This window comes from Rhinolophus hipposideros, assembly GCF_964194185.1.
Source record: "Rhinolophus hipposideros genome assembly, chromosome: 1".
Taxonomy (NCBI): domain Eukaryota; kingdom Metazoa; phylum Chordata; class Mammalia; order Chiroptera; family Rhinolophidae; genus Rhinolophus; species Rhinolophus hipposideros.
In genome coordinates this window covers 108,782,242-108,852,458 of record NC_138047.1, presented here as the reverse complement: position 1 = coordinate 108,852,458, position 70,217 = coordinate 108,782,242, and the positions used below count along the sequence as shown (strand labels likewise).

Below are 70,217 nucleotides of genomic sequence, written 5' to 3'. Positions count from 1 at the left end.
TCTGCAGGAGCCCAGCATCCCTGTCATCACCGGGCTCTGACGCTGGCTCCCCAACTCAATTGGGAAAGGTGGTCTGAGCCCCAAGCAGATCCTGGGGCCAGAGCAGCAGTGGACACGCATGCACAGACCTGAGAGCACCCACTTTCTGCCTCCGTGGGCAGCCGAGGGCCCTCTTGGTTTTGCAGATGTTCAGAGAGGACATCTGAAGAGATGCAGGGGCTGGAGAGAGTCATGGGTGGGGCAGCAGCAAGGCTGGGCCCTCAGAAAGCCAGCTCTAGAAACAGGCCAGGCCCTGGTGTCAGACCTGTACTCTGGTTAAACCACACTTGCCTCTGTCCAGCCCACCTGCCTGCCCCCCTCCTGCTGGGAAATCAGCTGGCTGGTGCCCCTCTGGAGTCCCCAGGGCAACCGGAGAGAGCAGCCCACAGGTCATCTCAGGGGAGGGCACGACCAAGACTAGCAGGGAATCGCCATGCCCAGCCCCTTGGACCTGTGGAGCAGGCCACGGCACCCACCACCTTGCAGAGGTCCCAGGACTGAGCACTAGGGGCGGGCAGGGGGAAGGCTCGGGAGATGCCCAAGTGGGGCTCTCCTGAGACCTGGGGCAGGGCTGGTTCAGGGGTTTATGGGGACCTCAGTCACACAGGACCCTGTGCTCAGGAAGGCCCCTCTTGCTGTAGCTGCCTTGAAAGTCACAATACTTCTTGACTTATGAACACGGGTCCATGTTTTCCATGTAGCCACAGAAGCTTGGAGCTGGGCAGCCCAGCAGCCCAGGTGAGGAGGGGCCTCATTCCCAAGGAGAGGTCAAAGCGAGATGCTAGGACCCGCAGCTGAAGGTTGCCCAAGGCTTGGGGCACAATGGTGCCTCAGCTCTGTCATTGCGCCTCAGCAAAAGGCAGAGTGGACAGAGTCTTTTCTAAGACTGTCACGCACAGCCGCCATGCCCCACCGCCGCCCTGACCCGGCTGGCTGCATTTGGCGGGTGAGGAGTCCCGGCTGGGTGGGAAGGTTAACCAGCCAAGGCGCAGTGTGTGGGGGTGGGGAGCTGCGCAGGGAGGGTGGGGGTGGACACCCAAGGCTCCCTGCCTTCCGGGCCGGGCTGAGTCTGCAGTCCCTCAGTGTCTGCGGGGGCGAGGGTGGAGGGCAGAAGAAAGATAACCGCAGGAACAGAAGTGCTGCGGGGAGCCGGGACCCTGGGGGCCGCCAGTCCCGTGGGGCCCGGGCTGAGAAGCGCAGTCAGGCGTGCGGAGCAGCAGGAGTCAGGGCCAGGGCTGGCCCGGGTAAGACTGGGGCACTCGGGCCAGTGTGGGGGGACAGCAGGGGACGAAGTCCCGCGGTGAGTGGGTCACAAGGAGCTCCCAGGCCCCCAGTGCAGGCGCCGCTACGGAGGGAGATGGGGGCCTTGTTGGAGGGATTTGAAACCGCGGGGAGAAGCAGGCGCCCCTGAGCGCTGAATTAACAGCCTAGACCCAAGGGCAAAAGCGGGCATGGGGGGACTAGGCTAAGGTTGGACTTTGTTCCTGCTGGTAACACCTTGGGCCCACTTCAGGGACAGCGCCGCCACTGCCAGCTGGCAGCTCGTTGGTTGAGGAGCAGCGCTGGCTCAGCAGAGTACAACCCTTGGTGGCACAGACCGCTCGGCGGGGACGGGGCTCCGGGGACCCAGGCTTCCCCACGACATGGGCTTCAGGCTGCTCTGTTCAGCCGGAGCCTCCGCTGTGGTCGCCGGAGACGCATGCTGGTCCCACTTAAAGACGGTGTTACCACCTGAGGTCCACCTGGGAAACTGAGGTGGGAGCCCGGCCTGCACTTGCAGTCCTCGCAGCACAGCCATCCCTCGCCTCCGCTAAGACGTTTCCGCCCGGAGATGGAAACCGACGTGGCTCTCAGGGAGGCCCCTGGGAGGGCGGGTAGTAGGGAAGGGGCGAGAGCACTAATCCCCGATGCTTTGCCAGCAGCCCAGCCACGCACGCCCGTGAAGGTCCAAGACGCAAGGGAAGAGGCCCCATTCTTCGAGAGGAAGGGACCGATTCTTGCTCTGGAAGGTCTGCAAAGACCAGTGTCCAGACAGCTGGGCCTGGGCTGTAGACCAAGGCTTGGAGAGCGGGGCGTCACTGGGGGCACTGGGTCCTCCAGGGTTGCGGGGCGCTGGGGTCTGCAGGGACCTGGAGACCAGCTGTCCCCATCTGCAGCTGCGGGCGGGCTGGAGAAAAGCATCGGTGGCCCAGGGTGGCCGGAAAGGGGCAGCGGGGAAACCTCAGAACTAGCTGGGAGAGCTCGACAGGGAGCCGGATGCGGCTTCCCAGTGTGGTTTCTCTGTCAAGTCTGGTGCTAAACCCGCTCCCGCACCAGCCCCATGGGGTGGGGGGATGGACCCTAATTCCTGCTCTGGTGGGCAGGCTCAGAATGGGCTCTGTGTCCTCAGAAACACCCCTCGCTAACGCTCTTCTGGAAGAACGGAAGGAGGCAGGTCCTGGAGCCAAGGACCTATGGGGTTGGGGACAGTTCTTGGCCGGCAACCCCAAGTAGCCTGCTGTCCCCATGGCCCACAGTTTTGCGAGTGGGGGCACAACCACAGGTGTCTTCTCTGGAGAGATCAAACCAAAGCCAAAGGAAACCACACACACACAAAACGCAGACAGCCTTGAGGGAGGAGTTTTGTCCTGCTTAAAATTTGCAGATGCTGTAGTCAGAACAGGTGGAGAGCAGAGGGGGGCAATTCTGGAGGACGTGTGGGTCTTGTGCCCCTCCGTGGGACCTGCGGCGCCGGAGGAAATCCCAGGCCTGTGGCACCCGGGCGGGGGGTCAGTGAGCGGCCACTGTGTGTACAGAGGACAACTGGGCACCGTGAGCTTCCCTGTCCTGTGAATGGGGCAGTGCTGCAGGGAGCCTGTTTCCGTCAGCTGTTGGCGGGATGACCTCGGGCCTGTGCGTTCGGGACATGCCTCCCAATCCAAGAGTCAGCTAGACATTGGGGAAACTGAACCCAGGGACAGGATTTGCCCCAAGATCCATCACGTTTGAGGCAGAGCAAGCTTGAGATAGCTCGTGAGGCCCTGGGCCTGCCAGGCAGGTGACTGGGGAAAGGGAGGGGCGGCGTGAGGCTCCAAAGCAGACCTCTGCCTCTGGGCACAGCCGCAGGCACAACCCCAGGGGGTGGCGCTAGGGCTGGCTGCAGAAGACCAGACGCCCCCCCTCCAGCCCTGGCGGAGGCTGGGCGAGGGCAGGGCTGGGGCAGGGCTGGGGCTGGGGCAGCGCCAGCTTGCATTGGCTGCGGAGGATGTGAGCCTGTAGAGCAGAACTGGCCGTGCGAGTGTGGGCTTAGCCTACTACCTGGTTAAATTAAGACGGCGTAAGTGCGTGGAGTCCAGATAACCTTCCTGCCTCTGGGCTCCCCGCCCTGTCTGGACCTCTTGTGAGTCCCTCACCTGGACGGTCTCCCCTGTAAAGTGGGGACAGGAACAGCACCTCCAAGCCGCTTTCTGCACCAGCTTTGTGCCTTCGGGCTCAGAATAGCGTCTAGTGAACGGGGCTGTCTCAGAGACAAGGTGCAGGAGAGTTCCTAGGAATTTACTAAAATGCAGCTGTTCAGCGAGGTGCGGCCCAGCATGGCCCCTGGCAAGGACGGGCCGAGGAACTGGGTGATGTTGCTGGAGGGGCGTCAGGGTACCGCTGCTGGGCTGGAGTCTGGTTTATTCCCCCTTTCTCCACGTGTTTATCCTGCTCAGTAGAGCTCTCCCCTGCGGTGCTGAAGGCCCCGTACACTCTGCTGGCGCCCTCAGGTACCCACGGGTCCCTCCTCACGGCAGATTTGTGCTGCGAGGTTGACCCTCCTCTGTGGGGTGATCAGCTTCTCTCTGGGCTCGGGTTTCTCTGTGGTGCGATGGGAGTAGGAGTGTCTGGAATTCAGACCAAGGTCAGGAGGCCCTGGGTCAACGGGAGTCCACTGCCCCAACCCTCACTCAGATCCTGCCCGCTCCCCACCTGTTTCTGCAGAGCATGTTTGGCTTGGGTCATTTTGCATCAGCCTGGCCAGGAGAAGGCACAGAAGGAGTCTGGGCTGAGCATCCCCCACGGTGGGGCAGGGAAGCCATGCCCACTCCCCAGCGCTGCTCCACAAGGAGGGTTCCACTGGGCGGGGCCTGATGGCCCCAGGTTTCTGTTGCTCTCTCCTCCTTTGGGATTAGGGAAAAGGGGGCCTGTTCTCAGTGGGAATCATTTCAGTTATACGAATCAAACACGTCTCAATCTGGACAATGCCGCTTCCTGGGGTCCCCAGTATGTTGCAGGGGACAGAGGTGCGAGGCCGTGGGGCGGGGTGCCCAGGACCACCCGGGGATACCCATGGGGGTGTAAGTCCCCTCCTGCCCCGTGCTGTTACTCTCATAACAGCCTGGCTAGGTTGTCCTGTTATCGTGCCCATTTTCCACTGAGAAAACTGAGGCTTTAAAGAGGCATGGAGTTTACCCACCAGGTACCTGAGGCCAGAGACTGGCATGCAGCCGCGGGAAGGAGCGGAGAGCGGTTTGGTAGCTTATGGCATCAGCATCTCCAACCAAGGACAGACCCCATTGTGGCAGGGCCAGAGGCGGGGGCTGGAGTAGCTCTCAGAGCCCCGGGGTGGTTGGCCTGCAATGCTGTGCCGGGCGTAACTCGGGCGACAGGCACACGTCTCACGCGGCGTCCTGGGGCACTAAATGGAGAAGAATCGGGAGAGGTCTGTCCCTCCGGATGTCCCTGCGGGAGCTCCTCCCCCAGGCAGAGGCCCCATCCCACTCTGGGGAGACCAGGGGCGCAGGGGGGGCTGGGAGCTGTCCCTTGCCCTGTCTGAGGTTTACACTTTCTTGTAGAGTTCAGGCGAGGCACCAGCTTCCTGGTGTGGACCCACCGGTGTCCACTGGGGAGTGAGTGGGTGCTTCCCAGCCGGGACAGGAGTCAGCCCTCCACGTGCGCTGCCAGGTCACCTGCCTCTCCCTGAGCCGTTTGCCCTGCTGTACAGAGACCGAATTGGGCTGAAATCTCAGGGACCCCTGCACCTCCGACATTTGCTGATTCTCAATTGCCAGTTCCTTTAGCAATGGTCCCCTTACATGTGCAAGGGAAAGAGTGGGGTTCAGGAAAGCGGTGTTCCAGGAGCCCAGCAGAGGACTCCCGGCTGGTTAGGCCCTGGTGGGAAAACAATTTAGCTCTCTAACGGCTTCCTTTGTTTCTTGTTTTAAGAGGAAGAGCATCCTGTCTGTGCCTAGCTCGGTACCTGTCTCCATCTTTCTACCTATAGACCCTGAATGCTGGGGCCCGCTTTATCCTCAGACCCGTGAGGGCATTGGCGAAATGGCCCCGTTATATCGGAGAGCGAGTGAGAGAATGGGAAGCGAGCTGATTTCCACGTAGGCATCCCTGGGAGAGGGCCAGCTGGGCACTGCCCCCTGCTGCCCTTCTGTGCTAATTACAGGCTGAGAAACCTAAGTGACGCCTGGCCTCAGCGGGGCTCTGCGGCCTGATGTGGCAGTAACACCTTCCACCGTGGGTTACAAAGGCCGCTGGAGCCCCTCGGGGCTCAGGTCCCTCCGCCTCCCCCACCATGCAGGACTGCGTGGGCCAGAAGGAGACACAGGGGCTCAGGTCCCTCCCGCTCCCCACACGGGCTTCATCAGAGACTTCCTTCTGCTGTAATTAGACTGTGAAACGTGGACGACTGTCCTATCTTCCCGTGTGGACAAGGGCGGGGTCTGGCTGGGGTCTCCAGGGTTCAGAACAGGGCCTCCCTGCTCGGCTGCCTCACATCAGTAGTCGCTGAACCAACGACTGAATAAATGAAGTGCCTTCCACTCAGCTGGCCGAAGTCCGAGCTCAGCGGTCTGCCTGTGTCGTCGCTGTCTGGCTCAGGTCCCATGTTCCGGGGTGTTGGGGATCAGAGCATTGGGGGGCACGAGGAAGAGGCATGTTTAAACCTCAGTCCGGTTCCGTCCCACGGCGGGCCCCAAACCACACCAGAGTCTTTATTTTAAGACACCATGTTTGTCACAGAAATAGTGTGGGGTGTGAGGACGCGGGTATCATGCAGGTTTTCACGTCTCTGCCCCAAAAGAGCGTTGTTACTTCAGGTCAGTTCCAGAAGTGTCCTCATGGTGGCGCTGACGAGACAGGACGGTTATCCAGGGCCCGCACTTGTTTGCTTTTGTAAGCCTTTCCAATAAATGAGCTCTAGATGAATTCAATCCACTCACTGTGCTCTCATCTAAAGAAGAGTTCCAGAAAAATCGAGCTTATTTATGGATTCAGAGCCAAGAAGCTGTTCTGTTTTAGAACATCCCCTGGTCCCAAGAATGTAACTTAGGGTGACGTAGAGACCAACTGTTTTTGGACAGATGTACTCGAGTTATTTTCAAGCTGATAACTGAATCGCTGTCTCTGCACTGAATCCACTGGGGGCACTGAGGACTGATAACCAGGCCCCACCTTGCAAACTGCTTCCAATATCGTTACAACACAGGAAGACAGTCCTGGCCGCTACCCTGTGACCCCAGCCAAAGTGTTCTTTTTGGGGTGCTCAGAATAGGCACCCCCAAAAGAGTGAGTCCAAAAAGAAACTTTACCAGTTGCTAAGAATTATAAGCACAGTGGCCCACATGGGCCACGAGGGGCTGAATAAAGTTAGCAACCTGGCCACCATGCAGGACCCACTGCCTTACTGGGGTCCACCAAGGGGCACGGGTGTGGAGGGCAGCATTGTGGGGTGCGGGGTTCTGGGCTTGATGTCCATGTAAAGGGGATGGACATATGTGGACAGAGGCCTCTAACTGCAGGGTCCAAGCAGGACTGGAACCTGGCAGTGAGACAGCCACTCACCCACCTACCCACCCCTTCTTAAGCATGGAATGGTCAGAAAAATTGCCACCCCTTGACACTCTTCGATGGCACAAGTTTGGGGTATTGTGTGGAGTCAGGTGACAAGTGTATCACATTTGATGGGTCTGGGAGTTCAGGAATCTGGCTGCCTCCCCCACTAAGGGGTTTCCCTCCCTGCCTGTCCCCAGCCAGTGCACACAACTGTCCCCAAGGAGGCTCTAGCCAGCCCCATGTGGGCTCACCCCAAGGAGAGGGTATGGGGAGAAGTGGGTAGAGGAAGCCAAGACATGAGGATGTGATCACCCTCAGCCCACATACCTCCACAGGGCTCCAGCCAGGCTGTGGGGAAACTGGATCTTGCATGAGAAATCTAACCATCCTCTCATATTGTGACTTCAGTGATGGACTGAAGATGGGGGGATCTCATCAAAGGAAGGGGGTTCCTCACTCGGCGTGCAGCTAATGTCCACCGAACGTCTCCTCCCAAGGCTCTGTCAGAGGGAAGACTGGACTCCTGCAGGCCTGCCTAGAGACCCCAGGTGGAGAGGCCAGCTTGTTTGAGCCATTGTTTATGAAAGCCTCCTCTGTGCGGGGGGGTGCAAACTCCAGGCTGGTGCCCACACATCAGGCTGAAGCAGGCTGGAACCAGGCTGACCGTCCTGAGGGCAAGAAGGGCACAGTGGGACAGCGTGTCGATCAGAGGGTCTTCCTGGGCCAAGCCACCACGCCACGCCTAGCAGGAGCCAAAGTTCCTGTGCAAATGGTGATAGATGGGTGATGATGGTGCTTTGCAGTCCCCCTCCACTGGGCCAACATTTCATCCCCTCCGGGACCTGCTGAAAGCCTCACTGGTTTGAGACAACCAGCTCCGAGGGTGAGGAGGTCAAGGTTTCCACAAGCCATCGGCATACCAGGGTGCTGGCTGCTTCTCCCCACTCTGTGCTGAGCCCTGGCCTGAGGTGGGAGGGGGTGCAGATGCCTTCCTGGTCCTTGAGCTGATGACAGTCTCACTGACTGAGATTTGAGTGTGGGTCAGGCAGGTGGTCCTGTGTCAGGGGCGCACGTGGAGGAGGGAGAGGGAGCAGGGCACTCTCCACTGGACTCCAGATGCAGTGCTCCCACCCAAATCCTAAACCATTCATCCACCCACAATGGGGCAAGGTCAGGGAACCTGAAGGACCGGTGCCAAGGGAATGGTCATTGCAACCTCACCAGCAACCCTTGACTTAGAGTAAATGCCACTTTACACCCATTAGTCTGGCAAAAAGAAAAAAAGAAAAAGTAAAAGGAGCTATGCTACCTACCGGCAGAGAGGAAAGGACCCCACATAATGACATGGGGCACGTGTGAAGCCAATCTGTGTCAGTCACACAGACGCACACGTGCATTTACACGCACACACACTCAGACACTACAGGCCCATCAGTCACACTCCAGAAATCTCTCCCACAGAAACACAAGAACCAGCTCCTCTAAGGAAACAATTACACCTTTCCTTGCAAGTGGACACACAGTGTTAATCGCAGCAATCAGAAACTGGAGACCAAGTTGAAATCATTAAAGGGAGATGGTGGAAATGGGTCATACATCACCGTGAAACTGCACACAGCCAGGAAACGCAAGACCGAGGGTCCCCACGGTCCATGCTTGGTGAGAAAGAAAGAGGCAGAAGGACGAGGTCATGTGCCGGTATTTGCATGAAACGATGACTCCCACTCTCCTGGTCACTGGACGCTGTTTCTATAGGTTTGTGTGAGATTCAGTGCGTGTGCGGGAAATAGACAAAGACACACATTAGGCTGGCGACATGGGCTTTTCAGGGGGTCAGATGGAAATGGGTAGATACTGAGAGGGGTCTGTGACAAGAATGCATATGATCCCACGGGTATGAAATTGTGCAAGGGGGACGTACGGGGTGTCCATCTGTGTGTGGGGAGGATATGAGGCTGGGGGGCATGGTGTGTGATTATGTATGTGCATACGAGGTCTGACAATTAAGTTCGCACACTTGTTGCAGTGATGTTGCTAACCGTTTTTGATATCAGAGGGATTATTCATTATGAATTAGTACCAACTGGACAAACAGTTAACCACGTTTACTATTGGGAAGAACTGAAAAGTCTGCGTGAAAAAGTCAGACAACCTGAACTTTTCACCACCAATTCCTGGCTCTTGCATCACGACAATGCACCAGCTCACACGCCACTGTCTGCGAGGGTGTGTTTAGCCAGTAAACAAGTAACTGTATTGGAACACCCTCCCTACTCACCTGATCTGGCCCCCAGTGACTTCTGTCTTTACCTGGAGATAAAGAAAATATTGAAAGGAAGACATTTTGATGACATTCAGGACATCAAGGGTAATACGACGACAGCTCTGATGGCGAGTCCAGAAAAAGAGTTCCAAAATGGCTTTGGGGGTGGACTAGGCACTGTGGTCAGTGCACAGCTACCCAAGGGGAGTCCTCCAAAGGTGACAGTAGGATATTCAGCAGTGAGGTAGGGAGCACTTTGTCTAGGATGAGTTCGCGCACTTAATTGTCAGCACTTCCTATACATGTGGGGTGTGCGGTGACGGGGTGTGGATGTGTGTGAGGGGCATTTGGGGAGCATCATATGCCCGTGGGGGTGTCTGGGTGTAGGTGTGGATGGGTGTGCGATTGTGGGAGGCTGTGGGGCATGGGAGTGTGTGCGTAATAGTGAGTGTGGGGGTGTGCGTGAGCTTGAGCCTGTGCCTCTGAGAGCTGCGGGAGGGACGGCCCCAGATGATGGTGGTGAGGCCTCAGGGAGGTGGGTTTCCACACGCCTCTATTAGCCTCTTTATGTCATCGCATATTTTCAAATTCTTTGTGTCGAGCATGTCTCATTTACGCAACATAGAAAGCACTTCCGTGGTGGAACAAGAGGCTGGGGTGAAGGCGGAGACCTGAAGGGCCAGTGAAGCTGGCGGGCCGCTCACGTGGCCTGCGGTGTTAGTGCCCTGGGTGACACTGTCCTCATTGTGGCCTGTGAACTGTGTGCTACCGGGCGCTTTTTATTCCTTTATCCTATGAGGAAGTGCATGCTCCGTGTGGGCACGTGGCCGCCCGTGGGCCTGACTGCAGAGCCCAGCTCTCCCTGTCACCTCCAGGACCTCAAGCTGGCCTTGGGGGACCGCCCACGTGGACCGCCCCTCAGCCCACACTTCTGTCAGTCAGTCTGCCAGCCAGGGCCAGGCTTTACCCTCTTAGGTGGCTTGTGACCCTTCTAGCCCCTCCATACCTGCTGTCCCCCAAACCTCGCTCACCTGTCCACCTGGGCTCTCTGCACCTCTCCCACACACCCTCTGCATTCATTCCCCAGCCCGGTGGCTTCAGTGTCCCCCAGACTCTGTCGGCTTCTCTGCAAACACCTTGAATGATTCCTCTCTCCCAGGGCATCGCTTTGGGGACTTTTTACTTTTTCCATTTAATTGTTTAAATTCAGTACTCTTGCACGCAGTATGAAATGCAACCTGTGCAAAGGTGTGACCAGCATAGTCCCACCATGGCCGCCAGGGCCCAGTTCTGCTGGGGTGGGTGATCTCCCCCTCCCCCTCCCATGCTGCCTTCCCCCAGACAAGGGAGCCGTGCTCTGTGCTATGTCCAGGGGCTACTGGAGCAAAGGACCCCACTCTGGGCGCTTAGAACAGCAGAAAGTGATGTTTCACAGTCTGGAGGCCAGACACCCAGGGCCAAGGTGTCGGCAGGGCCGCACTCTGCTGGGGCATTGGGGAGGACGTGTTCCAGGCTCTTGTGCCTGGTGGGTGCTGCAGTCTTGTGGGGTCACGATGCAGCTCCTCTCCAACCCCCTCTCCCCCACGACCTCCCATGCACCTGTCTCTTCTCGGGGGCCTTCTTTTTATAAGGACACAAGTCATATTGGATTGGGGTCACCTGACTTCCGGGCTGGCCTCATCTTATCTCATTACACCTGCAAAGACCTGATTTCCAAATCAAGTTACATTCTGAGGAACGGGGACTTAGACTTCAGTATATGAATGTCGGGGGTAACTCAGCCCATCACTGATGTATACACAAACAACTCCAAATGAATGTGTCTACGTCCAGGCTGCCTGATGTACCTCTGTGCTCGCCCTCCCCTTCACACACACTTTGTACACATCCTGGACTGACACTTGCTCCCTCCTCCATCGATCCTTGAGGGGGTCTCACATTCAGAGCACCCCATTCTTTCCCCAGCTGCATAGGTGGCAGTGTGAAGATGGGTCACTGTGGACACACCCGCTCCCTGCTGATTTGCACGTGGGGGTTTCAGTGTTTTGCAGTCACAAGTCCTGCTGAACAACCTCGGGCATCCCCATTCCCCTGAAGTCCTTGCAGGGTTTGGGGGCACAGATGAGCCAGGCCATGTAAAGCCCCAGGCAGCATGGGCCTGTGGCGAGAGCTGGGTTGGTACTTGCTGAACGTGCGGGGCTCCCCGACCCAGCTACTTCTGATAGGGTGCAGGGTGGGGTGGGGCTTCCCCAGGCCCCACAAGTGCGCTGCCCTCAGAAGGTGGAAGGAATAACTGAGCGAGCCTTCTCCTCCAGCAACCAGACATTCACGTGGCAAACATTCCTGCGGACACAGTTGGGGGGGCACAAATACGCCCTACTAGGCCCCAGGCATCCGTGTCAGGACCAAGAGGGGTGAGCCGAGTCAGACTGGCAGGGTTCCCGCTGGCTCCTGGGGAGGGGTTCCCTGCACCGTCCCGGCCCCAGCCCTTTGCTCCAGCCTCATTTCTCCAACCCCAGTCACTTCCAATCAAGGTCACCGGCAGTGTGAGCTGTCTGACGGTCCCCCGTGGTTTGGATTACTCACACCACAAATCTGGGCTCCATCGTGGAAACCAAAACCTGCGCCCACCTTGAGGCACTCTTCCTATTAGAACCAGACACCCAGCCCCCTGACTCAGTGACCACAGCTTCCCAAAATTTTACAGACACAGGAAAACAGCTGAATGTGGAGGCAGTGCACACAGGAAGTCATACGTGTGACTTTATCATCACACTTTTAAAAATCATCACGGAGGAGAGGTTCCCTGGGGCAGAAGTCTCCAGAGCGGGAGTTTCACAGACGTCTCCCCAGCACAGCCAGCAGCTCAGGGGCCTGTTTCCAGAGGACGGAGAGAAGTGAGTCTCACTGCTGGTCCATGGCGAGCTGGCACTGAAGTTCACACGTTACTGTGAAAGGCATTGCTGGCGGTGGGTGATGGTGGACCCAGATGGATGGATAGCGGGGTGGATAGTGGGCACATGAGATGAAGCCAGAAAAGCACATGCTGATAGAGGAATCTGGGTGCTGGGAGGGTGGGTGCTCTCTGGCCAAGGCTTTGCATTTGTGTGTGTGTTTGAAAGTTTTCCCCAGAATATGTTGAGGGGGAAATCTACCTGCAGAGAAGGAGAAGGTCTCTTCACACGTGAGAGCCCCTAGCAGGGTCCCAGGTTTGCTGAGCGCCTCCTGGGACAGGGCTGGGGGTGGGACAAGACCCACACAGCCACCAAGGTGGGTAGGGGTGAGCACGGGTCCAGAGACCAGCTCTGGCCCGGGACAGAGTCCCCTTCCAAGGTCCTGAGGGTTGGAGCAGCCTGCTAGGCACAGCATCCTGCTGAGGGGGGTGGTTTTATCAGGGCCGCTGTCCCCACTGAGGGGACAGGCATTGGCAAGGATCCTTCAGTGACCCAGCCCTCTTCCCAGCTCTGAGCAGTCAGTGGGAAGGGCTGGGACCCTTTGGGGGAGGGGGTGCTCCCAGTCAGGAGGGGGCTTCTTGGCTGGCCAGTGGCACTGCCTGGGAGGAGTTACCCATGCTGCAGGAGCGGGCTGGGGAGCACATGCTGCCTGCATCCAGCCTGGAGAACCCCTGGGGTAGAACCACGGGACCCAGGGCCGGCTCTGCCCCTCCCCCTCGCCCCTGCGCGCCAGGAATGCAGAGGCTGAGCTCCTCCTGCTCCTCCTCCCCTCTCCCTTCTCCTCCCCCTTTGCCTCCTCCTCCCAGGTTCCCCTCTCCTCCCCAGCCTCCTCCCCCCTCCTCCCCCGCCTCCCTCATCCTTCCTCCTCCTTACTCCCAAGGAGGGAGTGGAACTCTGGGAAGCATCCACTTAACACGTTATGAATATGACCCTCCTCTTTCCAGCGTTTAAAGGAAGATTTTCACAAGGAAGGAAGGGGCCAGACCCTCAAAAGGCGGCCCAAATAATCTTCAAACACTTGGTCTTTTTCAAAGCAAACATTTTTCATAGATGCCAGAGATTTGCCTACACTGTTGTCTCCACCCTGCTCCAGCCTGGGCGGCAGACGGTATTGTTATTCCCGGCTTACAGCGGAGGACACTGAGGTCCCTCGAGGGCAGTGACTTGCCCACGACCACAGTGGACTCAGCATCTGAGCTGGCCTGAAGCCTGGTGCCTGACTGCACATCTGGACAGCTGCAGGGACGCTTCCTGCTGGCTCCGAGGTGGGGAGCAGACCATTTGAGAAGCCAGCAGGGGTGGACCAGGGCTCTCCCCCTGCTCCCCCACCACCAGGACTGAGCCCGGAGGGGCTGCAAGAGGAGAAAAGAAGGCACGGCCTGGTGCCACAGCTGGGGGTACCTGCAGTATCCCTCCCTCCACTCCCCTGCCCCCCAAGCCTGTGCACCACCTAATGGCCCCTTGGCATGGCCACCGACCTCATGGACTTTCGGGTCACTCCTCCAAGGCCCAGCTCTGATCCTCTCACTTCCTCAGTTCAACAACCTTCAGTGGCTCCCCATTGCTTTGCAAACTAATTAGCTGCTATTAGCAACCAGGGAATCGTGACCTAAAACCTGATTTCCCCTCACACACTTCAGTGTCACACAGAAGAAAGTCACATAAAACCAAGTTCTGGTAAAGATGTGAGGAAATGGAAACAGATACAGTCATGCTGGAGAGTCTTCCTGAAATGCTCGGTGATGCTGAGTCTGTCTGTCTGCACCTTTCACCCCAGGAGTTCCCTTTTGGGGGCACAAACCTCTGACAACTCTGATAAAGACAGCAGGTCTGTTCATCCCAATACTGTCTGCAATAGGGGAGAGTTGGTGGCAACCAAAAAGTCCCCCAAGAGGTGGGTCCACCTTTTCCCAAATGACCACATGGGTTTCTCATCCTATAATCCGATAGTTGTCCTACTGAGAGCTGGGTCCAAGCCCCCTGCCCTTGAACCCCATGCCAGCTGTGACTGCTCTAGTCAAAGCAGAGAGCAAAGAGATACCCTGATTCCCAGGCCAGGTTTCACCTCTCCCTTCCCCACCCCTCCACACTAGTTCCCTGTTGTGTGGAAGCTGGGTCACAAGGAGAGGCCCCAGGTAGGGGTCTTTCAGCTGATACCAGGATCAGACCCAGATAAATAAGCCACTGCACCTCCCCCTGCCCCGTCTCCCCCTGCCCTTCTCCCCCTTCCCTGCACTAGTCTTCTAGCTGAGGCCCCATACGGCCCCCAGTACACAGACCACCGCCCAAGCATTCTAATAAATAGTTGTCTTACACCCCCAGGTTTTGGGGAAACGGTGACGCGACTATAGTAACTGGAACAACGCACATGTGATTGTTGGGTTAATAAACAGTGGTTAAAAAATCACTGCTACGTTTGTCAGCAGGGAGAGATCTCAAATCTATACTTTAAGGTGAAAATGAGAGATAGAAAACGTGTGCAATGTAATACTGCTTTTGTAAAGTAATACACAAGAGCAGGTACCTGGGATGAGGCAAAGACAGGTGGAACTGGGATGAGAGATGATGGAAGCAAAAATAAGATAAAATTGAAACTTAAAAGTAGAAGTTATTCCAGAAGAAAAAGTTTATTAAAACAAAACAAAACAGGTAGTGGCTGGTGCTGTTTGCTGGCTCTTGACCTATCAGGCTCTTGGGACCATTCCCACTGACTTATTCCCTCGGGGCATATGGGGCATCTCTGGCTACCAGCCCTGGGCCAGGTGCTAGGGACACAGGTGACAAGGCACATTCTCTGCTCACTGTCCAGATGAGGAAAGCACCAGGTGTCCTTTAACATCCTTTGCTGGGTTTCCACTTGTGGTCACTGCGCAGGGAGATATGGGATGGAGGAAGGATGAGGAAGGACAGGAATGGACAGAAAGCAAGGGAGGAAGGAAGGAAGGGAATGAGGGAGGGAGGGGAGGGGAGAGAGAGGGAGTGAAGGGGGATGGAGGGGGGAGGGAGGGGAGAACGGAGGGAGGGAAGGAGGAAGGAAGGAAGGGAAGGAAGAAGGAAGGAAGAGAGGAAGTAAGGGAGGGAGGAAGGGAAGGAGGGAGGGAGGGAAAAAGGAAGGGAGGGAAGGAGGGAGAAAGACTGGCTTGGGGGCTGCGGGAGTGCCCTCACAGAAATGGAGACAGATGGTAACAACCTGTTGACTCTGAGGCTCCACTCTTCTGCTCTGGGGTGAGGTGCGGTGGGAGTCCTTCAGCCTCCCAATTCTGCCCAGTGCCCAAAGGTGACCAGAAACTTGGGCTCTGCTCCTGGGAAGCCAGAAATCCCGCTCAAAGCAACAAGGTTTGGGGTCAACCTGGAGAGAGTCCCTACCAGGGGGACCATCCTGGTTGAGAACAGCTGCCACTTGGCGCTGCCCGCCCATCTGAACGCGCAAAGCCGCGGAGGCGGCGAGCCCGGTGCCACGATCTCTTCTCAGAACGGGGCCTCTCCTCTTACCTGGACGTGGGCTGCGCTCTGACCAGCGCCGAGCAGAGGCCCAGGCCGGGGCCAGCATCGTGAGGCTAATTCGCGCCTGCCTAACCCACCCGGAGCCGCAGTGGTGACCGTCTGCTGGTTCTGCGCACACGGAGCGCCACCGTCGTCGGGAGCGTCCCAGGGCCAGCAGTGTGGGGACTCAACGCGGCACGCGCCAGCCGCTGGCGCTGCGCTCCACATCTCCCAGAAGGCGGGTGCCGGCAGAGGAAGGCCCACTCACCTCCACTCAGGTCCCCCTGGACCCAGCGCTGCCCATCTTCCCACCCCCCACGGCCCCCCAGCAGCAGTAGGGACACACCAGCGAGCACCCCGTGATTGGGGCCGCTGCCTGGCCGTGTCCAGCCTCCACTGCCAACAACCCAGCACAGACACGACGCTTACTACCCAGGTTTCCAGGAGAGGAAGCAGATGGGGGTGAGGCCCCGCCCAGGGCAACGCGGCCCGGAGCAGAGAGAATCAGGACTGCCTCCGAGGAAGCGCCATCCCGAAGGCGCTGGGAGAAGTGGGCCAGCCAGCCCCAACGTCTCAGGCTTGCGGTCCCAGACTGTGAACGGGCCGCTTACTGGAGAGCCCGGGGCAGCCTAGCGTGGGTTGTCATCCGGAAGGCACTCCTCCCCACAGCCAGTGACTTTTATCCGGGTGCCTCTCTGGCGTCAGTTTCCCCATCTGTCAGAAACCCCGGATGAGTCGGTGAGGCGCTGGAACGAGCGCTTCCCTTACAAATAGACTAGGGAGGTCATTGTTCTCCTTGGCGGGACCCCTCTGGCTGGGGAGCAGTGGTGGGGAGACCCCGCTTTTCCCTAAGCCCCCAGCTCGGTGTCCTCATCTCTGGGGGGCATATCTGTGTCCGCCGCCAGGCTGCAGTTAAACAATCGGGTGAGTGCTGCCACAAATTGTCTTTGCCCCACTTGGCGCAGGGTGTCAGGGCCAGAAGAGCCGGGTCCAGCGTCTGGTCCTGGGGTCTGCAGAAAATCCCCCTCCCACCCGCGGTGGCCTCCACTGGGCACCACAGGTCCTTCCTGGCAGCCCCGGAAGAAATGCGCCCTCCGGTGCGGGGCGTGGGGGTGGCTGGCCCCACAGGCACCCAGGCGGGGCGCGCAGCGGTGCGTCTCCGCGGCCGCAGGCGGGCAGAGTTCCCTGGCCTCGCCTCGGCCGCACGGCCTCCCTGGCGGCTGCTCCGCTCTCCCACCCGACTGCAGGCGTCGGTGCGGGGAAGGCCCCAGGTCCAGCGTGTGTGAATTCAGGCCCGCCAGAGCCACTTACCACCTGGGGTCGTCTGTGCTCGCGTCTGTTTTCCGCTGCGGGAACGTGGGGTTGAAGCGCCCTCCGCGGCCATCGTTTGAGACGTTGAAACGAGTTGGAAGCCCGGCCTGCAGCCGCCCGCGAGGAGTGCGGGCGGTCCTCGGTGGGACAGGGGCCCCTGGCTGGTCCTGCGCGGCTGGACGTGTCTTCCAGGGACGACCCGCGTTCTGGGAGGCCGGCTCGGCCCGCGCGACCGCGCTGCGATGCGGAGACTCGGCATCAGCTGCTCCCGCCCAAGTGGGTCAGAAGGTTATTCCTGAGCGGCCACAGCTCGAGGGGGACAGTTTGTCACCGCACTCCCTGCTGCAGAAATGGGAGGTAACGCACCAGGGTCCTAGTCTTAGAAACCGAGGCCCAAAGAGGAAACAGGCCTGCCTCCAGCCCTGCGCGGCGAAGCAGCGGCTAGGTCGGAAGCTCCCGCCCCCCTTCCAAGGCCCCGGCCTCGCGAGGAGTGGGACGTTGGGGACCCGCTCTCACTCAGCGTGCCATCAGGCGGGGCTACGGGGCTGGGGGTGTCAGCATTTCCTTACACTCTGAGACTGAGCCTGGGAGCTAGAGTTCTGTTGCACTACATTTGGCTCTAACATATTTCATGATGTGTAAATGTGAAAATATGCCACAATTGTGCAGCCCTGACACTCCGGGGTCTTAAAAAAAACGACTGTGGTCCAGCTTCTTGCGGTTTCTTGGAAGCCCCGGGGTCCTCACGCCCCGCTATACACACGCATATACATACACGCACACATACCCACGCATACATGCACATAACGCGCGCGCGCGCGCACACACACACACACACACACACACAGTTATGCTGGGTCCAACACTCCGCCGCGAGGTAATTACGGCTCTTGCTCGACAGTGATTGGTCAGCATCGGGGCCCCGCAGCCAATGGGCGGTCGCCCGGCCGAGGTCCACCCCCACCCCCCAGCGCGGGTGGCACGCACTGGGGAAAACGGTCACGCGGGCCCCGACGCGCCGCAACGCCCCGCCTGAGTCCCGGGCCGCCCGCCCCGGGCCGCGCGACCGCCTGCGCGCCGGGATCCGGCCGCGTGTCTGTTCAGGGGCCGCGTCGGTCCCGCCGCGGCGTCCGGAGCCGAGCCCGCCGCCCGCCCGCCCGCGCGCCCCGCCCCTGCTGGCCCCGCCCCCGCCCCGCCCCCAGCGGGGCCGGCCGGGCGGCGACTAGAGCGGCGACGCGAAAGGCTGGCGAGGCGGCTGCGCTGCCTGCTGTCGGCGCGCACCGGCTCCCGGCCCGGCCCGGCCCAGCGCAGCGCGGAGGCCGCCGCCTGCCCCGCGGGGCTCGACGCCAGCGCTGCGGGCAGCAGCCCCGGGGGGGCCGCGCGTGCACCGGGGCGCAGCGCGCCACTGTCCCCAGTGGGGACCGGGACCGGCCGCGCCCCGGGCGCCGGGACCCCGAGAAGCTCGGCAGAGCCCGACGGGCCCGCCGCCGCGATGCCGGACGAGCTGACGGAGCCCGGGCGCGCCACGCCGGCCCGCGCCTCCTCCTTCCTCATCGAGAACCTGTTGGCGGCCGAGGCCAAAGGCGCCGGGCGCGCGGCCCAGGGCGGCGGCGGCCGCGAGGACGAGGACGACGACGACGACCCGGAGGACGAGGACGCGGGCCAGGCGCGGCGGCGGCGGCTGCAGCGGCGGAGACAGCTGCGCGCGGGCGCGGGGCCGGGCGGGGAGGCGCGGGCGCGGGCGCTGCTGGGCCTCGGTCCCCGGCCGCCCCCCGGCCCCGGGCCGCCCTGTGCTCCGGGCTGCGGCGGCGCGACGCGCTGGTACCCGCCGGCGCACGGCGGCTACGGAGGCGGCCTCAGTCCCGACAGTGAGTGGGGGCGCGGGGACCGGGGCGGGGGGGGGGGCCCAGCGCTGGGGCCCCGCTTTCTCCCCGCGCGTTTGTCCAGGACTTCGTGTTCCTCGGCGCCCTTCTGGGCCACCCTCCTCTGGTGTGTAGCAGGGTCTGGGGCGTGTCGCGCCCCAGCGAAGTCCTTAGTTGGGCGCGCGTGGAGGCCCACGCTCTGGCACAGGGAGCTCCCGGAGGGAGAAGATTTCACAGGGTCTGGACTACACCGATCGCCAGGCTCTACCTGATAGGGAGGCTGGAGAGCCCACAGAGAGGGGGACCTGGGGAGGGGAAAACACAGCTCAAGAGAAAAGCAGGGAGTGCGAAATGTGACAGGGAAAGACAGGAAGCCGAGAAGGTGGGAGAAGAGGGAGGGATGCAGGAAGAGAGGGACATTGGGAGAGGAAAAGGGGAGAGGGAGATGCAGAAACAGAACCCCATGAGTGAGAGAGAGAAAAGATAAAGGGAGGAAAAGAGAGGAAGACAAAGTAGAGTCAGACACAGAAAAATAAGGTGGTTGAGCAGAAGGAGCCACTGTTGGGGGGGGCTGGACGGCGTGAAGCAGCCCTCCAGTGTCCGTGCCCCAAAGTCCTGTCTCTAGAGCTGCACAGCGGCGGCCAGGGGCCTGGGCCTCCCTCTTGCTCCTCCCAGGCCCCACCTCTGTGGTTTGCTAGGCAAGAGGGGAGCCTGTTCCAAAGCCCCCAATCCCACCCCCTTCTTTTCTGCCCCTCCCCTTTCCTGCCTTTGTTCCCCGCTGAGGGCTTGGGGCTGCGAGTGGGGTTCTCCGCCTGAGAACCCACTCTTTCGGACTCCTGAGTTCTGCTCCTTCTCCCCAAGGTCACTGCCTCCCTTGGGGACCTGCCCTTTGCCAGGAGACCCCTGGGAGGAAGACCAGGAATCCATTCCAACCTGGCCCCCAGGCTTTTCCAGCCCACCCCAACACACACACACACACACACACACACACACACACACACACACTGAGGCCAGTGGGGGAGTCTTTGGCTCTTAGCTCTGTGGCGTGTTCATGTGTGCTGGAGTAGGGGGCAAACCTCTCTCCCCTCTTGGATAACCCCTTGCAGAGGGAACTGGGTCTGAGAGCCTACACACAGAAAGTCGGCCCCCTCCTCCGGTAAATGTGAGCAGGCCGCAGTGAGTCCCCTGAAATCGAGTGGTCAGAGTTAGGGCCCTTCTGGGGGTATTTCTGAAGAGGCTCTCTCAGGGTGAAATGTGTTCTCCCGCCCCCACCACCCCCACCAGCAGCCCCTCAGGCAGTCCCCAAGAGGCAGCTCCTTCTTATTTCGTGCAATGCGGGTTAGGGTCCCATTTGCACCAGAGCTGGCTAGCTGGCTTGGCACCTTGTGGCAATTCATGGGCTTCTGTGAGTCTGGGGATGTGGGGTGTTGTGGGGAGGCAGAGGCTCCCTATATCTGGTGGCAGGCATGCCAGCCTGGAACCTGACTCCTCTATGGGAACAGTGAGGACTTAGCCACCAGGGTTGGGCAAAGGCACACGGAAATCTGCGTACCTCCATAGGTGACAGGTGATAGCCCAAGCCCCACACACAGAGGCCAGCAGTGTTTGCACACCTTGTAGCGGGGGCAGACACTCACTCTGCGGGCACACCGTTGCCCGAGTCCACAGCCGTCTGAGGGCCGCCTGGCCAAACTCCAGCTGAACCTCCAGCCTGTGGCCTTTGCATGGAGGCTGAGGCGGGCGGAGGGTGGGGGGGCGGCGCAGCCTGGCCTGAGGTGGCTTCCTGAGCCCTGCTCTCAGGCCCAGGCCCTCTCCATGTCAGGCCTGGAATCCGGGCCCTGGACCGAATTTCATTTGGTGTCACCATCTTTTGCTAGCCCTGGGGCATCTCCTCACCTCTGGGAGGTGAGGTGGAGCTCAGTACTTGGAGCACCAGGTCAGGGGCCCCTTGTGGCCTTCTGTGCCCCCCAAACCCACAGGCTGGACGCGGACACGGCCTCATGTGTTTGGGTGGGGTGCGGATGGCCGAGTGTTTCTGTGGAGCAGTATGTGTTCCCTTCAAGTGTGGTTGTGGGTGGGATTCGTGGGCACACCTCCATGGACACATCTCCATGGGCATCTGGGTTAGGGGTCAGGACATGGGGGATGAGTGGGCGTCCCAGTGTCCCCTGGGCGCTGGAGTTCTCTTTTGGAGATTGTTTGCATTTGTTTGTCCTCCTGCAGAAATATTTCTGTGCAGGCGGGAATTTGGCATCTGCTCCTGAGCGTGCACGGGGAGGGGCCACAGCAGGTCTTTATTTCTATGTGTGGGGCTGGGGAGCGGCGGGTGTCTCTGTGCTGTTTTCTAGCGAGCACATTTCTCTGAAGGACATCTGTCCTCCTGTGAGATGGCCTGCGGACCGTTTGTGTGTGTTAATGCCACACTGTGGGTACAGAAGTCCGCCTTCTGTTTGTTTCTGTTTCTGTTTGTGTTTCTCTCTGTCCTCTCTTCTCTGGTATGCCCGTGTGGCCCGAGTGTTGGTGTGGGGTAGGGGAGGTCTTCAGGTTCTCCTCCTATGGCTCTGCCTTTCTCTGTCCCCGCGAGATGTTCCCACTGCGCTGGTGCCGGACGCGGGGCCCTGTGGCGGGCACGTTTCCCTGCTGTGGCTGCGGGCGGTCTCATGGCGTGGTGGGAGCAGCTGGCTTCGGCGACGAGGTCTGGGGAGCGGCCCCCAGAACCAACCGTGTGCTCCTCTCTCTCCTGCAGCCAGCGACCGGGACTCGCCGGAGACGGGCGAGGAGATGGGCCGCGCTGAGGGCGCCTGGCAGCGGGGCCCCGGGCCGGGAGCGGTGCAGCGGGAGGCGGCGGAGCTGGCGGCGCGGGGTCCGGCCGCCGGCGCGGAGGAGGCGGCGGAGGCCCCGGCGGGGGCAGGGGAGGCGCGTGGCGGCGTGGCGGTCGGCGGCGGCCGGAAGAAGAAGACGCGCACGGTCTTCTCGCGCAGCCAGGTCTTCCAGCTCGAGTCCACCTTCGACCTGAAGCGCTACCTGAGCAGCGCCGAGCGCGCCGGCCTGGCCGCGTCGCTGCAGCTCACCGAGACGCAGGTCAAGATCTGGTTCCAGAACCGCCGCAACAAGTGGAAGCGGCAGCTGGCTGCGGAGCTGGAGGCCGCGAGCCTGTCCCCGCCGGGCGCGCAGCGCCTCGTGCGCGTGCCGGTGCTCTACCACGAAAGCCCCCCGGCCGCGGCCGCCGCGCCGCCCGCCGCCCTGCCCTTCCCGCTGGCGCCCAGCGCCCCCGCGCCGCCCCCGCCGCTGCTCGGCTTCTCCGGGGCCCTCGCCTACCCGCTGGCCGCCTTCCCGGCGGCTGCCTCCGTGCCCTTTCTGCGGGCGCAGATGCCCGGCCTGGTGTGAGCCCCCCCCGTTGGGCCCACTCCCGTGGCCACGAGGGAGCTCTGTGGACGCGCGGGGATGGTGCGGGGCGCAGGGGGCCGTCCTGGAGCGTTGGCTCCTCGGGCTTGCTAGCTGCGGCCCTGGCGGCGGAGGCTTTATCCGAAGCTCCCCCAAACTGTAACAGGGACGCTGCTGACGGTGGCTCCCCAAAAAGTTGCAAGGCTGGACCCCCGCAGGAAGAGGGTATCACCGAGAGACAGTGGCCATGCAGCCCAGAGCCCCTGGGGTCAGCCTAGAAGTGAATTTAGCCATCCCTTCAGGAGGGAGCCAGCACCCGGCGAGCCCACAGAAAAGACAAACCAGGAACAGGCTCCAAGGTGCTGCGGGATGGTGACCCCCCCCAACACAAACGCCCCTTCCCGGTGCCACGAAGGGACCAGGACGTCGGCCACCTGAGGACTGTGATCAGCCTTTCGGCCTTGACAATGGGCTGGCAGAGAGAAAACCTGGGGGAGAGAGCCCCTGTGGAGATGGCTTCTCAGATTGTCCATTCTAAAGAGAGGGCCAGACTGGGGCTTCTCTCCTGGGCTGCAGCCACCAGCGGCGAAGACTTTTTTTTTTTTTTAATAAATCTACTTATTTGCGTATGGAATAAAAAGGGATGTTTTCTGGATGGTTTCCCCTGCTTTGTGATCACTGGCGCTGGGCCCCTCCACTGGCAGCAGGCCACAGAGTGGGCACTGGTTCTCCCTCCTAAAGCACTTACCAATGCTGACCAGGGGCTGGTGGAGCCCCGGCCAGGCTGGGGGCAGGCGGGCAGGTGGGTAGACCTGGCAGGAGTCTGAGGTGGGGGGGGGCCTGTGCTCTCACACCCCCCCCCACTGGCAAGCCCAGCAGGACCACAAAGGAAGTAAGCGAGGGGAGGGAGAGGGGACACACAGGGTGTCCCATATCCTGGAGCTCAGGGGTCTCCACGGAAACCAAGTCACAGGCAGGTGAAGGCAGAGCCCACTGGCCACTCTCCTTTGGCACAGGAGGCTGTGTGTCCCCCTTCCCCGTGTCCACCGCCCCATCCTGCACTGGAGTTGAGAGCCATTTCTAACCATATGGGTTTTTTCTTTTGGCCAAAACCGAACACTGGTGCTTCCTACAAGGTCGGGTGGGGAAGGCTGGCTCCTGCCAAGCACGATCCAAGCAGCAGCCCCTGGATCCTCTGCAGTCGCTGGTTAGCTGGGGGACTCGGACCTACCGTGGGCGCAGGCCCAGCTCAGCGCCCGAGCTGTGGGCTCTCAAGGACTCTTATTCCAGTGGTCTGGATCACTGTGCTCACCCCGCCTCCATCAGCCCCAGGCTGGGGTGTTGCAGGGCGAAGATGGGCCCCTGCACCAGGGAGGGACATGTTAGTGTGTGTGCTTTTTCAGCCTGGGGAGAGAGGTCATTCGGGGGTTGAAAGGGTTGCTTCTGTGACAGAATTAGGCCCTCTTGCGAACCTCCGTCTGGGCTTTGAATGGGAGCAAACACTCCCGGGCCGGCCGAGATGAGCAGCAACGGGGTCACACGCGGAGCCTCTAGCCATTCTCAGCCAGACGGCCCAGCGGTAGGTGCCATGGGTGTTTTCCCCAGGTTGCCTGTCTGTCTGTCTGCCCCTACCCTCCAGCTCTCTGACCCAGAATCGTCCCCTGCCCCAGCCAGGCCAGGCCCCTGAAAGCTCCCTCGGGGCCGGCTCCCTGGGGGACAGCCCTTGATCCAGGCAGTCCTCGCCCCTCTGGGCCCTGAGACCTCCACCTCTGGGCTCCCAGGGACGCTGCACGACAGCGTGGGCATCTTGAGGAGACGGCTCCTCCAATCCAGGTCCCCACCCCATTGGTGCGGTGGGACCACCACCTCAGCACTTCAGCCTCCCCTCAGCCCTTCCTGGTCATCTAGTCCCCTGTCCTGGGGGTGAGGGTGGGGTGCTGCTCCATGCTGCTGCTTTTCTCAGCCACTGAAACTAGATTTTGACTTTGTCTAGAAGGGACTTTTAGGATCTGCTTCAACAAAACGAGTTTGCTGCTACTTTCAAAGACCTTCGCTCCTGGTCAGCGAGATGCTAGGGAGGCCCCTCCTGGCCACTCCAGGGCTGTGTCCACCCTCCTCTCCAGCTCTCCTTCCTCACTCTCCTCCCCACTGGGCCCTCTCCAGGCCTCCCACCCGTGGCTCAGGCTCCACATGGAACCCTCCTGCTCTGAGCTTCTGCTACTTTTGTGATGGCCCCATGCGGTCAGTGGACATATCACCGCCAGCCGTCCAAAGGACACAGCCACCCAGTCAGCACAGATCCCTGCCCATAGCTGCCACCCTGTCTCTGCCTCTTTCTATCCACACGCCAGGCCGGCAGCCGGGCATCCTGCCCTCATGCAGCACCCACCCCGCTTACAGGCGGCAATGGTATCATTAACACCCAGGTAAAGAGAGTCATCACCACGATGGAACGGTTTTATTTGACTGTTTGGGGCTCATGCGGGTACAGTCCCGAGGTAACATGGTGTCTGCAGTGTGCCACTGAGCACAGTGTGGTGCCGAGGTCCTCAGGTGGGTGCCCTCAGCGGTGGGTTGGTCCACACCCACCAGAGCTCTGTGCAGGGGCCCTTGAGCCAGGGCAGCCATGTTGCACTGGGACCACGGGCCACAAAGGGTGAGGAGCGTGTGGATGCCGCGTCTAGAAGTTCCACCGGGAAGCAGAGAACACAGCCACTCGGCCTGAGCCTGGCGCCCTGTTGCAGGGAGGAAGGGTCTATGTGGCTACAAATGTGGGGCGGTTTGGGAGAGAAGGGCTGTGTCTTTCGATGGAACCAGTGAAAGTTTAGACTGGCAAGCGGCTCCCATGCCTGCCGGGCTCATCCAGGTACCCAGGCCAGATGGAGTGAGCAGGAAGCGGAGAGGCTGTTCTCCACCGAAGGGCCCGGCCCTTGTCTCCTAAGCTCTGAGCCTCACAGCGAAGTGTAGAAGGTGGATTCCAACGCAGGCGAGGCAGGTGGGGCTCAGGGACGCCGGCCCTACCCCATGACTATCCAGCGCCCTGCATGGTGCGGCAGCGGCTGCCCAACCAGAGAGAGACGGTGGTTACACACAGCCCAGGAAGCCCTAGAGGGCGTGCGGGACCAGGCTGGGGACCGCCGGGCCCCAAGCTCCAGCACCATCGATCGCTGGCAAACATCAGCTCTTTGGCTCCACTCCTGGCAGGAGATGAATGGCTTCGATCTGTCCCCACCACGCTGCCCTCCCCATCCCAAACCGCCGACCCCACCCGCCCCTTCAGTGAGGCCCAATTCAGCCACCAAGGGCTGTCCAGGGCTTCAGTCGCAGAGTTCTTGAGCTCAGGTGGATCCACTAGGCTTTGGACCCTGGCTCGGGCCCAGCCATACTCCCCCAGTGACCTTGAGCAAACCCCCTCTCTTCTCCAGGTCTCAGGTTCCCCACCAGAGACTGTGCTGAGGATGGAGAGCCTTCTCTAATCTGAGCTAGGCCGACACGGTACCGGGCCAGCGTCCCAGGGACACTCCTCCCAGGCTCCAGGGCTCACACTGGGGGATGGGGGAGTGACCCAACTCCTCTGGGCCTCTCAGTCCCCTGCTGGGGACTACAAAAGCCACGTCTCCACCAGCGCCTTCCTAAGAATCAGCCCCACCTACAGCTCCTCCCTTGGGACTTCTGAAGGTGGGACCCTGGATGGGCCACTAAGGTGCTGTGAGGACTTGGGAACTTCTTCGGGTTAAGGGAACACATGGAGTTGCAATCTGACAGCAACTCATAGCCCGGTTCATCCTCCACACAAAACCAGACCTGCCCCACTTCCCCCCAGGGGGTTGCTCTGCTCCTCACCCCCACCACCCAGGCCCGCCAGGGCTCACTCTTGCCCGCCTGATCCAAAGCCCTGGTGAGAGAAGCTCCAGAAATTACCCTTCTTCTAGCTGGCTGTTCCCCACCCACCCTTCTCATCAGGCCCAGGCTAGGGGCGGTTAGTGGGCTCCAACCTCCTCCCTGAAAGCCTGGCTTGGGGAGTTTGCCCAGAGAGACCAGAAGGCTCCCGGCCTGGGTTGAGACAGAAGGGGCTGGGAACTGGGAAGGTAGCAAGCAGGTGGGCGCCAAGAGGGACGGCGGCCAGGTGGGCTGCTCTTTTCCTTGTGTTTGTAGTTTTCTCTCTCAAGCATCCTTTATGGTCCCCTGGCCCCATCTGGTAATTTTCAGAAAGAGAAACTGAGGCTCCAAGAGGGGCAGAGACTGGGGGCAGGGACCCGATGAAGTCACCTGGTGCCATGGAGGTCAGCTGCCCCATCCCTGGGGCCAGACCCTGCACCCGAGTCACTGCTTCCTGCCAAGACTGCTGTTCGAGCAGGGTCTAAGTATCCCTCCCCACCAATAAAATCAGCTGGATAACTCCCTTTGGCTGCCCACCTCTCCCATGGTCAGTGCAGGAGTCCACTCAGCTGCCTGCCTATGGAGGGGTCCTGCTGGGAAGTGGGGTCCCACCTTGCCTCTCGGAATCGTTAGCGAGGAATATCGCTGGGACCCTGCCATCCAAGCCAGGTCCCAGAGGCGGTTCAGCCCACGACTGGCTGCACAGCCCACCGCCCTCCCGGGGAAAGGAGAGGGAGGTGGACATCCCCTGGGAGGTGGGCTGGAAGAGGGCCACCCTGTCCTCACAGCCCTGAGCTCTGAATCTGGAATGGACGTGCCAGACAAAGACGCCAAGAGAAAACCGAGACCCGTGGAGCCATCTGCGGCGTCATTGCCTGGAGACCCAGCCGAGGAGTTGCCTGCTTGGCTCTCCTGGGCTCCTGAAGCTGTTGTCCTCCGATATTATTGTTTTAATGATAAAAGTAATAGAGCATGTTATTATCTGGGAATTGCAGTGAAGTCAAAACAGAAATAAGTTGTCTGCATTTCCACCATTAAAGTCAACAGCTTCTGAGTGTGAGATGAAGCTATGGATTTACTGTGAGGTGATTTATAGCCATATTGCTAATTTTTAAAAATTCTTATCAGTTAAAGATGCACTTATGTATTTACCGGTGAAATGTTTGCGTTTTTTGCTTGTAAATATCGCAACAAAACAAATTAAATACTGAAAATTAAAAAGAAGCACAGATAAAACTGGATTGGCCAGGAGTCGATGGTTGTTGAATGGGGGTGAGTACAGGCGGTTTATTTCAAGGCTCCCTCTACTTTGTTTTATATTGAAAAACTTCCATAATGAAAATGCTTTGAAAGTGATTACAAGAAACGTCAGGAGTGTGTGTTCTTGGCGGCTGATTGTCTTGTTTCTGCCGGGGGCTGTTTTGTTGAAGGTTTGTTTTCATCCTATCGGAGTCTGACCTTGGTCCAGCCTACACCCTGCTTGGTTTTTGTTTTTTGATTTTTCTGCTTACTCCGAACGTACGAATTAAACCCGTGAATTCGATCTCTGCAGACGTGTTTCCGTCTCAGCTCTTTCTCTTTCTCCACGAAGCTTTCCGGGCCTCCACCCCTCCCCCACCGGCCCGGGCGCCCCTCTGGGTTCCCCCACGCCGAGCACGCGCGCCTGCGAGTGCCTGCCCTGCGGGGAGGCCTCGGAGACCCGCGGGGACTGAACATGGCTGCGGGATCACTGGCGCCGCCTCCCGGCCCGAGCGCCCGCGTCACCGACACCGACCGCGGTCTCCAGCTGCCTGTGCGGCCGGTCTGATCGCGCCGCGGGCTCGGGAGACTGGGCTGCGCCGCGGCCCCTCTGGTCCCAGGTTCGGGTCTTTGGTTTCCTTGGAAGATCCTTGACGTTCTCGGCGTCCCTAAGTCCACAGCGCGCGCGACAGGCAGAAGTGGGTTGCGTGGCCCACGCACGGCTGGGCGGGAGACCCCTGGAGGGCAGATGGAGGAGGGGTCCCGTGCTCGGAGCTCCCGAGAGACGGGTCGGTCCGAAGGGTGAGCCCTATCCCCCTGCGAGGGGCTGAGCGCCCAGATCCCGGTGCTGTGAGCCCAGGCGGGCGGCTCCCGGGAAGAGGGCGGGGAGATGGGGGCGGAAGGTGCGCGGAGGGGCCTCTGGGACGCGGGTGCCCAGCCCCAAGTTGCGGTGCCCCCGGGATCTCGCCAGTGCCCCGCGGCAGGCGCTGATTCGCTCCACCTCCCCGCTGCCTCGGGCTCCGCCTGCCCAGCCGCGCGGTTCCCGCCTCGCAGGCTTCCAGCCGGCCGCGGCCTCTCCGTCTTCCTGTCGATTCTCTGCTCCCTTCCCTCCACCGGCGCCCAGGATTCCGACCGTGCGTCAGCCCCGTTAATCGCCGTCTCCCTTCCTTCTAGTCCCTCTCCCGGGCGTGATTCCTCCCCTTCCGAAGGGCCCAGGTGGGGTCGGGAAGGCCCCTTGCAAGGCTTGGTTCTTGGCGGAGACGTCCCTGGATTTAGGCCGTTGGAAGCGCGAACGGCGGGACCCGGCGACGCGCAGATTCCGACCCTCGAGGCCCCGCTTCGCCGGGTCGAACCGGTGGGAGTGTCGGTCGCTGCTGCGCGTCCGCACCCCGCGCCCCCGCTCCGAGGCCCTGGAGCTGGGCTCGTCCCCTGTCCGGGCGTGAGAGTCCCGGGTGGCCCAGGACGGTAAAGACTCCCGGGCCCGCGGAGCTGCCCGAGCTTGAAGGAGAGAAGCTGGCCGTGGCGCCAGCCTCGCCGCTCCGGGACCCGCGGACGCCAGCGCACAGCTCCCCTGCCCCACGCGGCCTCCGGGTTTCGGAGAACAGGGCCGCGGCTGCTCCGGCCCCCGGCCCCGGCCTCCGGGGCGCCCCGCCCCCTGCCCGCGGCCCTTCCGGCCCCGCCCCCACGCTTCCCCGCGGCGCCCGGGCCCCTCCGGGCCGCCTCCTGGCCCCGCCGGCTCACCTGGCGTCTCCGCGGCGTCGCGCAGTCTGCCCCCGCCGTCGGGCCCCGCCCCTCGGCCCCGCCTCGCCCCTTCCCGCACCCCTCGCGCGCTCACCCCTCGCCCCTCCGACTCCGCGCGGCTGCTCCGTGGGCCCCCGCGCCACCTCCTCGGGAAGGGCGTCGAGCTCAAGCTTAGCGCAGGGGCTGGGGCCGCCTGAGTCCCAGAGCCTCTATTAAACCCCGAGGCTGGAGAGCAGTGAAGTTTGAGGAGCGCAGGTGGAGACCCGGCGGTTGGCCGCCTCGCACCTCGGCCCTCGGCGGGGCAGCTCTGCGTGGATGTCTGCCATCTGGCCCTCGCGTGGGGGCACTCTCCCTTTCCACTCTCCTCTCCCGGAAAGATGGGGCTCATTGTTAAGACCGCCGAACCACGCACTGCCTTCACTGATGTCTGCGTGGCTTTGGGAGAATCACTTCCCCCTTCCGAGCTCAGCTTGCCCAGTGGTGGAGTGGGCAGGTAGCAGTGATGACGGCGGCGCGACCTGAGGACAAATCGCGGGCTCAGGGCTGGCTGCGTGCACACAGACTTCCGTGCCCCTGCTCTGCACCCACCGCAGCCCACAGGCCCCAGCGCGTTGTCCTCTGCCGGGCTCGCTGCCTGTCATGGCTTGGGCCGGGCACGTCACTTCGCTGTCCCTACCCCCATTCGCGCACATAGTCATGCTCCCACGGGGGCTCCGAGACAGCCACGGGGCGCGCACCCGAGAGTCCTCGCAGGCCCATACACATGTCAACAGCCCTCCATGATCAAAGCTGCGCCCCCTGGCCCCACAGGCACCTTCCGCACTGTCGTCTGCCGGGCAAGCGTCCAACCTCCCGCTCTCCCGGCACATACCTCCCTGCTTTCCCTGGTTCCCAGCGGAGACCCGTCCTATCCACACGCCTGTGCCCCAAGTCCCACCACCGCCAACTCTGCCTCTTCTGTCCCAACTACACAGGTGGCGGAGACAGTCAGCATCCAGAATTGGACGCAGATCTTGGTCCAGAGCCTTGGGCCTGCTGCCCCGCTCTGCCGCCCCTGGCCCCATCCCCACTGGAGCTTTCTTTAAGGTGGGAGCTGATCAAGCGCTTTATCGGACTTGTCTCACTAAGCTTCCTCAATAACCCTGGGAGGGGTGTTGTCCCCATTTTATGAGTGAGGAATGAGGTCCCCATCCAGCTCCAGATTGCACAGACCACCTGGGGGAAATGACACCAGGCCAGCAAGGGACAAGAGCACAGCCCTGCAGCCCACCTTCCTGGTTGGGCCGCAGGGGAAGACTGGGTGGGTGAGGGCAGCTCAGCAGCTCAGAAGGCCTGGCTCCTTCAGTGCCTCCCCTCCATCCTTCCTCAAATCTCCTCTCCCTGCTCCTGGAGGATTTCTTTTCCTACCGCATGGTGGGTGTGTGTGGGCCAGAGGCAGTTCTTCTGTGCCACAGGCTTTGCCTCGGAGGGCCGCACACGGTGGAATGCCTTCCTTGGAATTTTCTAAGGCTTTCTGGGATGCTTGGGACCCACCTGGGTCTTAGAGGGGTCCCAGAGGGGAGCTCCAAGCTGGCAGGAGACCCGTGTGGGCCCGGATTCATGGAAGGCCGCCTGGCTAGCTACAGGATTGGAAAGATCGGACCTCCAGAATGACGCTGACATGCTGATTTGTGGTGATTCAAATTGTTTGTGTAGACAGGGGCCCCCTAAAAAAGTCCATTCCTGGGGAGTGGCAACAGCCTCTGAGCCACCTCCTCAGCAAACCCCCAGCTCCTTGAAAGGGACTGTTGCCAGCTCCAGTCTCACCTCCTGCACACATTTTCCAGAGAAACCCAATGTGGCCCCAAGAAGGGCAGACGCCAGACACCTCTTTCCTCTGCTCCTGAACTCAGAGCTCAGGGTGTGCCCCTCCCCGCAGTAGGTGCCCCAGGAACCAGAGGGGCGATTGCCCCCTGAGTATTGAATAGAAGGGAGTGGGAGGCCCCAGGGGAAACCAGGTCTGTTAGGATGCCCACCTTCTGCTTGGTGCCCTCTCTGATCTCACACTCGTTTGCCCTGCGGGGACTTCCCAGGGACTCTCCTCTGAAAATCTGGTTCTCTTGCAGGGCCTGGCAGAGGGACACATCCAGGACTTGACCGTAGAACCCCAGCGACTGGAAGCCTGGGGCTCATTGTCCTTAAGTTGAGGAGGAGACTGGGGTGTGAATGTGCGTGTGTGAGAGTGTGAATCTCTCCCAGCCGCTGGGAGGCTTGACCCCGGGCCACGGTCATGAGCTCAGGGTGCGTCCGGCCGCCGAGCCGCCCGAGTCCTGCAGCTTCTGCCTGGGTAGGAGGGGACTGTCAGTCGAACGCAGGCCCCAGCTTCCTCCTCGCGCACAGGGGGACTTGAGTGGGCCCCTGGCACCCCCAGGAAGTGCCCGACCCGCCCTTGCGGCCGGAGATCGCAGCCCCCGCCGCATGGCGGGGTTCATTGCACCAAGTTGCTCTGTCTCCCCCTCTCCGCCCGGGCTTCTCGCTTCTCCCCGCCCAGCGCCCCCTTCCCGGAGCCGCTCTCGGGGCTCCAGCTCCGCGCCGAACCGCAGTGTCAGCACATCCGGGCCTCGCTCACTTTGGTTTGAGTTTATTTCTTAAATCGCGAAAATCCATTTCCCCAAATGGGCGGGGAGCGGTGCCTCGCTTCCCCGGGGGGTCGGCCCTGCTGCCCCCACCTCCGCCCCCACCTGCACCCCCCGGCCCGGCATTGATCCCGCCTCTTGTGTACATCGCATTAGTCCTAATGGTGTAGCTGATGATTCAACTTGTTCTCTAAAAGCCGCCCCCAGTCCTCGCCCTTCCTCGCCTCCGCCTCCCCGGGTGAGGCCGGCCCCCCGCGGCGCGCCCGCAGCCGCGCTCTCAGGACGCGCTGGCCCCCAGAGACGCGCTCCTGGGGCTCGGGCCCGGCCGCCGCGCCGCGCCGGCCTCCTCGAGAGGAGCGCGCTCCCTGGGGCGGGTGAGCTGGGTCCGGGGAAGGGCTGCGGCCGATTGCGACCCTCGGGGACCTTGGGCTCCCGGGCGCGTAAAATAAAGGTCTTAGAGCCGGACCAACTAACTGAAGACGACCGAAGTCTCTCCTCCTCCCACCAGTCAGACCCGGGCAGAACGGTGGAGCGACCTAGAAGGTGGGAGACCCACGCGCCCTCCAAGCAGGGCTCCCGGCGCCTTTCTGCCCACTGCCCACGAGCAGGCGCGGCCTACGGGCGGCTCCAGGTCGGCAGTCACTCCGCAGCGGAGCTCGGCCAGCGCTCAGACGCGAGGACGCAGGCCGGGAGGAAGGGGGGGCACCGGGACCGCTTCCGCCCCTGCCCGCGGCGCTCCCTCCTGGGGCTCCAGACTGGGGAGGGCCCGGGCCTGCGGAGGGCGGACGCCCGCCTGGGGACCTTCCCCTTCCCGGGGAAAGCTGAGGGCCCCGGGCCGCGGTGCCGGCGCTGCGCGGTGGGACCTGCCCCCGGGGCCTCCGCGCTGGACTCCGTCAGATTTCACGAGGAAACGCTGCTCTTTTCCTGTTCGTTTGTTGTAGAAAATCCAGGCCAAAAAAAAAGGCCACCACAAATCCGACTGCCAAGAGATAACTAGAGTTTTCAATACTTTGGTTTTTCCGTTTGTTTATTAGAACAGCACACTGGCGTGGCGCAAAACTCAACGTATAACCAGGTAGACTGTGGGAGGACTGCCTCTCCTCTTTCTTAGGCACAGAAATACATTTACCTGCGAAGGAAAGCATGATCTTAAGAGTACAATTCGGTGAGTTTGGACAAAAGTACACAGCAGTTTTTTTAAGCAAGGAAAAATTTCACATAAATGTCTAGAAGATTTAAGTGGAGGGACCCCTGTACCCTCCTCTTCCTCCTTCTCTTTCCTCTTATTAAAATTTACCAAAGTTATTCGTGCACATAATTTAAAATGTCCTCGATTTCCAGTAAGGGAATAAAACCAACCAGAACCACCCCCACCCAGCCCCCACCAGAGGACGCAGTAGTCCACCCTGCCCACATTTCCAAATAGCTGACTAATGTTGCTATTTCTTGGTTTCATTTTTTAAAAAAGAAATTTACCAAGTGCCGGTGGCCTGTCTGGAAGATGGGACGTTAAAGTCGCACTGAAGCCCTTTCCTCCCCCTCCTCAAAATGCTGTCCTCTGCAGACTGTGCTGAGATGGGTACCGGCTCAGCTGCCACGTCAGACTGCCCTTCAGGCTGGGTGTGAGCTGGGGTTACATTTTCCCCCTCACACTAGTTGTCCCCCTTCGTTTTCTCTGTACCTGCCATTTGTTTGTCCCTAAACAAATGGGACTCCCCTCCACAGTGTCGGTCTCCTGTGGAAGGTGTAACACCCCCCCCATCCTGTCCCATAAGGTGGGGAGGCTGGAGGAGGTGGGCGCAGGCCGGGGCTTCTCACAAGGCTCGCCTATTTCCTCTTCCACTAGACCCCGCTTTCAGAGGCCACGTTTCCCAGGGCTTCCTGCAGCTGGCAGGCCGGTCAGCTGCTCCTCATTCTTGGCCCCCCACATTCTTCAGATCCCCTCCCCCGGGGCATTTTGAGAGGGGGGCTAGGTGCACCCTTCTGTGGGTCACAACATTCCGCACGGCTTTTGAGCCTTCCCCTGAGACTTCTGGACCTCATCCCACTTCACGCCCTTAGGAGCACTGGGGTTTGACAAGGGGGTACTCTGAATTTCTGAGGGTTCTGCAGGGGTGTGGCCCCTGGCTGGGGCTGAGGGGTTCCCTAGGGTGAATCCCCTACTAGCCTCCAGGGAATCCTCGTTTAATGAGGGTGCCAGGTAAAGGGAACTTTCCTTGTTCCACAAGGCTTCCGTCAAGTGGGGGTTTACTAGGCAATGAGCCTGCCCTGGCAGCTCCTGGAGGTGGTGCCCCCACCCCGCCCCACCTTTGGGCTCCACTGAACAAGCTGGTACCCATCCCTCATTGCATCACTTGAGGGGCTCTGCTTTTCTTGTGTGGCTGCCTTACGAGACTGGGGGATCCTTGGGAGTAGAATCTAGCGCTGCCATCCTGACAAGCAGTTTGGGGGATGCCCCAATGGTGCTTAATCAATAGTTGTTGAATAAATAAAAGGTGGATGAGATCGTGGTTAATTTGCACAGCAACCACACAATGTGGACGAGGCTGGCATGGCCACTTATCAGGGGACTGAATCCAAATCTGGAAAGCAAGTCTAATAACATTGGTTCTTTAGGTTGTGATGAGCCAAAGGGCACTGGCAGACACATCTGTATTGAATGAACGAGTGGAGGAGCTCAAGTGCAGTGGCCAGGCCCATGGGTGGGGTTGCGGCACCCTTCCAGTTGTGCACAGAGGGATGGTTACCTGCTGTACAGTGACCCACCGTCCTCCACACACGGTTCTGCGCGGAATAAAGCTGCTGGGGGCGGGGGAAGCCAGTGCTTCTCAGGATTAGCATTCTTTGCTGCAATTGTGTTTTGCATGTCTTTATTTGTATACTTATTTCAGGATGTAAAATGCATTTCTTACTGTGGCTATGTCTACAAAAAGACTTTGAAGGTCACGGGGTTATGTTGGAATTATCTTTGCTACCTTATACTCCATATTTTTTAAGTTGGTATGAGAAATAATACATACTTTTCTTCATATTGCTCTTAGGTATTGTGTTGAACCAGTAGAACACACACACACACACACACACACACACACACACACACACACCGGGAGAGAAAGAAGCAGAGAGAGAGAGAGAGAGAGAGAGAGAGAGATATTTTGGTTCATGTGACTGTGAGACTGGACAGTCTGAAATCTGCAAGGCAGGCTGGCAGGCTGGAATTCAGGCAGAGTTTCTGTGTTGCAATCTCGAGAATTCTTTGTATAATACTTCGGGGAACTCCAGTCTTTGCTCTGAAGGCCTTCAACTGTTTGGGCGAGGCCCACCTTCCCACGTTATGGTCGCCTGCTTTCCTCACAGTATACTGATTGAAGTGTTAATCTCATTTAAAAAACACCTTTATGGAGACATCTGGACTGGATCCAAGTTAATGCATAACATTAAGATCTCAGGTATTCAGGCCTCCAATGGATAATTTTTAACATCCTCCCTCTACATAACAAAGCAAAAGGACCTCCCTGCATTGGTATTTCACTGGCACTGTGTAATGGCAGATGAATTTGAGCAGCCTCGATGAGCCTCTGGCACTTCCAAGCCCTCCAGGTTCCCCAGGTGCAGGCCCCATTTTGGACACCAGCATGGCGGAGCAGGACACGTCCTCTGCAGCTGTCACATTGCAGGGCCGGCTACAACTCTTGTCTCGCTGTGTGGCAGCGGTGCACCCATGTCCTCTCCCCACCAGACGGTGAGCTCCTGAGGGCCCCGGCGCGTGTTCATCACATCCAGCTCCCCAGGACCCACCAAAGGCCAGGTCAGTGCAGAGAGAGGGCTGTGTGTGGGAGGGCTGTTTCTCCCACATTGTCCAGGTGGTGGCAGTGGAGGGGGGTCGGGGGAGGGAGGGGCCGCGAGATTGGCTTACAGCATACACTTGTGTTCATCTCAGGTGGATTAAAGATGTGCTTCCAAAGTTAAAAAGCAAGAAACGACGATACATGCTCTTAAGTTTTTTTGTGGTCCCAGGCGAGGGGAGGAGTGTCTCCTCTCCCTTCTGCCTTTCACCTGCTGAACCCTTTTGAGCTTTGCTGGCCATTCAGCCACAGACCATGTCCCCAGCGTCCCTTGTACCTCTCAGCACGGTTATATGATGAGGTTCTGATCAGTGGGCATGAGAAGTGCTATGTGCAATTCCAGATCTTTCTCTGAACAGGCAGTTGGGCAACTCTCGTGCCTTTCTCTCCCGTTTCTGGCTGCCTAGGGGTTGTAATGGTCAGACGGGGACATGTCATGTAAAGCACAGCAGAGCCTCAGATGAAAGACCTGGCCTGGGCAGAGCTGCTCTACCCCCTGGACCATTTTCTTTCTTTCTTTTTTTTTTAAAGGAGGGCGTAGCTCACAGTGGCCCATGCGGGGATTGAACCAGCAACCTTGTTGTTAAGAGCACCAAGCTCTAACCAACTGAGCCAACTCGCCATCCCTCAGAGACCCCTTCACTGACTTCTGCCTTCATCTCCTTGGCCATCCCTCTCTTCCAGAGAGGGTTTAGTTCCTAAAGCAGAGGGGGGATTGGGGATTGGAGGCACGAGGAGGCCTGTATGGAGAAGGTGTTAGCCATGGCCACACGTCAGCAACAATATCAGGACTTCTCAAACACCTTCAGTTGGGACCAGTCTCCCCCCAGTTCCACCCCAGCCCCTGCTGACTGCCCAGCGAGTCCCCCACACCCAGGCCTGATCAAGGCCCTCGTGCGAGGCAGAGTGGTAGGGCAGGGAGCCTGGGTTATCAGACACACCTGAGGGAGTCCTGGCACCCCACTCTCCCACTGTGTGGCTTTGGGCAAGGCTCCTGACCGCTTTGAGCTGCCTCTCTCCCCCTTGGCTCTTGCTGCACTGGGGGCTGGGAGGGTCACAGGAGATAAACTGTGCAAGCACCTCTTCGCCACATGGGGCATAGTAGGTGCTGAAGAAACAAACGGTAGCCAGTGTTGTTGCAGCTGCTGTGTGACAAAGCGCAAAGGAGCAAAGGCTCACACGTGAGCTGGGGCTCAGGCAGTTCCAACTGGTTAAACTCCTTCCCTGGAGCCGTGTTCCTTGGATGGCTGCCCTGTTGGGTGAGCCCATCTGTTATTTTTATTACAAATTGCCACTCAGTTGGCTTACCCCAAGGCGTGTTACCGAAAATAATGTAGTGATTGCTGGTCACTCCTCGCCCACAGCCCCCAGAGTCAGGAGAGGTGGCCCCAGAAAGTTCCCACAGTGGCGGCAAGTCACCACCTCGCAGCTCCTGGCGAGTGAGGGGGCCCTTGCCTGAGAACCATCTGCATTTAAAGATCCTGTCTGTCTTCGAGGACCTCCGAGGACAGTTTCCTGTCTGTGATGGGACATGGGATCAAGGGCCTGCCCAGCTGAGATCAAACCTGCTGGCCTTGCCTTGGGATGTGAGCAGAGGAATGTGTGCCTGGGTGGCACAGCTGGCATGAAGAATCGTCAGCGCAGAATACCAGTGGTGCCCACCCCAGTGAGAAATGTGGAGAGCCCCTCGGCGGTGGGGAGTATGGTTCGACGTCCTATTTCACGGTGGAGAAATGGAAGCCCAGAGGGGCCCCAGCTGTCCAGCTGGGCTGTTCACCCACAGGAGCTGGGGAGGGGGTGCAATAGGCGTACCCTCATGTCTGCGGATTTTTGAGGGCCTCAGGGCTCTCCCAAGCCTGGACCTGGAGCTGGAAGCCATGAGGCCAGCCTGGTGCCTCTGTTGTGTGGGCAGTGGGCGGCCTGGTGCTGCCGCCTGCAGGCTGGGTAAGCTGCCAGCAGCCTGGAGGCAGATTCCCAGAAGTCGGAGCCCTCTGGGCACAGATGTGCTGGCAGGTGGTAGAAGTCAGCCTGAAGGTGCCCACGGCTGGAGCACCAGACTTCCTGGGGAGGTGACTCAGGCTGTCCTGAGTACAGGCTCTGGGAAAGGGGCCCTGCAGGAGGGCAGGAGCCCTGCCATTCACAGGTGTTTTGTTCTTCAGATCCCACCTGTCCTTCCTCATTGTAATAGGGGCGTATGCCATCTGGGGCCAGATCACTGGGTTCTCTGTCCCTGTCCAGTGGCCATGTCTCCTTAGGCGGGTGGCTGAACTGCGCCAGCCCTCACTTTCTGCATTTGCAAGTGGGAATGTAATTCTGACTTCCAGAGGTCCACAGAGAGCCTGCCACACGCGTGGCCCTGTGCTGGACACTGCGGTCCCGGTCCTGCCGAGGTGGTGCCTGAGCCTACAGGCTGAAGCTCCGCTGACTGGGGTGATGCGCCTTCCTGGGCCTTCCGCGTGTGCAGGCGCTGTACAGGGCTCCAGAGATGTACCACCATCCCTGCCTCCAGGGAGCCACAGTCTAGCAGGAGAGACGGCGGAGATTGTGCAACGTGGCTGGTAAGTGCGGCAGTGGGCTCAGACATTGGGCAGGGGCGAGGAGAGTTCCTGAGGAGGTGGTGAGTGGGAATTACCCAGCCGGAGGGGAGGGGAGGCGATTAGCTGGGAGAATGTTCCAGGCAGAGAGGACGGTTTGAGCAAAGCGTGGAGGTGACAGGGGTGTGGTAGAGGTGAATGTGGGTGAGTGGTGGGTGCTCACTGGGCCTTGATGGAGATAAAGGGTCTAGGACTCCCCTGGCCGGGAGTCTGGACCTCATTCTGAGGGCCGCAGTCAGGGGTGGGGACACTGCTGGGTTTTAATCACTCTGGCCTCAGAGGGGCTGTGACAGGCATCAGCAGGGCCAGTTGGATAAAGAAAACCAGGGCCCAGGAGGTGAGAATACTTCCAAAGTTGGGGAGATGTCAGAGGGCAGAGCAGAGGACCCCAAGGAGGTGTCTTGGACTCCCCAAGTTATGTGGGGGCTCCCGCAGGTGGAGGGCAGGTGTGGGCTCAGATGTGAGGTCCTGAGTGCTTGGGGTTGAGTGTTCAGCTGAGTTTGGGGCTCCCCCTGAGCCCACCTGCCCCCTGGCTGCAGCAGCAGGCGCTCTGAGTGGCCATGTCCCCTCTGCAAAGTGGGGGAGACTGCCCCTTTAGCCTTCAACCAGCCAGTGTACTCACTTGGGCATTCAGCAAACTCATTGCCCACACATTCGGTGCCAGGCCCACAGAGGGGCTATCTTCCCGGTGTCATCTCTGGAACGTCGGTGGGTGGGGGGAGGAAGCCTGGAGTGGTGGAGACGTGGACCAAGGAGGCCCCAGGAATTGGGCCTCGCTCAGGGGTCAGACCCTCATCAACCACTCAATGAGAACCGAGCGGGGGCCTCCGGGCACACCACGGGTCCTAGCTTCTTGGTGCGTGCCCGGAGACTGCTGTACCCAGTGAAATATTGATTCTCTCACAGTCTGGAGACCAGAAGTCCAAAATCAAGGTGTTGGCAGGGCCAACGGAAAGGCTGTCGGGGCCGGTCTCCCTGCCGCTGCCACCGTCTGGTGTTTGCCAGCTCCTTGGTGCGCCTCGGCCCAGCCACGTGGCTGTCCTCTCCCTGTGTCTTTACATCATCCTCCCTCTGTGTTTCCTTTTCTTACCAGGACAGAGTCATATTGGACTACGGCCTGCCCTGCTGACCCCACTTTAACTTGATCATATGTAAAGACACTCTCTCCAAATCAGGTCACATTTTGAGGTCCTGGGGGTCAGGACTCCAACATGTGACTTTTGGGGACACAGCTGGGCCCACAACAGCCGCCACTGTTGTGTCCTGGGTGCTGCATTTCCCGACCTCATGAGAAGGCTGCACCTCCCATCAGAAGTGGGCGGTGGGCGCTGAGAGATGGTGTGCCCAAGACGGGCAGCTGCAGAGGGCAGAGAGGACGCCCCCTCAGTGACTCCCCAGACGTGTCACCTGCCTCCAGGCACCATGCCTGTATGCCTCCAAGCCGCAGACTGTGAGAACTGGGCTTTCTCTTGCTGTAATGGGAGCTGCTCAGGAGACGCAGGGTTTGAGAGAAACGGTCTTTTAGCAGGAGGGAGCTTTTTCCTCGTTATAGTAGTGGCTCCTGCTGCTCACCAGGAAGGTGGGGCAGTGGGCTACATGGCCAGATGGCCAAGTGGTGAGGCTTCTGGATGTACCAGCTGGTGCAGCCAAAATGTGGTGGGGCCTCCATCAGCCTGCGTGTCCAGCTGACCAGGTGGAGCAGAGTGAGCAGGAAGTAAACCTTAGTGTGTTAACTCACCGGAGAGTTTGCTCGTGATCGCTGTGTGACTTAGCCTATTATAATGAATACACATCCCTCCCTTTCAAATGGGGGAGAGTTTGCTCCAGTGGGCACATTTCTAAATATTTGTGAACCCTGATTCTGAGCAATTAAAATGGTTTACATTGACCTCTCCCTCCCTCCAGTGAGGCAGCTAGCTTATACAGCAGCCTTGGGAGAATCACAGAAAGGCTTACTCTCTGTGACGATGCAGTTCTCAGCTGCTCAGATTGGTGAGCAGTGAGCAGAGAGCGACCTGGATTTCAGCCTTGACCCACCCCCCCTAGCCAGGCATTTTTGAGCAGTGCACAACCTGCACAACAGTACAGGGAGGCTCAACCAATCATCTGGCCCCAAACAACGCACTGACGTAGGCTGGGCTCTGAAGATACAGCGAAAGTAGGATGCCATGTGTGCCTTCAGGAGCTCACATTGGGCGAAGTCAACAGACTGCAGAATGACCCTCAGTGTGGTCAGTGTGGGGCGTGAGAGGGGCTCTGAGGGAGGCTCCAACCAGAGGGGGCACAAGGGCTGTGGGGACAGTGAGGGAAGCTCTTGACTAGTGTGGAGGGTGGGGAGCTGAGAAAACTGCAAGAGGCACAGGTTCGAAGAGGGGAGAGGGGCTGGAAGGCTGTTCAGTTTTGGACACGTGAGACCTCCAGCATACAAATGGAAGGGGTGAGATGGGGACTGGGGAAAAGGAAAACCTTCCAGACAGAACTTTCTGACTGCTTTTCTCTGCTAAGCTGTGCTAAGCAGCATTTGCTGGTGTACTGTGGGTGTCACCTCAGATCCTGAAGGGTGGGGGGTACCATGGGGTTGGGGTCTTGGCTACAGAAGCCATACGGTCACATTCCTCTTCAGCCCTCCCCATCCCCCGTGCCCATGTATCCCCGGCATGAGAACCCTGAAAGGAAACACAGCAGCGAGAGGCCAGCCCAGGACCACCGGGCAGTGGGCAGAGTGCTGCAGAGCCCACCAGCCAGATTCAAGGCTACGGCGGCCCTGCACCGACACAGAATCACATGGGCCCCATTTCCCATTTGGGAAAAATTTCTTCCATGTGATCCCTCAACATCTGTTGGAGAATTCTTTTTTTTTTTTTTTAATAACAGCTTTGTTGAGATATGACTCACATATCATAAAATGCTCCTGTTTTAAAGTGTAAAATTCAGTGGTTTTTAATGTATTCAGATTTATGGAACCATCACCACCATCTGATTTTGGAACATTTTCATTACCCCTAAAAGAAACTCAACACTCATTAGCAGGCAAGCTCCATCCCCACCTCCAGCCTTCGCAGCCACTAATCCACTTCGGTCTATATGGAGCCGCCAATTCTGGACTTTTCATGTAGATGGAATCGTACAATACGTGACTTTTTGTGTTTGGCTTCTGTCTCTTAGTGTAATGTTTTCAAGGTTCAGCCATGGCGTGGCGTGTATCAGCACTTCATTCCTTTTTGATGACCAAATAATATTCTGTTTTATAGACAATGCCATTTAGCTTGTCCATTCATCAATTCATGGACATCTGAGGTGTTTCCACTTTTAGCTGTTGTGAATAATGCTGCCAGGAATACTCATGTACAAGCTTTTGCGTGGATGTACATTTTCAGTTCTCTTGGGAGTAGGACTGCTGTGTCATCTGGCAGCTCTGTGTTTCTGAGGAGCTGCCAGACTGTTTTCCACAGTGGCTGTACCATTTTAGTTGCAGCAGTGTGTGAGAGGGTTCTGATTCCTCACGTCTTTTTTATTATAGCTACCCTAGTGGACATGAAGTGGTGTCTCAATGTGCTTTTGATTTGATGACTAATGATATTGAGCATCTTTTCATGTATTTGTTAGCCATTTGTGTATTCCTGGAGAAATGTCTACTTGAACCCTTTGACTATGCTTTAATTGAGTTATCTGTTTTTTTTATTCTTTTTTTTTTTTTTAAAGAATTTATTGGGGAAGGGGAACAGGACTTTATTGGGGAACAGTGTATACTTCCAGGACTTTTTTCCAAGTCAAGTTGTTGTCCTTTCAGTCTTAGTTGTGGAGGGCGCAGCTCAGCTCCAGGTTCAGTTGCCGTTGTTAGTTGCAGGGGGCGCAGCCCACCATCCCTTGCGGGAGTTGAACTGGCAACCTTGTGGTTGAGAGGATGCGCTCCAACCACCTGAGCCATCCGGGAGCTCAGCGGCAGCTCAGCTCAAGGTGCCGTGTTCAATCTTAGTTGGAGGGGGTGTTGCCCACCATCCCTTGAGGGACTTGAGGAATTGAACTGCCAACCTTGTGGTTGAGATCCCACTGGCCCATGTGGGAATGGAACCGGCAGCCTTCGGAGTTAGGAGCATGCAGCTCCAACCACCTGAGCCACCAGGCCGGCCCCCTATCTTTTTTATTCTCGAGTTGAAAGAGTTCCTTATATATCCTGGATATAAGTCTCTTGGTATATATGAGAATATGCTTTGCAAACATTTTCTTCCATTCTTTGTGCTGTCTTTTTACTTCCTTGATGGAGTCCTTTCAGGCAAAAACCTTTAAACTTTGATGAAATTATTGGGGGATTCTTATATATAAGATAATAAAAGATAATGGCAATTACCACATGCCATAGTAGTGTATGTATTGATTCACTTAAGCCTCATGCCAACTAATGAGGTCAGACTGCTATTGTCCCCAGGTTCTAGTTGGGGAAATAGAGGCACTGGCAGATCAAGAAAGAGTTTCAAAGTCATGAGCCTAGAACATGACAGAGGTAGGATGTGCCTCACCACCATCACCATCACCACCATCACCACCATCACCACCACCATCACCACCACCACCACCATCACCACCACCACCACCACCATCACCACCATCACCACCACCATCACCACCACCACCATCACCACCATCACCACCACCACCACCACCACCATCACCACCATCACCATCATCACCACCATCACCACCACCACCACCATCACCACCATCACCACCACCACCACCACCAGCACCACCATCACCACCATCACCACCACCACCATCACCACCATCACCACCACCACCACCACCAGCACCACCACCACCACCACCACCACCAGCACCACCACCACCACCATCACCATCACCACCATCACCACCACCACCACCAGCACCACCATCACCACCATCACCACCACCACCATCACCACCACCACCATCACCACCATCACCACCACCACCACCATCACCACCACCACCATCACCACCACCATCACCACCATCACCACCACCATCACCACCATCACCACCATCACCACCATCACCACCACTACCATCACCACCACCACCACCACCATCACCACCGTCACCGTCACCATCACCATCATTATCACCATCTTCATCATCACCATTATTATTATTGTGATGGCACCTGGACAGTCTACCAAGCTCCTCACCTGAGGCCAGGCCTGGAGCTGTGTGCACCACATCTGTTGCCTAATTCAACCATCCCAGCTGCCCTGCAAGTGTCCTGAGGCTGGGAGAGATGCAGTCACTTACCCCTCCCATAGCACACATAGAACCTTGACTTGGGCCTGCTGATTTCTGACCTTTGCTCTTGGCCAAGGCCCCCTGCCCCTCTCATAGAGATGTGCACAAAGGACTGAGTATCAGGGCTGAGGGGAGGGGAAGGGCAACTGGAGTCAAGTCCTGGCCAGAGCTGAGGGCGGAGTGGTTTCCAGATTGTGGCCTCCAGAAAGAGATGCTCCAGAGAACCCTGAGACGGGGTTGGAGGCTGGACTCCCAGGTGTGAAGCCATCCTGGATGAGGGCAAGGGTTGTGGTGGACCGTGGCCGACTCTATCAATTAGTGCAGTTAGCCATCAGGATAGAGGCCCCAGCACTAATTGCCTGGTGGGCGGCTGAGGTGCTCAATAATGGATTAGCGGAGTGCTGCAGCCACTGCAGGGGTGGCCTTCACCTCCTGGGGTCAAGGCCAAGTACTCAGGGAGGCCTCCTCTCCCCAGGGCACTCCAGCCCTCTGCAGCTGTATGCCACCCCTCCTCCTCGCCCCTTCTCACACCCTAGGACTGAGAAAATTGGCTCTGGGCTCACCTGGCCACAACCCAGGGCAGGCAAAGGTCATGGTCACAAGTGGCCCTAGGTCCCTCAGCCAGGTCCTGGGGAGTCCTTTCTCCCTGCCAACACTCCTCTTCTCACAAGCAGGCTGAGCTCTGAGGGCTCAAGCCTTGTCTCTCCCTCAAGCACTAGGTCAGACAAGGCCCTTTGTAGAGATGTCCCCTCTCTGCACCTGGGTCGCCCCTTGTGAAGATGGGGCATTACCTGCCCGCCTTGCATCTCTGCCAGGGATGAGAGGTGTCCGTGTCCCGAAAGCTCCTGGAGCAGAACCTGCAGCCTGGAACAGCTTGGCCCTTCTAGTGGAATGTGACCTGCAGTTTCCAGCCCACCTGGAATGGTTCCTGTGTCTTCACCTGGCCCTCATTCACCTGGCTGGGTCCCAGGGGGAAAGGTGGGGGCCGGGGGCAGTGGACTTTCTCCTGAGGGCAATAGGAAGCCATGCCCAGGTTTGTGCTATACCAGGTGCCTGGTGGGTGCTATGAGCAGGGGCTTGGGAGTGATGGGGAGCCTGGGGGAGAGGCCATGTCCTGAGCCTGGCCTGGGGGTAGGGGAGCAGGGGAGGAGGCACAGGAGTGCTAGACTTTAGGTGGGAGTGGCCTGGGACTGGCCGAGGGAAGTGAGCCTCTTCACTGGCTCTCAAGTTTTAGCCACAAGACCCCTCCAGTGATCCTTCCAGCTCTGCCCCTGCTTGTGTTGCGGCCTCATCTCCTCACCTTTCCTGTTCCCTCCTAGAGAGCCCAGTGGCCAGTGTCACTGATGTCCCCACCACTCAGGGCTGGGTGCCCCCACGTGCCCCCTGCGCACAATTGCTGAGTGTTGCTCCCAGAGCAAACCTGGCCCTGGGCAAAGTGGGGCGTGTCCCAGCGTGTATTCGCTGGGCCTCCTCAGAGTCTGGCCTCCTTGTGCAGCAGCTCTTGGGCAGCTAATGCTGAGGGGTTTTTAAATATGTAATTCATAGGGTTTACTTTTAAAGCAGTGTTAAGTTTACAGGCAACTGAGCGGAAAGTACAGAGAGTTCCCATATGACTCCCGCCCTACAGTTAACATTCTGCGTTGGTGTGACACATTTGTGACAATTGATGAGCCAATGATGATACATTATTATTAAGGGAAGTCCATAGTTTGAATCCAGGCTCACTCGTTGGTGTGCATTCTGTGGGTTAGGACGGCGTAATGACACGTGCCCACCATCACGGTGTCACACAGAGGGGTGTCACTGCCCTAACCCCCCCTGCTTCCCCTGTTCACCCTCCACCCCCCAACCCCGGCAACCACTAATCTCTCTACTGTCACCACAGTTTTGCCTTTTCCAGAGTGTCATGTCACTGGAATCACACAGTATGTAGCCTTTTCAGATTGGCTCTGCCACTTAGTGACATGCATTTCAGGTTCCTCCGTGTGTTTTCACGGCTGGACAGCTCATTCGTTTTTAGTGCTGAGTAACATTCTCTTGTCTGGATGGACCATAGTTAGTTATCCATCACCTACTGGAGGAGGACATCTTGGTTACTTCCAAGGCTTGGCAATTGGATGGGCTGCTGCAAACAGCTGTGTGCAGGGTTTCGTGTGGACGTGGGGCTTCAGCTCCTTTGGGTAAATACCCAGGAGCCCGATTGCTGGATCGAAGGGTAGAGTGCGTTGAGTTTTGTGAGAAGCCACCCAAGTGCCTTCCAGAGCGGCTGTGCCGTCTGCGCTCCCACCAGCGTGAGGAGGGTGCCTGCCGCTCCACAGCCTCGCGTCGGGGGTGGGGTCGGTGTCCTGGAGTCTGGCCCTCCTCACAGGTGTGTGCTGGCATCTCATCATCCTTGCAGTTTGCGTTTCCCTGATGTCTGTAAGGGGAGCAACTTTCATATGCTTGTGTGTCACCTGTGTGTTGTCTTTGGTGACATGTCTGTTCAGTCACCATTTTTTCAATTGGGTTGATTGTTTTCTTATTGTTGACTTTTAAGAGTTCTTTGTGTTCATTCTCAGTGTATTTCACAGAGCAGAAGTTTTTAATTTTAATGAAGGCCAATGTACTATTTTTTTCTTTCCCAGATCATGCTTTGGTATTGCATCAAAAGTTGATTTCCCTGGTGCTATCTTTAGGAGTTGCCTAGTTTTGTCTGTGATCCCTTCTGAGTCATTTCTGAGGCCGGTTCTGTCTCGATCCCTACGCTGGCACGACAGTGAGCACGCACCGGATTTTCAGCAATCACTTCTCACAACCTCCTGGAGCCGCCTCTGTTGGAACCTCTGCCAGACCGGTAGACAGGGCCCAGCTCCATGCCCACCGTGACCACACGGGCCAGGTGCAGCTTTGGACACCCTGCCACACATATGCCAAGTCCCTGGGAGAGGATCCCCTCCTCATGTGGAGAGCAAGGGCCCCTGGCGGGGGAGCCCATGTAGCTTGTCTCAGGCGGGCCCACGTCAGACCCTAGACCTCTGGTTCTCAGCCATGGCACTGGGGCCCCTCTCTGGCCCTGGATGACCTGTGCTTGTGTCTCAATGGAGGAGCGACTCAAGAAGCACTGGAGCTGTGCTGAGGTCAGGCAGGTCTTGTGTGGGAGTGCACTCAGGGCCACAGCGGAGCAGTCAGGGAGAGCTCTCTGGAGGAGGTGAGATGATATCCAACCTTGGATTTGGAGCAGGACTGAAACTGTCCAGAGGATGGGAGGCTGGATGAACCATGCGGGGTCAAGCTGGGCCCCTCCTCCTCCCGCAACACCCCCCCCAACCCCCAGGTCCGGTCTTGACATTCCTCCCCCGACATTGTCTGCCTGCTCCACTCCCCTCCCTGCCTTTGACCTCCCACGCTTGCCCCACCCCCACTGATCCCCCATGGGGCAACCAGCAAGACCACCTAACCGAGACCAGCCTGGCTTGCCACCCCCCATGGCCCTGGTGCCATCCCCTAGCCTTACTCCTGGGGTGGGGGGCACAGGATGTACGTGATCACCCTGCCTCCTTCCCCAGTGGGAGGCGCGATGAGGGTCCTCAGGCTGGGCTTCCCAAGAGCAGACTCTGAGATGGAGCTGATTGGGAGTAGTTTATTTGGGGGTGCAGGGCACACTAGCAGGGGGGAGGAAAGCCAGTAACCCCCTGGATAACGTGCTATCCTCTCACACCACAGTCTCCCCACTGAGGGCCAAGGGAGTGGGGGTCCACACTCCAACTCCCCAGGCATTGGCTAAGGGCTGCTGGAGCGGGTGTGGCCCCTCAGCACCCCTCAGCAAAGACATGCAGACCCTGACGAGGGGAAAGTGGCCACAGACCTAGAAGGGATGAGCTCCAGGGATGGGCCGGGCCTGAGGATGGGTGACGAGGTGGCCTGGAGCAAGGAGCAGGTCTGAAGCAGCCGCTGGGGTGGGGGTGGGGTGGGATTTGAGCAGCCAGGCCGACCAGTGGGGCTCACAGCACGAGGAAGGATGAGGAGGACGCCTGGTGGCTGAGTGTTCTTGAGAGGCTGCCTGCTCTTGCAGCTTCTCGAGCTTTCTGCTATGTCCTGTCAGGCTGCCCAACCATCCTGCACAAGGAGCAGGCCCCACCTGAGAGGTCACAGGGGCACAGGGCCAGCTGGGCATTGGCAGGGCTCTAATTTTCAGGCCATCAGAGTTTGATGAGAGGCACAAGCTAGCACTTCCCCAATTCTCCTGTGCCCGGAACCAGTGGGATTTTTCTAAAATGCAGATCTGACTCCGCAGGTGTGGGGCAGGCCTGAGACTCTGCCTTTCTGACAAACTCCCAGGGGACACCCAGGCTCCTGGTCCAGGAACTGCACTTTGAGAAGCCAGGTTACCCCTTCAGTCGTGGGCTCTAGACAGCCGTGCACACGCTTTGAAACCTCACCTTCTAGAAGCTGCAATGAGGAAAGCTTTCACTTCTCTTTTTGGCTCCAGAACTACCTGGCTGTGTGACTTTGGGGAAGCCACTGACCATCTCTGGTCTGCAGTTTCTTGATATGACAAACGAGAGGCTGGGACTAAGCCGTAAGAATTCTACAATTCGAGGGACAGTAATGACAGGTTCCGGTTAGGGAGCACCTTCATCCTGTTAGGCCATGTTCCTTTATGTCCACAAATCTAGAAAACATTGTTCCCACTTTACAAATGGAAAAACTGAGGCTCAGAGAGGGGCGGTCCCTGCAAGAAATAGCACCCGTCTTTCCAGCAGCAGAGTCTGGCTTTGAACCCGTGTCTGCTTGCTGCAAAGCCCTTGTTTTTTTTCTACATCAAGCCAACTCCTGTGTTACTTCGGGGGTGAAATAAAACTTTTTCACAAGGAGAGATGAAATGTGAAAAGGGCTTGAATTTCTAAATCCAGGGAACAATCATCGCTCAGGCAAAGGCATTTGTGGTCTTTGACGGTTTCCCCCAAAGTATTTTTTGAAAGTTGATGAGAAAGAGTCATTTTCTGTAGTGTAAGGAGGTGAGTCTGGAAACAATAAAATCAGCATTCTCGTAATTAGCCCTTAAATTGTTCCCCTGTATAAAAGTTTCCTCTAGTCCCAGGCCCCCATCTTGCTCCTTGCACATTCTTACTTACACAAATCTGAACAATTTTTGACAAGATTTTTGAGTTTTGTCAGATGTGAATTGTTAAGATTTAATTGAAAAAATGAACAGAACACAGCCACTATTTCAAAGGGAGTGACCCAGAACCAATTAGAATTTAGTAACAATTGACCATTCAGCGCTGAAATCCATGTTGGGAGAACCAGATTAAAACCACTTTAATTTCCTCCCCCCTCCCTCGTTTCTGAACTCAAAATATCATTAGTGGGAAGTTTCCCTGAGTTTTTTTTCCAATCAATTTTCCTGGTTTTAGAGGTGGAGTTCACCGGGCGGGATTGCGTTCGAGTGGATGCTGGCTGATTATCTCCTGGATGAGATGATACAGAATATAGGTTATCGGCTTGAAAAAACAGGTCAGGCTGAACAACATTCCTCGTTCAATTGCTGTTGACAGCCCAAACAAGAGACGGGGAAGGACCACAGAAAGGGCCTTTCATCTGAAGACAACACGGCAAATAATTGGTCATTCTTTCCTTCTTTCCCCTCTCTGTCTCAGCTGGAGGAAAATTCCTAAACAAAGCCGGGGCTTCCCACAGGCAACTTCTTCATCTTTTATGGCAGATGCTCTCAGGGAAGTGTCATCTGAGAGAAGAGGCTGGGGATACCCAGCACATAGTAGGTGCTTATTAAAAGCACAGGAGGGCCGGCCAAGTAAACAAATGAGTGACACGAGGCACAATAGGGGACAGAGATGATCTGTGTGGAATCAGTTCTGCTGGGTTCCAGCCCTTTTCTGCAGACAGAGTTCCCCCTGGGCTACAGAATCTTCCAGTCCTCTCCTGGGCTTTCTGGATTCTTCTCCGAAGCCCTCCTCCTTGGGCTGCAGGTCCTGGTCACCTTCTCAGCTCAGGTCCTGGCCACCACCACTACTCACTGAGCACACACCTGTCGCCGGATGCTGTGGGCCTTTGTCCCTAGAAGGAGACTGGGGCTCGGGAAGGCCAAGTGGGTTGGCTGAGCGGAGACTGGACTCTGGAATCTGCTTGAGCCCACGGGCGTGTCTGTCGCACCTGGGTTCCACCTGGCGTCCTCAGCGCTCAAGACTCCTGCTCCCATCCTCCAATGTTGGTTCCTGGAGGTTCTAGAAGCAGGGCCCTGCTCCAGGCCCTGCCTTGTCTAGTCCCAATGGGACTGAAAAGCCAGGGCCCAGAACTGGGAACATGTTCTAGACATTTGCAGGCAGGATAAGTCATCGTCGCTCACAGCAAGGACCCACGCTTGCTGCTGTGGCTGGTTCATTATTATGTTGAATGTCACCTTAAGGACATGTCCTGGAACATCCAGCCAAATCGTCCCACCATCTCCGTTATCACCTCCATCCCCCATCCCCAAACTCTTTTTTGACCCGTTTCTGTTCAGTTCCAGAAGTCTAGTGAGACCCCACACTGCTTTGTGACAAAGCACAACACATACAACACAAAAGTGCCCACCCAGGGTCAGACTGTGAAGGTGTCCTCGGATGTCTTAGAGGAGGCCATCGCAGACCTTTGGCATCTTGGTTTGAGTGCCCAGAAGCAGACGCTGAGACGAGAACTGGTGGACAAGTGCTTTCCTGGGAGGCGTCGAGGCAGCTGCTACAAGTGGGGATGCTGGGTCTGCTGAGCCTGGGAGCATGCACCAGCCCACTGTTCGGTTCAGAGGAGATGGCACATGTGGGTTTGTCGCCCTCAGCTGTGTGGCCTTGGACAAATCACTGCACCACTCTGAGTCTTGGGTGCCTCACCTGTGCAATGGGAAGAAGAGCACGCACTCGTAGTTTCCTTGGAGGCTTAAATGAACCCCTGTGGATAAGGTGCCCAGTCTTCGAAGGGCTGTTGCTAAGAGCACATGCAGTGTGCTGTAGCCGGATCAGGAACCTAGGTGAAGGGACTTCAGAACCTGGGAGCACTGTGGCAGGGAAGAGGGGACACACATCCAGTGTGGCCCTGAGGGCAGTGCTGGGGACTGCAAGGGAGACATCTGTTTTACCTGCATTTCAGGAAGGACAGAGTTTATGGTGGAAGAAGCAGGGTGCTCTGTGAGGTAGTGAGCTCTCCATCCCTGGAGGTGTGTAAGAGGCTGAGTGTTGGTGTTAAGTTTTCTCAGTTGTGTGGTGTGCTCCAAGCCCTAGACGGTGGTGTTGGTGGATGGGGGGTGGCTGGATAGGATGTCTTTTAAGATCTTTTCCACCCCAGAGAGTCTAGAATTCCATTTGTCTGTTAGGGGCCAAGCACTGCAAACGTGCTCCTGATTTGATGCATTGCATCCGTGACTCCCTGAGGCTCCCCAGATAGAGCTCAGCAACTTGGGCCTGGTCTGAATTAGTGGGATGTTTAGGGGGAGATTCTGGCTTCAGCCGGAATGATCTGCTGAGTAGTGACCTGAAACCTGGATGGGAGAGAAGCCGCTAGCCAGCAGAGTCCCCGGGCCTCAGACTAAGAAAAGCAGAGGGGAGACTGCCCTTGCTGGGGTGGAAGAAGACCCTGGGGGGCCTGGGAGAGTCTAGCCAAGTGGCAGCTCATGCCACCGGGGATGCCTTGGGCATGAATCCTACGGGAAGAGTCTCCAGGGTGGAGGGACCACCTGAAAATCCAGTCATGGGCCATCTTGCATTTCATGTTGGCTTTGGCTTTGGCCTATGTGGGCTTCTGGCCGGGCTGGACTCGAATCCTGCCTCCACCCTTTGTGTCAGTCCCAGTTCAGTGGCAATGCTCCCCGTTGCTCCCCGTCCAGGGAAAAGTTTCTGGGGATGAAGGACTTGAACGTGGCCCTTTCCAGGAGAAACACGGCCAAGGCCACACTTGGCTGGGGTTCTCTTGCAGCTTCTTGGGCTTAACCAAGTAGGCTGAGAACAATCTGACCAAGAGACCGCATGCTACTGTCATTTCCCACCAGTCTTGTATTGTCCATTACTATACAAAGGCTGTCGTGCGCACTGAATAAAGATGGGAACACAGGCCACCCTAGTGAACTGTGGAGTTGGCCCAGCTGACCCCGTGCACCCTGGATGTTTCCGGTGGTGGGCAAAGGACGGCATCGTTCATTCATTGGTTCACTCAGTGGCCACTGAGTATCTCCACTGGGCTGGGTGCTGAGTTAGGCACAGCAGTTGACACTAATTAATACAATTGATAACTGTTAGGCAAGTAGTAATTGATAAGCCCTCACAGCAGGTGAGTTTCCTGGCCCTTTGCCCAATTCCTGGGTAAGCTGCGGTGTGGATACGTTTGACACCCCCCACAGCTCCTTTACAGACCCCTGACTATGACTGCACAACACAGTTTTCGCTGGGGACAGCTGTCCTTTGATGCCCTCTGTGCCCAGTGCCTGAGGGAGCTCACCACACTTGTCCTGGAGGGGCCCCGAGAGCCGGCTGACAGACGCTCCCCCTGACTGCGTCTTCTCCTCTTAGCCGAGTTCTCATGAAGAAGCTCTACCACGCTGGTCTGCAGACGGACAGCACGTCCCACGGTGGGGCCGCAGAGAGGTCGGGGGCACCTACAGTCAAAGTACGAGGTTCATGTCACTCAGGCCTCCCCCGCTTGCCTGCTGTGGGGCCTGGATAAGCTATGTTGCCCCGGGGCCTCAGTTTACCCACCTGTAAAGAGGAAATAAGAGCTTTGCCTCAGGGGGGTTTTAGAGGATTAAATGCGTTAATTGTGCTTCTATTTAGAAGAGTACTCACTCAGTACAGTTGTTAGTACTGAGTTTAATTTAGGCCACGGAAACGGAGGTAGACAGAGGCAGAGCTCGGAACCCGGGTCTTCCAGCTTCCAGACTAAAGAGCCCGGCTCTGGAGGACCACACGTTGGGGCTAATTTCTAAGGCAGGAAAATCTTGGTGGATTCCGCCCCCACCAGAGGCTCTCCCATCTTCTGAGAGGATCCGGCTGGCCTGTCTCCTTAGGGCCGGCAGGGGAGGGTGGGACGGGGAGGGGTGGTGGAGAAGAAAGGCTTGAAACTGTATCCTGTCGACTTGGGGTCAGGGGATCAGACCCCACGTTTTCTCCACCGTCAGAACCCCGGTAAGATTTTCTTGAAGTTAAGTTTCATATCATATGGCTGAACATTTGGAACTTTTTAAACGGAAATTGTAGAAAAAATGAAAAGTATTTTAGTCTCGGAACACAATACCTTCCTGGCAGGGAGCCACAGGAGAAAGCTTGAAGCTGGAGGAAAAAACGGTCATAATTGTCAATCTGGATTAATCCGGGTGTTCTTCCGCTTAACCTCGTGCCAGGCTGAGCCGGCTAATCAGGGCACAGAAGACACTGTCCTTTGTAACTGTACCGGGGCCCCGCTCTTACACATCAGCTAATTTTCCGATCACATTTCCTTAATTATGAGCTCTGTTTAATGGAGCCCCGGAAGAGACTGAGCCATAAGGAAAAGGGGAGTGTCCTGGATAGAGAGTGCTAAGGGTTTGTGACGCAAACGTCATTGTATGTCATCAGTGGCTTAGTGGGGGATAGGTCTAAAGACACACAGCCCCTGGGGGAATTCGATTGGAGGCAGGAGTGGGGAGAGGGGCTGAGGCAGCACAGTCTTGGTTAATGAGAGTTCTTTGGCAGCTGGCTTAGCTGCTACTCAGAGCCCTTGCCAGGGAGGCCGCCTGCGTCCCCGTTTCACAGGCCCTGAATCAAAGCCGCAGAGACAGGATGAGTGGGCCTGCGGGAAGGAGCGGCTGCTGCCTAGCCCCAGGCGCACTTTATGTGCCTTCCTGACCCACCTTGCAGGACAGGAGGCGCCTCCTGGCCCTGCCTACGGGGTTGGGGGATGGCACGAGTAAAGGACCTCAAAATGGCCATTTCCAGCCTTGGGACCAGGAGGGTTTGCACAGAACTGGTGGAAGCCCCCCTATCCCTTCTCCTTGACGACAACCCCACTCTAATCCAGGCCAGTGGGTGTTTCCCTTCAGCAATTTTCTCTTCTGTCCTTTCTGTCCCCCAGACCCTATTCTCCTGGCCACTGGCCCCCTGGGAGCAGACCCCATACCCTCCTGAACCTGTCAAGCCCAGGGTCTCCTCCTGGGGCCGGGGTGTCAGTACCCACAGGAGCAGCAGAAACATGCAGAAGTGGAAGGTCAGGGGCAGGTGGAGGCCCTTTCGCATCTGACCCTGAATTTACACAGAGGCAGACGAAACAGCGCTGGCTGGGAGCCATGGTGCCAGCTCTGGCTGTGACGGGTGACCTGCCTTGCTGTGTGGCCCAGTGCCTTACCTGTGATGGGAGGGAGTTGGCCGAGGGGACAACAGCAGCTCTGCCAGTTTGCCCACCTTCTCCACCTTGGGAGCTGGGCTCTGTCTGCCGAGCTCAGGGCAAGAGCAGTTGTGACCCTGGCACTCTCCATCTGGCAGGCGCCCTCGTCCCTGGCTGAAGCCACCATGCCAGCAGCAGTGCTAGACCTCTGTGCAGGTTGTCAGAACCAAGCCAGGCTGGTACGGTCCCCTCATGTCACCAGCTTTCAGTGGATTTGCTTTAGAACAAGCCTTTAACCCATCTCCACCTCTGTCTCCTTCACCATGTTCTGGGCACTGGGGCCATGAAACGCACTGGGCATCAGTCCTTCCCTTTGACAATACATGGTCCAGTGTGAGCCGTTTGTTGTCAACAGAGGGATATCCATGGATGCCAGTTGCAGCACAAAGGTGGGAGATCAACCCTGCTTGTTGCCTCCAAGAAGGCTTCCTGGAGGTGGTGTCACTTCAGAGATTCTTAAAGATTAATTGGAATTTGCTAGATGGGCAATTTCCTGGGATCAGTGGGAATAGAGGAGAAGGGATACTGAGCTGTGTGACCCTCAGGGACCCAGGGGCAGAAGATGTGGTCAGAGGTTCCTCTGGGAGGTACACTGGGCCTTGAACCCCTGGTTCAGAAAGGGGACTTTGTGCAGCAGGCAGTGGAGAACTGAGCAGGGTTTAGTGCAGTGGATGGAGCCAATCCGTCCTGCTTGGGAAGCCCCCGGGCAGCCAGTGGAGGGGGGTGAATCTGGGACAGGTGACGAGCCAGGAGGTCCTCAAGGATCCAGGGGACTGGGTGGCGGTCTCGGCAGGCAGCTGCACAGGCCTGGGAGACAGGTGGACAGGAAGTGAGGCTTTGCAGGCAGGACCCTATCCCTGGGGAGCTGGCAGCAAGGGCGACTTCCACGGTCCTGGTTTGGGTGACCCGGTGCACTCGGTATGGACGCTGTGGGGGCGAGCCTGTCAAATGCCCCCGTGCCCCAGCTGACCTCCGAGGCCCTTCAGGGATTACAAGGGTGAGCATGCCCATTGCCCATGCCCTCCAGGGCTCACAACCCTCTTGGCTGCTTCTGAAAAGCCCTGCGGACATTTGCAGCCAAACACCCTGCATCCCGGGACCCCCGACACGCCCTGCCCACCTCTGGTGTCCTTTACCAGTCCCTGGAGGGCTCTGCCGGGGGTGGGGGGTATTCGCATCTGGGCCAGCTGTGCCCGTGTCCAGCATGCCATTGAAAGAAATGATTAATGAACACCTCAGTCCTGAAAGCTCTTGGAGGTGTATTCAAAGACTCCCATCTCTGCAGACCACTCGGTGGGAAGATGAAAGGTGGCTCCTGAGGCCTCCTTCTGACCCTGGCTTCCATGCTGAATTTGCACACTGGCGCCACTGGTGTGCTTCTGGCCAGCGTATGCCGGCTGGCATGGCTCTGTTCTCAGGTACACTCCCTGGTACCAGGTGCCAGGTGTGGCGGCCTGGGAGTGGACCCCACACCTGCCCTCCTGGGACCTACATGCTCTTAAATGTTTCTTTTTTGTCTGAACTACCTATTTCATTGGGCATGCAGTCTGGAGTTCAGTCACTGGGAAAGAGTTGGGGAGAAAATCCAAAATAAGCACATCAATAAAGTTCTTGTGATGAATCTCTTTCTACTTCAACTGGGACTCCAGACTCCCTCCTGGGTGCTGGCTCAAGGAGCCGTAGCACGTGCGGGCAACCATGGGTCGGTAGAGCAGTGCATGGGCCCCCTGGGTCCTGCTCCTAACTTTCTCCCAGCTCCCCCTCATTCTTCCATCACCTCCTCTCAGCAGCCCTCCATGGATGCCAGCACTGGGAGTGAAAGATGAGTGGCAACAAATGGCCCCAATTCTTCACCCTTCTCTGTACCTACCTATAGCTTTGTCATGTGATAGTGCAGCTCCTCCCACCCACAGACAGACCCGACTTTCCCATCCTGTCGCTGGGAGGCCTGTGATTTGGTTGTGCCAACAGAATATGGCAGAAGCGATGGTATGCCAGTTCCGAGCGAGGCCTCAACGAGGCCTCTTCCTTTCAGTGGAAGCTTTAAGGATGTCTAATCATCAGTATTTCCCTTCATTGTCTGTAGTTTTTTGTACCATATTTAAAAATTCCTCCCTATTCTGGGGTCATCCAGATATTATTTTATATTTTCTTCTGAAAGTTTTATAGCTCTTTTCACACTTATGTCTTTGACCCATCTGGAATTGATTTTTCTGTAAGTAGGGATTCAATTTTCCTTTTTTCTACATGGAAAGCCACGGGTCCCAGTCAGCACCACTGCTGGATGGTCTATCCTTCCCTGAAGTGTGTTTCTGCCTCTGTCAAAAGTCTGGCCGTCATACACAGATGCATTCTTCCTGAGTTTTCCATTTTGTTCTCTTGTCTCATCTTTAGCCATTTCCACACTTTATCAGTTTCCAAAATTTTAAGGTAATCTTTATACGCTTTTATTTCCTAAAAATTTTAAAGTTATTTCTCTTCTATTATTCTTTTATACTAGTTTTCCAAGTCTTGGGGGGGGGGAATCTTTTAGAACGTTTGATTCAAAGTTTCTTGACTGCATAGGCTGATTTAGGGTGAGTTGATATCTTTATGACCTGAGTCTTTATATCCATGGACATACTATGGTTCTTAACTTTCCCCAGGGAGCATCTTGCATAGTTCTAAAGGTCATGGGTTTGGTTGCTTAAGATTGGGATCTTTTCTCTATTGATTTTGTTATTGATTATTGGTGGCATGTGGGAATTCTATTGCATTTGTATTCAGCAAATTTGCCAATTATTCGTTATCTCTGTATAATTATTTGTACTACTTCTCCCAGTTTCTCCATAGATTATCTTTGATTTTCTATGTATTTTCTAAAGTTGCCTCTTTGTTTTTGTTTTTTTCTTGTCCTATTGCATTGTCTAGGCCCTCTAGTACAATGTTGAATGTAAAAGATGATAAAGGCATCCTTGCCTTCAACCTGACTTTAATGGGAATATTTGGAAAAAGTAATGACTACGTATGATGCCTACTCAATATTTTGCTCTTTATCAGGTGTGGCAGAGCCTGTAAATTGTCCCTTATTACGCATTCTTCCTTATTTTTTTTCTTTCCAGTGATAGAATTCCTTTGAGTTTTAGCTGGGCACATGGCTACCGGATGGAAACTATATTTTCCAGTCTAGGTGTAGCCACTAAGTTCTCATTAATGGACATGGGGAGAAGTGATGCGTGCAAATCCTGTTACTTTCCTTCTCTCCTTCTGTGGAAGTGGTGGTGGTGACCAGGTGGATGAGGATGGCATCACAGGGTGAGCTCAGGAGCAGAGCCTCCTGCCTGCCAGGTGTCTGCGCTGTCCCTGCATTGTTCCATGACACAGAAGCAAACCCCATCTTGTCCCAACACCATTGGGTCCCTTTGTTTAGCAGCGTATCCTATACCTTGTCTAAATTCACCCACCTAAGAAAATTTTATTCTGTCAATAGTTTGCTAAGAATTTTTTTAAAAACATCATCAGTGAATGTTGGATTTTATTGAAAGGTTGTTTGGCAACTAGTAGAATAACCAAATTGGTTTTTTTTCACCCTTTCTCCTTTCATCTCTTGATGTGCTGTTGTTTCCAATTGAGAACTCTCTTTGCCCTTACATTTATGGGGTAAACTGAAATGAGCTGTGGTTATTTTAACACACAGCTAGACTTGATTTGCTGGCCTTCCCTTAAGGTTTTTTAAAATCTATGTTTTTAATTGAGATTGAGGTGATATTTTCTTTTCATGAACTGTCATTTAGCTTTAGGCCTTAGTTATACTAGACTCAGAAAATGAGACTAGTTTCTCCTTTTTCTCCCTAGTCTATGAAGCAGAGTGCAGATAATGGGGATAACTTGTTCCTTGAAGGTTTGGTAAATCTTACTGTAATACGATCTGAGTTTGGTAGCTTTTATTTGTTTTTTGGAGGGATGCATTTTTGCTAATCAATTCACTTTCTGTCTTGATTATTGGTTTGTTCATGTCTTCTGTTTCATCTTGATTTCATTTTGGTAATTAATTTTTCTTTAAGAAAATTGTCCATTATACTTGCATATACAATTTATCAGCACAAAGTAAATTGTAGTATCCTTTACCAATTTCTTGATGTGTACTGTATCCACGTGTTCCTTTCTGCATTCCCAACGTTGTTTCTTTATAGCATCATTTTTCTTGTTTAGTATTGCTAGGAATTTTTCTTATTTTATCAGAGAACAACATTTTGCTTTTGTTGATTTTTTCTACTTTTCTTCATTTTCTATTTAATCAATTTCTTCTTACATCTTTTTTTTCAATGTTCTTTAGTGTTATTATCATTCTCCTGTTATTTCCTTTAGTTAAAAATGTAACTTACTTATTTTAGGTTTTCTTGTTCTGTAATAAATGCATATTTTACAAATGCACCTCTAAAACCCAATTTAGGTACACCTCAGAAAATATATACTGTACTTTCTTTTCCATTCAACAGCAAATAATTAGTGATTTCCGTTGTAATCTCCTCTTTAACTCAATTTTTAAAGAGTGTGTCTAAATTTTTCAAACTCATAGGTATGTGCATTTAAATAACCTTTTCGGTGTTAATTTGTGGATTAATTGCACGTGGTCAGAAAACATAGTTCTCTGCATAAATTTTGTTTTTTGAAATTAGTTGAGGTTTATTGTTTGACCTATAGGTTGTCAGGTTTTGTAAATGTCCTGTACACACTGTACAGGAGTACAGTGTGTTTGAAAAGAGCATTTAAGCTCTCCTGCAGACTTGTCGTCATGGAGACCATATCCTTACGTCCATTCCTGGGCAGCACTTTATACCCTTATGTGTGGTTCCAAACAGCCTTAGGAGGGAAACAGGGCTGAGATTATATACCATTCATTTTATGGGAGAAAGGACTGCAGCTCAGAGAGGGAAAGCAACGTGCCTGAAGTCACACAGCCTCTATGTGACAGGTAACTGTGGAGGACTCCTTCTGCCTGTAGCTGTGGGGCCGTATCAATAGTGGCTAAAAGGAACAGTGTGTAATGGCATGGAACAGCATGGGACTGTGTTTGCGCTTTGCCCAAGCTCGAGCAGCGGGTGCTGGGACCTGATGCATGTGGGAAGTCACGGCGATCTATCACTTGCTGCCTATTCTCACATATGTAAACCTCAGCCCCTCGTCAGGCTGAGCAAGCCCAGGTTACACTCCCTCCAGCCTCCATGCCTTGTGGAAGCTGGGTCCCACCTGGAGTGACTTCTCCAGTCCAAGTCACCTCAATCAAGCCTCACTGACTTTCCTGTCCTACTTCCTTCCACTTCATGTTTTCTATAAGCCAGGAAATGCCCCCAAATCATTGTCTGGGCTGCTACATATCTGATTTTGTTGTTTCTGGCCAATTCTACTCATGTGGAAGAATTGGCTCCAGGTCACCTCCTCCAGGCAGCCTTCCTTGGTCTCCAGGCTGGGTTAAGGCCACTCTGCTCTCGCATGGCACTTGGGGATGCCTGTGATCTGAGCTCTGAGCACTCTGACAGTGTGGTTATTGCTGTCCCTTTGTCAGCAGGAACAGTGCCTGTTTCAACCTCTGGCCCCATCTTCCCATTCTGGCTCTTGCCTCTAGGTCCAATGTCTCTGTCTGCTGACCCCTGGGGTGTTGTCTCCCAAGTTGCCTGCCAAGCTCTACAGGTGGGGGCAGGAAGTAGCATAACCCTTTCCCCTCTCTCCTGGCAGTGGCCCCCGATGGAGGCTCCTGCCTGTTGACCGAGGTCAACGCCCTTTCCAACGGCCTTTCATTAGCGAGTGGGCATCTTGCTGAGTCAGCAGGGACCGCTTTGCACCCCTGTTCAGGGTCAGTAGGTCTCTGGAGAATGTGGCCGAGGGCAGTTGGCCGAAAACAGGGGCCATTGTCCTCGCCTGCCATAGACGGGGTCAGCCCAGGTCCATCTGGATAGGGCAGGGGGCGTGACCTCAGCCGAGAGGTCCTACCAAAACCTGGGGCACAGCCTGATGAGATGGGGAGCACAGATGGTGTCATCAGGAGCCAGGCCCTCCAGGGACCTGTTTTTAGGGCCTGAGGGAACAGCTTCATCTCCTCCGCCCATCCCCATCACCCTCTTGTCCCAGAGGAGGTCTTCCTAAGGTGGGGCCCAGCACAGCTCGGTGATGGGTGACGGGGGTCACCCGCCCATGCAGCCCCTCATCTTTGCACTCTTGACATCATTCTCCCCAAGTCTGAGCCAGCCTGGCCCCTGTGACATGTCCCTCTGGAGACGTGGACCCGGACCCCGGTGAGTGCCCCCACCCCACCTGTCCTCGCCCGTCTGTCTCCACTCCGGCCTCACTGCCATCGGCCCCTCACCACCCCCCACCCACCATGAAAATCGCCAACAATAATAACAGCCCTGGCGAGGCGTTCTGTCACTGAATGAGCTTGATGGCTGACGTGTCCTCAGGCCCCGGAGGAGATCGGCCCCTGAAGCAAAGGGGCAGAAGCTCAGAATCACCAGGAAGCAAGTGCTGGCACCTGCGGCCAGGGCACAGCCACCGCAGCAGATGTGCAGGGGTCACCTTTCTCTGTCGAGTCTCCTCTGGGACCCAGGTGCCGCTGCTGTCGCCAGTGATGCTGTGTTGCCTTCACATGCCTTTTGTATTTCAAGGACTAAAACTTACAGGCTCAGCGGAGGGCCCATCCCGCCCCTCCCCAGCACCCTGCCTCCCTTCCCGTTTTCGCCCCTACCTACACACGCATGCACGTAGATTCAAAAGCTTCAGCTACAGGAGTACGTGCTTGGGCTGCAGGTGTTGTCGATTTGGGCGTTTAACAGAAAATTGGACCATGTTTAGCCGTGTTCCATAGCTCTTTCCACCCAGCCTTGGGTTGGTACTAAGACTGAGCTGATTTGGTCCCTGTATGTCCAGAGGCGAGTTTTCAGTTGTAGGTGTGTAGGTAGAGGGGTGCTGATGAGGAAACTGAGGCTCAGAGAGGTGAAGGTCTGGCACACACTCACATGCCAGTATGTGCCTGGGCGGGGTCCCGGAGCGGACCTGGCTGCAGAGGCCACGCTCTGTCCCCTGGGCTGCAGCAGCGTCTCCTGGAAGGTCAGTGACTCCCTACTCACCCACCACCACGGCCCCAACCCCTGAGCTGAGTTGAGCTCCCGCCCAGGTGTTCCAGGCCCGGCCGAGCTGGCCTGGGTTGCCCTCTTGCCTGCTGTCTTGCTCCCGTCACCCTCCTCCCTGCCTGCCATTCCAGGACCAGCCACTCCCTGAGCAAGGCCCATGAGTTGCCGTGGCCAGGCCTTGGCCTAGGCTGTTCCCCGGCCTGTGTGCGCTTTTCCTTCCGCTCACCTGCCTGAGTCCCTCCTCGTCTTTAAGGCCCAGCTGGAACGTTCCTGCTAGGCGTGTGAACTCTGGGTTAAAAGGGGCTGTAGGCGTCACGTGACTGGATCGGTCACCAGCACAGGACTAGCCGCTCTCCAGAGATTGGGGCAGAGCCCAAGAGACAATCCCACGAGGTTCCGATCACCAGCAGGCTTGGGACCCACTCTCTGATGGAAAGTTCCAGGTGCCCTAACGCTCCCTGCCAGGGACCTCCTTCTTGCACGACCTCCTCCCCGTGCAAGAAGGGAGTTCAATCCCGCATCCAGGGAAGGGAAGCCGCCAGATCTCGGCATCACAGACACATCCACACCCCGCACACACGTGCAGAGCCACCCGTGCAAGCCTCCAGCCTCCACAATCCACACGGGAAGGCCGGATTTCCGGCTCAGACAAATTAAGAGATGTCTGGGGCTCTGGCTGCCCGGGAAAAGCCACTAATTAAGATGTCTCGTGCCTCAGATCCTTGGCCTGTCCCTGATCAGGTTACAACCAGTGACAGCTCGAAGGTGCTGCCTCCGGGGGCTTGTGGGGGAGAGAGGACAGATTGCTGTGTGACCTGGAGCTGCCTCCCTGCTCCTCTGGGGACAGGCCTGGGGGAGGTGGCATAACCTGAGACCCCCGCAGCCATGGAATGGGCAGCAAGGGCATCTGCTCATAGGAAGTGCATGTGGCCTGCCTGGCCCTGCAGTGTGTTCCCCACGCAGCTGACTGCAGCTGGGGGCCATCTTTCCACAAGACATTACCGTCCAGTGACTCTGGGCAGGAACCCCTGAACATCATGGCTGAATCTGACTTTCCCCCGAAGTCATTTCAAAATTTGAGACATTTTTAAATTTGAAGGCATTTTAAAATCTGGAAGGCTGGGAGTAAAAAACACTCCCATACTCAAACCCAGCAGGTCCTGGCTCCTTGAAATCCTCCCCAAATATTTGTTGAAAATTACAGAGTTTGCTTGTCAGCTCCCTACTGCTCTTGCATTTTATGGTAGGTAGCAAGGAGAAGAACAGTGGCACTGTCACCTACAAAGGTCTGCTGCCCGGCACCCACAGAAGCCAACATGATGGCACCGGCTTTTGAGAAAAGAACAGGTTTGTATTTGCCAGTCGATGGCGAGAGACAGGAGGCAAGGCTCAGATCTGTCTCCCCATCCAGGGTTCAAGGAAGAGTTTTAAGGGGGAGCAGCTAAGGGTTCACGAGTGTCACTCATGAGGGGAGTACGCAAGGTTTGAACTCTGGTTCCAGGTCTTGTTAGAAACAGGATAGAACCAGTCTGAGCTGGTTCTGCAGTAACAACACTTTCAGTATTTTTCCTGGAAATCTTAGCTAGATGGAGGGTCAGCAAACTGCAGCCCACGGGCCAAATCCCGCCGCTGCCTGCTCTTGTAAATGAAATTTTGTTGGAGGCCGTTGTGTCCACTCATGCATGTATCATCCGCACGTATTTCGAGCTGCAGCCACTGACTCGAGGAGCTGCAAAGGGTTCGTCTGGCCCTCAGCACCTCACAGGTTTACTCTGTGGCCCTTTGCAGTAAACGACTGCTACATCACTGTGTCAGTCAGGTACGCGTGCTGTTTTCCACTGTATTGCTGGTGACAGCTGTGTACTGAGGGCCACTGTAACGAGGGTCCCTCCTCCTTTGGTTCCCAATCACGTTGTTTTCACTCTTTCTCAAGCTCTCACTAGCCTCCTGAAAGCCTCTTTAACTTCTGTCCACTGCCAGGACCAGGCTCAATGCTTTGGATGGACCGAGACCGCCAACCTCTGTCCAGGTGTTAGAAGCCACCTGAAACTCAAGCATGGAACAATGATGTCTTTGGAAAGAGCCAGTCTGGGTGGCCTGTGTCTGCTCCGCAAAATCTGGGCCCCAGGCTTGACACCCCGGATGACTCAGTGGCTGGGGCTGGGGTCATCTGAAGCCTCGTCACTCCCGTGGTTGGTGCTTGGGCTGCAAAGACTAGAACTGTTGAGCAGTGTGCCCAGGGCTGCCCTGTGCATGTGGCTGGGTTTCCTCCCAGCATGGCCGCCTCAGGAAGTGGAACTTCTTCCCGGCAGCTCGTGGCTCTTAGCGGGCGTGTTCTGGGGAGCAAGGGGAGCTGCGTCACCATTTGTCCTAAGCTTGCTTCCATTGCACTGGTTACAAATGAGTCATAGGCACAGCTGGATTCAAGGGTGTGTGTGTGTGCACGTGTGTGTGCATGTGAGTGTGTGCTTGTGTGTGCGCCTGTGTGTGCCTGTGTGTGCCTGTGTGTGTGCCTGTGTGTGCCTGTGTGTGCCTTTGTGTGTGCCTGTGTGTGTGCCGGTGTGTGCCTGTGTGTGTCTGTGTGTGCCTGTGTGTGTGCGTGTGTGCATGCGTGCGTGGTCTATGAGGCTCCCTCTCCATGCAAGGAGGTCCAAGAATTTGTGGACCTGCCTCAAAGCTGTCACACATCACTCTCCTGTCTGCGGAACGGGGATGACAGTCATTCCTGCCTGGTGGGGTGTGAGCATCACGTGGGTCACTGCACGTACAGTGTGCAGGACAGGACCGGCTCAGGACTTGCTCTGTGACTGCTGGGTATCATCTTCACCATCATCCCAACTTGTAACCCCAGCACATATACTTCCTGGGTGTCTGTCACCTTGTCTGTCCGGCTTAAACAGGACCTCACCTAAAAGGAGCTGAGCTTGCACCACGTGCCAGGCTCCTGCAAGGCTGACACGTAGCCCTGGGAGGTTGCCACTCTTGCCTCGTCTCCCCCTGTCATTCTGAGAGGTGCTGGCTGGGCTCGTGGGCAGGAGAGGACCTTGAATCAGTGGAGGCCGGGCCCTCATGCATGCGCCCAGGGCCTGCTGGCCACTCACTGAGTTGGTCCGTTTGTCATCTGCATATTCAAGTAGCACTTACGGAGCTCCTACGATGTGCCAGGTCTTCCTCTCATGCTGGGTGAACAGACCAGCCAGAGCCCTGCCCGCCTGGGGCTTCCCTTCTAGGGTCTTTGTGGAAAATTGTGTTTTGGCTCTTGACTCTCCACCCCACCTTCTGGAAGCCTCCATTTGACCTCTCCTTCACAGCCCTGTGCTTCCCGGGGGAGATGACCACGTCCCCCCACTGACGAAGGCACTGTGGGCAGGTGTGCAGTTCTGGGTTTTCTCCAGTCCTCTTGCTGATTTTACTGTGCCACGAGAAAAGCATGTCCCCATTCAACCTGCTCGTTCAGCCTGGGTCCCAGGATGGGACGTCACCGGCCACAACTGAGCCGCTGACATGCGCGGTGAGTGAGAAACCAATGTTTGTTGCTGTGTTGTGTTACCGGGGTTACCATGGCGGAGCTGACCGACATAGTCCTGGTTGAGGGTCCAGAATGCCCAAGGCACATGCATGGTTGACAGTGACCAAGCGTGGCCTAGAAGCAGAGTCAGTAGGAAACTGATAGTTCACTAATCAAGGGTCAAACGGCTGATCAGCGGTCACAACCAGAAGCGGTCACCAGACCCCAGCCTCTGTTCTCCCCATTTCCCCACTCTGCTTTGCTATTTATTTCACTCATATGCCCACGCTTTCAACAAAGGATTTGAAGTGGCTTACAGCATGAAGCACATTGAACAAACATAATAAAATCCAAAAAAGCCACAATACTAGCGTACAAGAGAATGCGCCGATTATATTAGAAAGACCGACACTGCTGATACACTTGAGTTTTTCTTGGCCTCTGAGCTTCCTGGCTAAAGGGAAAGTAAGCCGTGATCTAGTCTACAGTCTTCACTCCAGGAATGGAAGAAGCATATTATTTCCTCTAGTGAAAGCTCTACCGAGCACCCAGTTTTAGAATAGAATTTGGGGGGTGCTATCCAAGGGGGGTGAAGCAATGGAATGAAGTCATGACACATTCTTCAGCACTGTGACGATGATTTGTTTTGCAGCCAGGAAAAATGGAGGCTCGCCTTCAGAGCCAGCTATTTACAACATCTCCAAGCTCAAGTGCAAACAAGCCTGGGATTATCTCTCCATTTGGGGTCAGAAGGCAATGAATTTCAGTGGCAAAATGGTCCGCCTGCTCTGCAATCTTTGTTTTCTGCATGAGCTGATACACTCTGAGGCCAGGCCCACGGGCTTCCCGCCACATCGCCCACGAGCTTCAGTAAATCTTTTGACAGGAGTCATTGTCTAGGGCAGTGCCCCAAACGACTTCTCTAAACGGAGTTATTCATTTGGGGATAATGGGAGGCCAGGCTGCTGGGCCCTGCTGATGGTGATGATTTCACATCACATTGAGGACCCGTCTTGTCAGGGTATTTGCAGACTGAACGCTGGCCAGCAGTGCCTCCAGCAAGCGGAGGGGACTCCCCTGAGTCTGGGGCCTGGGCCTTGAGTTTGGGGTTCCTGAGCAGGAAGGCAGACATCAGAACCCCTTTCCCTCCAACTGTTGCACAGAAGGAAGATAAACTGCTAATAAGTCAGGTGGCGGTGGGGTGTGGAGATGACGGGGGTGGGGGGGGAGCGGTTTCATCTTGATGTCCAGTGTCACTTTAGGACACTGACTCCACCTCTCCATCCTTAGTTTTCTCATCTGTAAAATGGGATTAAGGACACCCACGCCTTAGAGAACTCTGACAGAACACAGTAAGGAGTTTTCTGTCCTAGCATTGAGCACTGGGCCAGGTGCATGGAGACACCAAGAAAGGTGTCACATGAGTGTAGTCGCAAGCATAGCCAGAGCCAGTGTCCGGCTGGTAACGCTCAACCAAGGGGAGCCTGCTGGGAGCATAGGAGGCCTACGGGTGGAACACCGCCCTGCCCCACACTGAGCAACCGGAGTGACCCCGCCGGTCAGGTCAGGACCTGAGGGAGCAGCACCCCAGCCCCACAATCCCCTGCCTTTCACCCTCCAGCCCTATGCTCCCCGAAGCTCACAACTCTGCAGGCCCACCCCTCCCGGCCCCATGTGCCCCACCAGCCCCATGACCCCAACCCCATGCCCCCCTCAGGCACTTCCCACAGGTAACCCTGTGGATCGGGTCGCTTGTTTTGTACTTTGGAGACACGGGCTTTGCTCAGCCGGATCTGGGACCCTCCTTGTTGTGGCGTGGGTGTACTGGGGTCACAGTCACTGCTGAGGATGTTTGTGGAAGCAGGAAGCGCTGTCCGGTTCTTGCACACCTACCCGAGCTGGCGCAGGGGCTGGGGCTGTCTCCGTCCGCCAGCTGCCCCCTGCCTCTGCTGACAGTGGCAGTGGGGGGCTCCGGGGAACCAGGGACGATGTGTAGGGCGGCCCAGTTTCCCTGGGAATGTTAGCCTGGGGAGTCCTGGCCCATCTTCAGTCCCCAGCAAACCTGGATGGTCACCCTCAGCCTCTTGCCCACGTGTCTTCCAGAGCAATGGGCAAGGTGTCCTAGACGCTCAAGTGGGCAGGAGGGCAAGGTGGGGAGTCCTGGCAGGAGCCGACGCTGAGAGGGTGCAGTGGGACGGGCTGGCTTATCCTGGGAGGATCAGGGCGTGGAAGGGGCGAGGGAAGTAAGGCTCCCCACAGAGGGCGTGGAACACCTGCGTCCCTGCAAGCTCCCAGCACAGACCTGCTTTCCCTGCAGGGCCTGGCTGTTGGCACTTCTGGGCCCCCAGGGTTCCTGGCCCCCAATTCTCCTTATGCCCACTCCCGCCTAGGGGTGTGAGTGCTCTGTCCCTAAGTAGCACACGTGATGGAGGTGACTCGGGGCCACTGAGCCCCCTTGGCTGGGCTGGGGTCCGTGTCCGCCTGGGGGGCCTGGCCCGAGCTCCTACTATTTAGATCAGGGGTGAGCAAACTAGAGCTCATGGGCCACATACAGCCGGCTGGCTGTTTTTGCATGTCTGGCAGCCTGAGAATGGCTATTGCATTCAAAGAGTAAAAAAACAAAAAGAAAAAGACTATTTTGTGACAAGTGAAAATTTTATGTGAAATTCAAATTTTTGCGTCTGCTGGTAAAGTTTTATTAGAACACAGCCACACTCATTGGTCCGTGTGCGTCTCTGGCTGCTTTCCTGATATAAGAGCTGGGGGACACTGTATGGCCGCAAAGTCGAAAATACTGAGCTCTGGTCCGGCAGACAGTTTGCTGACTCCCGTCTGGAGCGTGTGGAAATGTTTTTGCTAATTACCGCTTTTTTTCCTGGAATGTTTAGAGACTCTCAGGTTTGAAGCCAGCCCACATCCACCTGGGACACGGGTTCTGGGCCAGCCCCCCAGCCCCAGTCCCCCAGCTCAGCCCCCCCCCCAGCCCCAGTCCCCCAGCCTGGGAAAGTGCATGATTCCAGTGAAACCAGTGGAGGGGCCAAAGGCACAGTCTCTGGGTTAGCATTACTTTGTTGGCAGAAAACAGAGACATTTATGCATCATTAGTATTAATTGAGCACCTACTATGCTCCAGGCGCCAGGACATGTGAGATTAGAGACCAAGGTAATCACAGTTTCTTGCTGGAGGCAGGTGAACCACATGGGTGACAAGTACAGAAGGAAGCCCAGGCAGCAGGCGCCCAGAGGAGGCGCCAGCCCAGCTGGGGAAGGTGATTCCCAGGCTCGGTTTTGTAAAAGGATAGTGATTGGCCAAGCAAAGAAGGGGAGTGGAGAGGGACGGCATTGCAGGCAAAAGGAATGGCGTGTGCAAAGGCCTGGCCGTGTGAAATAGCAGCACCTTTGAGACTGAGGTGAGGGACTCAATCATTAGAATGTAGGACTGCCTGCGTGTGTGCATATACACCCATGTGCGTGTGTGAGTGTGGTGTATATGTACAAAGCTAGGGATTCCCGATGGATTGGGAAGCTGGGTTCTTTCATGAAGGACCTTATGTGCTAATCTTAGGCATTTTAGGAATTCTGAAAAAAAGGTGATAACAGTTCAGTTACCTGCTCCGCGTCCCAGGGCAAACCTTTCACCCTCACCCTGGGCCCCGGGCTTCCCAGGCTGGGCCCCGCAGCTCTGGTGCCCTGTCTCCAGACACCAGCCTCCAGAAGAAGGAAGGAGACCCTCTGGCAGCCTTCGCCACATGCTGCAGCTGTCCCAGGGTGCCCCTGAGAGGCTCCTGATGCCCGGCCCTGCCGAGGAGCGGCCGGGCCGTCTGTGCTCCTGCGTGGGCTGTCAGCTCCGTGTAATGAGAGCCGGGCAGCACAGCCATTACAACACCAACAACAACCTGGCCTTTTAATTCTGCAACTGGAGAGGGGCCAGTGGGGACTCAGGCCTCCCCAGGGGGCCTCGGGTGACTAATTGATCCATGGACGACAAACATCAGGGATCTGGGGTGAGGGGACTCTCAGCGGCTAGGCGGTCTGTCGGAAGAAGACGCCACCAGCTGCGCGTGAGGGCAGGGCAGGGAAAGCAACCTGCCGGGGTTCAGAATGGCTCCTTAGAGAAAGGTTGGTGTTGACAGTCCCGCAGTTTGCCAGAGGTTGGCATCAGACCACTTAGGTGCAAACAGTGCTGCTGCAGGGCTGCGTGCCGTCCTGGTCCTGCGTAACTCCCTGACGCTGCTGAGGTTCCGTGTTCCCGAGTAAGAAGGACACGAGCTTAGATGGGAGGTCGGGACCAGGGCGGCCGATGGAGCCCCTGCCCCCCTCCTGGTACCCACCCCCACGTGAGCAGCCCTCCCCCATCTCTCCCGCTTCCTGCCCTGTGGCCCCTCCGCCTGCCCAGGCCTCGTCTATGAGCCATGGTTCACCTCCTTCCTGATGATTCCAGCCCCACTGCAGATCCAAATCCCTACACCCTCCCCGCAGCCCCCTCCAGGGTGCTGGGCACTGTCCACCAGCCAAGTAATCTGGGCTCTCTCTTCCGCATGTGTGTGGTTAAATATATGTAGTATAACACTGGCCTTTTTAACCATTCCGTAAGTGTACAGTCCAGTGACGTTAATTGCATTCACAATGTGATTTAACCTCCATTTCCCAAACCCGTCATCACTCCAACCCGAGGGTTTCATACAGTTAGTGACAAGGGGGCTATTTGCGGCCCACGGGGCCACCCTGGTGCTTCTATCGCCTCATTTCACCCCAACAATGGCCCTGGCACGTGGCTTTGGCTCACAGACAGCAAGGGCCCTCACGTGGGTGGGGGTGATGGCAGGCTTGGGGGTCTCCCTCCGTGCCTGCTCGTTCCCCAGAATGGAGGCCCCGGCTGAACGGCAGTCTGACCCTTTATTGTGTGTCCCTGGGCTGGGCAATTGCCACTGTCATGTGCATATCCTGATGCCATCAACCCTTACCTACAGCAGGTGGCCCCCTGGACACCTGGCTGTGAGCAGGAACTGGGGGCAGAAGTATGAGCTGGGCCCATCTGAGTCTGTTCCTAGTACCTGGGAGACCAGCAGTGGCCGCCATTCCTAGCTGTCTCCAGGCCTCATTCCCTTGTCTTAATAGCAATAGAGCTTCTGACATGCAGCTGGGCCCTTGAGTGAAGACTACAGTTCCCTTGGCAGGTCAGTGTGGCATGGGGCTAAGTTCACTGGTGGGATGGGCGTGGTGGGTGGGTGTGGGTGCCACTTCAGGCAGCTGGAGAGGGAAGGGTCATCCTCTGTTCTCCCCCCACACCCAGGGCAGAGTGGAGGGGGCTGTCTGAGAAACTGTTTAGAGGAGGGAGCTGCTGGGGCCGGTTGTGGAGCAGCTGAATGGGACCACCCCGGGGAGGGGGCCGCCCTGCTGGCCTTGCTCTCATTTCTACAGGGTCAACTCCGTGGTGGTGATTTCCAAATGAGAAAATGTGATAGGAATGTGAGAATTTGGACAGTAACACAGGATTTAGAACTCGCTTCCTTTAGGGGAGAAATGCAAACGTTGTCCCTGCCTTAAAGAAATTCCCACATTGGGGCGGCCAGTTAGCTCAGTTGGTTAGAGCGTGCTGCTGATAACACCAAGGTCGCGAGTTCGATCCCCACATGGGCCACTGTGAGCTGCACCCTCCTTAAAAAGAAAAAGAAAAAGAGAAATTCCCACACTGGCTTTCCCAGGAAGGCTGGGGAGGAGCAAACTCGCTGGGCCCCTGCTGTCAGGGGGCCTTCTTGCTGCCTCCAGGGGACAGATGAGGAAACAGGCTCAGATAGCCTAGTTCAAGTGCCCGAGGCTGCACCCACAGTGGGTGGGAGGCAGGGTCTGGTCCCACCCAAGGGCCTGGGCCTCCAACGCCACCCGCTCAACTCCCCCTGCACCCATGAGAGGAGCCCCCATGGCTGCCCGTGAATGACACTGCTGATC

At 57.0% G+C, this 70,217-nt stretch overlaps 1 protein-coding gene across 1 annotated transcript; it reads left to right on the top strand.

Annotated features, from left to right (window-relative positions):
- Window positions 1-18,346: 18,346 nt before the first annotated feature.
- Window positions 18,347-22,103, top strand: HMX1 (H6 family homeobox 1; the record flags this gene model as incomplete). The annotated part of the gene is made up of 2 exons (XM_081057140.1): window positions 18,347-18,722; window positions 21,463-22,103. 2 exons carry the CDS (start codon window positions 18,347-18,349, stop codon window positions 22,101-22,103), a joined length of 1,017 nt encoding a protein of 338 aa, XP_080913266.1.
- Window positions 22,104-70,217: the final 48,114 nt, after the last annotated feature.